Consider the following 72,089-nt stretch of genomic DNA (forward strand, 5'->3'; position numbering starts at 1 on the left):
GCCATAGTAGGGGCCTGGGAAAGGAAATGCAGACTTGTTAGTATAATCTCCTTCCAGATCAGGCTCTTTCAGACAAGTAAAGGGTCTTTTTGAAGTTTCTGCATTTTGTGGCTTATCTCGTTAGGGCTGAAGTCATGGTAGTGGTGGTGGATGGAAGAACGTATGTTTGGCTCCACTTAATATACTTTTTTGGACCCTAAGCAGAGGGATGAACAGCTGCATTCAAAGCTAGATTCGAAGCAGTGAAGGAATTCTATTGAAAACAAGTTTACGGGGCGCCTGGGTGGCTCAGTGGGTTAAGCCGCTGCCTTGAGCTCAGGTCAAGATCTCGGGGTCCTGGGATCGAGTCCCGCATCGGGCTCTCTGCTCGGCAGCGAGCCTGCTTCCCTCTCTCTCTCTCTGCCTGTCTCTCTGTCTGCTTGTGATCTCTCTCTGTCAAATAAATAAAATCTTTAAAAAAAAAAAAAAGAAAAGAAAACAAGTTTACAATGAGCTATGGTGGCTGGAGTGAGGACGCGACAGGCGTTTAGAAAGTTTCTTCCCCTCTTTGACTGACTTTTAATTGAAAGGAGTGCAGCTGACACTGTAACCAAAGGAGGCATTATGCTTCCAGAAAAATCTCAAGGAAAAGTATTGCAAGGAACAGGAGTAGCTGTGGGACCGGCCTCTAAAGGAAGGGGTGGAGAGATTCAACCAGTAAGCGTGAAAGTTGGAGACAAAGTTCTTCTCCCAGAATATGGAGGCACCGAAGTAGTTCTAGAAGACAAGGATTATTTCTGATTTAGAGATGGTGACATTCTTGGAAAGTATATAGACTGAAATTAATCATTTTTGAAACCATCACATGAAGCTTCCCATTCCACTAAAGTGAAATTTCATCATGTAAATAATTTACACGTTTCTGTTTTATAATAAACAAATGGTATCCAAGCTAAATAATAATAATAATAAAACAAGTTTACAAACAGTGTAAGTCAGGATGTGATTAGTGCAGTGGTATTTCAGAGAAGGGAGACTGCTATCAACAGGACATCTATTTTTGCAAAAAGCAAATGACAGTAAACGGTGATACAGAAGTGAAGAGAGTGGGGTACGGAAAACCACAGGACTACAGAACTATAGAGCCTCTCCGTGTGATCCCAGCCAAACTGCACTTCTGGGGGCCCTTTATGCCCATCTTAACTCACTCTCCCTTCATCCTTCTGTAATTAGTATTAATTGCATTAAGCTTCTCATGGTCTTCTAGTCCCAACTGCCAGTCACTCCTTAAACCAGGTCACTCTGCAACCAGAATTAGCTCGTTAAAACTGGAATCTGATTTCACAACTAACTCTCCTATCAGAAAGACTTCACGACTTTCCTTTTCATGACAAGTGCCTTCACCTGATCTATGGTTCCAGAACCTCCCTCCACTGACCTTTCTCCCAACACAGAAACTTCATGTGCTCATCTCCACTCCCACCCCAGACTTTTGGCACTAAAACACGTACTTTTTGTTTTATTTTGTTTTTTAAATCACTGCGTGTATATGCCTCTTCACACTTCCTACAATGCTCCTTCTTTCCTTCTTCCTCTAGCTGGCAAAACTGTGTTATCCTGCAATACTCAGCTGAAGTGACACATTCTCAGGGAATTCTTTCTTGACTCTCTGGTTGAACTGGTCCTTCCCTAATAATAATGGACTAAATACTTCTAGATGGCAGGGGGGTTTTTCATTTGAAGGCTTTTCTGGAATTTCCAGGCCAAGTGGGTCGGCAGCCCTATTATTGCCAGGTTTATGCTTCAAAATGAATTCTCTTTATCTTCCTGGAGGTAGAGAGGAGAGTTCATGTGTGTTCTTGGGCTATTCTCCTCACATGATTGCTTTAACAACAGGAATTATAAGTAGGCTCACATTTTAACCACAGGCAAAAAGGTCACCCTCTTTTGTACTTACAAGCTCTTAAAAGATCTCTTGTTGGAAGACTGCCCAGTTGTTCGACCATGGTAAATTAGAGGAAAAATTTTCAGAGGCTACCATTAATCCTTTGAAAAATGTTCTAAGAGCATCCTTTCATCCTTTGGAGAGGAGTAAAATCTCCCTCCGAGGTGCAACAGAGTTTCTGACGGAACAATGAGCTTTAACAGGCAACCCCAGGGGGCATTCATTAAACTCAGAAGAAATCAGTGGCGGAGCCAGACCCACTTTTCGTGATAACTAATGACACGATGTTCTGTTTCTGTAGGACTTTCTTTCCCCTTTACCTCTTTAAATCTCATTTTTAGTCACATAAACTATCTTCTCTGCTGTAGTCATTAGACCTGGTTCTGGTCTGGTGGACAAGGTCCAGGATCCCTTTTCTCATTGTTATTTTACAATTTCTAATTATTATTTATTTACTCCAAAGTTCTTATCCCACCCCAGATCTCCTCCCACCCCAAACAGATCCTTTCTTGGATTAGATCCTTTTCAGGCCCAATAAACACCACACATCCTGGCCGATGCGCAAGTGGAAAAATGATGATCCTTGCTTTTTGAACTGGAAGCACAAGCATTACATGGTTAAAGGGCGTTCCCTAGATTTCTGAGGCAAATGAGAGAGGAGCGAGAAAAGGCTCTGATGCTAGTGATTAGATCAAAGGTAATTCTTTGTCCCAAATCAGGCAGCTTTCTGCACTTTCTGCATGGTGCGCACTTCATAAAGCATCATGTTAAGAAGTGCTGTGGTCATCATTAGCCGTCCCTTCTCAAGGCCATCTCTTATTAGCAGTAAGTTATGAGAGGGACCTCTCCTCTTTCATCTCGGCTCTTTGTTTTCAGAACCTTTCTATGGCAATTCAGTTCAATAGAACGGCAACTCAGCTATCCCTTTGTAATTATACTGGCAAGGATTTGTGACTAATAGTTTCATTTATTCTAGCAGCAGAAGGTCAATTTACCAGGAAGGTGATGTTAGGCAATGGGTCTCAGGTAGGATGTCAGAGTCCATCCCTGGGTGGACTCCCTACTCAACCCTAGACCTTCAGGTTTCTGGAGGGATGAGGTCTCAAAGACTAATTTTGGGAAGTTTCGCAAGCCAGTTACGTGACTCGTCAAGTTCAAGAACTACCTTTCTAGTGGTCTCTTGCAGGGGCTCTCAAAGTCACTATCCCTTGGGGAGATGGCAAAAAGCGCAGATTTGATTTTCAACTGCAAGGGATTCTGACTGCTGGGAAGGGTCTAGAAATAGTGAGGGGTCTAGAAATAGGCATTTTTAACAAGCCCCCAGGGTGCTTCTGAAACATGTGACCAATGTACCTCCCTTGAGGAAACACTGCTCCGTTCAGGGTTTAGCAAAAAGGGAGAAGAAGGGCATAGGTTATGACACACTTGGGAGGTTCAGAAGTTGCCTATATAGGGACAGTTCCAGAGGTCTTCCAAACGCTGTGTCCGTCTGCCTCCAGACCACACCAATGCCTGCGTGAGAGACTAAGGATGGACAGGAGCACTGTCAGGGACAGGGCAGGGATTCCTGGAGTATCTTGCTTAGGATGAGGCTGGGAGAATGGTGGTTTAAAAACACAGAACCAAACAGAGGCTATTTCCTCCCCTCTGATCTATTTCAGTAGCTCCTCGGGGGTTTTCCTGTCTGGGGGGTCTTCCTGGCTTGCCTGCCTCCTTTCCCCCAATCTGATTCCAGCTCCAGCTTTCATAGTGCTGCTAGAATGGTTTCTGCAGAAGGTAAATAGTTTCTTCATGGCATAAAAGCCTTCTCAGTAATTTACTGGGATCCAGACTCGGCTGCAAAGGCTCTAACGCTATTTGTCATAGAGCCTCTTCGTGAGTCTCCAGCTTTGCCTGTCACCCTCATTCACACGGTATGAAGAATGTCCTCCTCTGGTAACACCCTTTCCATGACTGTGTGATGGACCCTTCAACTTTCAACCTTCAGCTAAAACATGATTCATCCTGTCAAGGTGTCTCTGATCTTTCCAGCCTGAATTATCATGCCCCAACAGTCGTACCAATCTGTCCCCTAGCACCCATTACTCCATATTTATATTTACAATTACATATCAGATTAATTTTAAAGTCTTGTCCTTTCAGTAGACTGTAGCCATGTTTTAATGTTATTATCACTGATATTAGTAAAAGTAAAAGTAATAGTAGTAGTATTACACTAATTACTAGTGCGATGTTCCGTGCTTTATGTTTTGTATGAATTATCTCACTCAATCCTTTTAACACCTGAAGAAAAAGGCCTTGCCTCTAGGAAACAGCAAGCTAGAATTAGAACATGGGTCTGTCTGTCTTGAGAGGAGGCATTTTGCATTCAGCAGACACTTAGCAAATACTTGTCAAATGAGTATATCATGGGTGCGTAAAGGAATGAATGTGCCCACTTTTCAGAAAGTTTGCTGATTACTAAGTTATGACTGTTGCTAATTACAAAGCGATCTGTAAGGATTTCTTGGACAGTATTTGTATTTGAGGAGAGATCAAAAAGGAGGCACTAGAAATGGCTTTTATTCTCTGAAAATTGTTTCTTCAATAACCAGCCTCAAAAAGAAGCTAGAAGCTAGACATTAAAATAAAATAAGACAAGACAAGACCAGACCAGACCTTAAAAGCCCAGCTGAGGGAGGGAATGTGGGAATGGTTCCTGGTTATCTGTGACCTGTTAGGCCCTGGTCAGTCACGATCCCCCTCCTGTGGTTCAGGCCACTTCCTCCTTTCCTGGATCCTTTCCCCAGCTTTGCTGTCCGCAGGAAGCATGGGGTCTGTCTGGGTCCTCACATGGAGACAGCCTCCTTTCACCCTCTGACCATAGAGCCCAGGTGCCAGTGCATCCGTTCTTGATTCAGGTGATCAGGCTGCCTTATTGTTTCTGGGACCCAGGGCCTACATTGTAGACTAGTTCCAGTGATCGAATTGCTGTCTGACCACGATGGCTGGTCTTACTTATTGCTAATCAGCCTCCTGGTCAAGTCCCAAGTAATGGCCTGACCGTGGGACGGTGCTACCTGCCTGGAGCCCCAGCTGACAGCACCTGCCTGCCTGGGTCTCCCAATGTGCTTGTTTGCTGTGGTCACGATACGGCAGCTGGCACTGCAGCTTGGCTTAGAGCGGTCGTCTGCTTAAGGAGATGCGAGTCTACAGTGACTGGCCATGAGCCATCTAGTTCTTGCAGGGGTTGACATATAGGTGAGCTGAATAGGGATAGGATAGGGAACCCAAGCTCTGCATTCTTAAATTCTTCAATGTTAATGCTTGTATCCACAGTCCTTCTGGAATGAGGTGTTATTTATGACTTACTGTCTTGGTTGCTGGGAACCTAAGGCAGAAGATCCAAGCAACGACACGGTCAAGAAAATCTAAACAGATGCTTAAATGTGTCTGATACGGATGGTGACTATTATAACTTCTAACATGGTATACATTGGACTATACTTTAGGTAAAATAGAATAACACAGAGAAAATAATTTCCACATGGAAAAGAGCATTCATATAAAACAAAGTGAACTCCATTTTGTTTCTGGTTGAGCTGTTATCTATGTAACTTTGGACAAACCATATTGGGGACTTATTTCCTCATCTGTAAGATAAAAAGAATGCACTAGAGGCCACTGATAACAGCAGAATTCTGTGACTAATTATTTTTTTATTTTAATTTTTTAGTAAACATATAATGTATTTTTATCCCCAGGGGTACAGGTCTGTGACTCGCCAGGTTTACACATTTCACAGCACTAACCATAGCACATACCCTCCCCAATGTCCATATCCCTACCACCCTATTTTTGATGTTACTGTAAAATCATAGCAATTGAAGGAATGTAGGAGGACACGTAAGAACAGCACATTTTTTTTTAAAGATTTTATTTATTTATTTGACAGATCATAGTAGGCAGAGAGGCAAGCAGAGAGAGAGGGGGAAGCAGGGTTCCCGCTGAGCAGAGCCTGACGTGGGGCTTGATCCCAGGACCCTGAGACCATGATCCGAGCCGAAGGCAGAGGCTTAACCCACTGAGCCACTCAGGTGCCCCAAGAACAGCACATTTTTAAAAGAACAATGTATCTTATATCCCATGAGGAGAAATTTTGGGGGCAAAATTAACCTAAAAACATCAAAAAGTAACATCTATATATTACATATAAAATTATCATATGCCTCCTAGGTACCTACATTTTTTTTGTTTGCCTTACCAAATCATGTCATTAGGCAAGTATCCAACAATTAAAAGGAGTAACATACTTTTAAGAAGATCTGTTTAGTAACGTTTTATGTTCTAGATATTTTTGCAGCAATGAAATGGGTTGCGCTCTGGACTACTATTTTGTGCTTTTTGAATAGACTATTATTTTTGAATTAAGACAATACATGTATCAGAATTAAAAAACAAACAAACAAACATAGATATGGGAAGTGAGAATGTGTCATTGATTTGATTTAAAATAGTCTGTATTCTGTAGTCCTGAGGAACTCAGAAGTATGTCAAAGGACAAAGGGAAAAAAGCCATCTAGAAAAAAGTGAGGACAATGTCCCTGAGTATGATTTTGGAGGAAGCAAGAATGACATTTGCAATATTTGGCAAGATAAGTAGGGGAAAGATCAAGAGCTAGAACAGCCGCTTCCCAGTGTTAGGGCAATCAGGAATCAAAACCCTGGAGAAACTCAGATAAAGGGAAATTCCACTCTGGCATCCCTGGGAATGCTTTAGCTCATAGTCTTGCCTGCTAATACTATAGAAAGGATGCTGATTTTTTTTTCCTTTGGCTAAACCCAGACAGAGAAAGAAACATGTTTTGTAAAACCCAGGCACATTATGGCAAAGCAAAAAGAAAAAAAAAAATGCATTTCACATTAGATGTTTTCCCCTAACCAGAACTCCTTTTTTGAGGATTTAAGAAATAAATAATTCAGAAAATTCTGAGGAACATAAGCATATTTTAGGGACAATCTTGGAGCAACAACGCAAATATTAGAAATACAAACTTCAACAATTGTTTGGAAAAGCACAGCCTTTGATGTATAAATGAAGTTGCAATCTCTGCAAAATCATTACCAAAATGGTTTCTCCAGGGGATGAAAAGGAGAAAAAGAACCCCTTAAAAAGGAGAAAAGGAGAAAAAGAACCCCTTAAAAAAATCAGCCCGTGTCAAAGTCATTCATGATTCTTCACACACAGACATAGTGATTAATCCACTCAGAACTAATCAAGGGGTTGACTTTATTTGTAGTAGATGAACCTGTCACTACTTGGAGGTTTTCATTTACCAATATCTGACACTAGCGCAATTTTTTTTTAATAGCAGCAATTTTTAATAGAGATGTTCAAAGGAGTTTTTTCAGCATTTGTATTCATTGAAATGTCTTTGACGAATGACTTATGTCTTTAAGTAGGCAAAACAATTATTTGTGGTAGGATCCTTGCCCTGTGCAATATTAATGATCAGGAGGCAGCTTCGTGGTGCTTGCAACCATGGGAGGGTCATGGAAAGGGCAATTGGCCCCAGTGGTGCACCCTCAGGCGGGGAAATCATAATGTTAGGAAACACAACCCACAGTTTCCTAAATCTTAAATCAGATTTTATGTTAGATTTTCTCTGTTTCTACATTAAAGGAACTCCTATGCTATTTAAATATGCTATTTGATATTATCATTTATTTATTACAGATTTGCACTTAATTTGATTTGGCTACCCAGTCCCTGACTGGTACACTCTGTCAGGCAACACAGTCTGTAATATGTGTAAGTCACTTCCTAATACTTATGCACTAAAGAGAATAAGCATTCTAAGAGAATTAGAATCACAGTAACTCTTCTCATCCCAGAAAAATACAATATTTCAAATCTGCTTTCTATACTTACAAATAATGAAAATCACCTCCATTGGGAACTATAAGGGCAAATCCTCAGGTACCCAAAAGGCACAAAGGGGGAAAAGCATATAAGTCCTCGAGGGAGCACTTACGACCAAAGCATAGTTGCTGTAATTTTCCTGCTTCCTTATTTGGAAAGCATATGAAAAATCGCATTTTCCATATGATCAGAAAATTCCACCTGTCACTGACTGGAATTGGAAAAATTCCAACCATCTCCCTTAAGCCTTCTCAAGTGAAGTTGCATCAAGCTCTTCACTCATACATTTTTGTTTTTTTAGCAGAAGACTATGAACGCTCATGTTTGTACATAATGTTACTTTGTCTTCATTCCATCTACTGGTCTTTCCTGAGCCAGGCCCTTGATGGGCTTGGTTAGACAACCAGATGCTCAGTCTGTCACCAAATATGTGTTGAGTGACTACTGACCTCCATAAACCAGGACCTGGGTAGCATTCTGGCTCTGGGTTCTAGTAGTCAGCTTTGTGTTCTCTTACCAATTTACCTTGGCCCCTGTTGACTATCTCAAATGATAAGCCCCACTGAAAGCAAGTCTGGTTTTAAGCCAGTTCCCATGAAAGGAAATAGGTGATGTCATTCACTACTGGTGAGAGTTTAAAGAACATAAGCTTCTCAGAGGGCAGTTCAACAATGTGTATCAACATTTAGAATGCGTATACCCACTGACCCTTCAACTCTACATGTAGGCTCTACCCCTATTTATCAACCTGTATCTACCTATATTTATCAACTCTACCTGTAGGCATTTTTTCTATAGGAATACCAACGCAAATAGATGAAGATATATATGTACAAGAAAGTTTACTAAAATTATTTTTTAACAGTGAAAAGTGGAGTTATTGGTTAAAATATGGTACATATATAAGTGGAATATTCAGCAGCAATTTTTAAAAAATGAGATGTATTTGTATTCATTGACATGAAGAGACAGCCACACTGTATTACTAAGTGAAGATGAAAGTTACGGGAGAGCGGAAGGGTACATATACACAAAATCTTGACATTTTATCCAATGTATTTAATAAAAACTCATACTCATATGCCATATTTTTGCTTACATATGTATAGAAAAAACCTGAAAGGATATTCCTGGAACCATTAAAAGTGATAATCCAGAAAGTAGGATTATAGTATATTTTATATATATATATATATATATGATTATAGTATATCTATATTATCAAGCATACACCCATTTTTTAAGAACATTCAAAATATTTCCATTTGTGGAGGAAAATTTTCCACAGTGAGAGGAAGAGTATTATCATGGTATCATCTCTTAAGAAAAAAAATTCTTGTTCTGAAACATGAATATCAAGAAAACTTTTTTGAATATCATGAATTTCTCTGCTATCAAGTTTCATTCCAGAATCATTGCTGGAGAAAGCTCAACCTTCTGAGAGTTCTAAAATCAAAGATAACTGCGAATAAGGCTATTCTGCATTAGAGAAAATTTTCCAATTCTTCCCAGCCCAACCCCCCCCCCCCCCACACTAGTGGTTTATCTTCCGGGACTATATTACTACTGCTCCCACCAACACCACCATGACTAGCTGCCACATGTTGAGTGAGGCCCACGCTAGGCAACATGTGCAAGGAAATGCCAGGCAACATCAAGGCTGTGAATACTTGATATCAAGGCTGTGTATTTAAACGCTACCATAAAATACAGCTTTCCAGTTTTACAGATGAGAGAGCTGAGTGCCATAGAAATTAATTAGATTGCTAAAGGTCACAAGCCAGTGAAGAGTGGAAACAGAATTTCAATATGTCTTAACTCCAGAGCTTGTGGGCCTTTTCTTAATGTAACACTTGCTTATATGGCAACCACAAAAATGTCAGAGGTATGTTGGTATTCACCGACTATTTTAAGATAATGACAGAATTCTAAGGAATAGTGACAGAATTCTAAGGACTATATATGTATATATATATATATACACACACACACACACACACATTTATCTTTATAGCATCAAATCATGACCAAGAATCCTGTTGCAGGGATAATAATATCTAGGTTTGCAGAACCTTGGCAAGCCACTGAATGAATGCAGGAATGCACATTTGACCCAGTGAGAGAGGATTTTCGTCAAGAGGGAAGTTAACACCCAGATGGCAAAAATAGTTCACAGATGCCTGGCATGTGTGCTTTCTTACTCGATCAGAGTTCACTGGGGAGAAGTCCCACAGCAAAAGTACCTCCCAGAAAGAATACTCAGGGTCTCCTTGTAATCAAAATTGTTCCTGGATGAGCTGCTCCTGTTCTGTCTCTTTACCAGCATCAGGTCCCAATTTGGGCCCTAGTGTGGCATCTGCTACCGTCTGGTGTTTTCATTCTACCGCACAGCTCTCATTCTGTCTACAGCCTTGGGGTACCCAGGTGCTCATCCTAAACATCCTCTTTCTCTGTCCCTTCTTCCCTCTTCCCTAGTCTCTCTTCCCTTTCCTTCCTTTTCTCCTTCTTTTTCTAGTCCTCTTTCTCCCTGACCTCTTCCTTCTTCTCTCTCTTAAATGTCATTTCTTCAGTGCCTTCAGTGAAGCAGAAACTGTGCCTCCTGTCTGCCAGAGCCACTCTCGACCACCCCCCCGGATGCACACTACCTCTTCTCCAGAACTTCTAGTCCTCATGTGCCTGGGTCTGCTTGTCCTCCTCAGTTTTATGCCCAAGCATCCAGCACGTGACTGACACTTCTTAGACATTTGGTGAATATGTGGCTGAATACCGTCTTTGTCTATAGTTTTATTTATGCAATTAAAACAACATGATGTATGTGTAGTTTTAATAAGCATATGAAGTGTAAGTAGGTTGAGACTGGTACAAGTGAGGCTATGGACAGAAGTTTGGAGAACACAGGGTGTGCTCATTGTCAGCTGGGAAAAGTTCTTGTAAGCACAAGTCGCAGTGTATATACTCCTAGGACTTGAGAAGGGCAGGCTAGTTCTTCCATTCTACCGTGTATTTCCCACACCTGGCATTTTCTCCTTGACTCTGTCAAAAAATAATCTCAGTTGAAAATAGAACCACCATATGGCCCAGCAATTGCACTACTGGGTGTTTATTCTAAAGATGCAAATATAGTGATCCGAAGAGGCACCTGCACCCCAATGTTTATAGCAGCAATGTCCACAAAAGCCAAACTATGGAAAAAGCCTAGATGTCCATCAACAGATGAAAGAATAAAGAAGATATGGTGTGTGTGTGTATACATATATAATGTAATGCTATGCAGCCATATAAAAAGATGAAATCTTGCCATTTGCAAAGATGTGAATAGAGCTAGAGGGTATTATGCTAAGCAAAATAAGTCAATCAGAGAAAGACAGTTATCACATGATCTCACTGATATGAGGAATTTGAGAAACAAGACAGAGGATCATAGGGGAAGGGAGGGAAAAATGAAACAAGATGAAACCAGAGAGGGAGACAAATCATAAGAGACTTTTAATCTCAGGAAACAAACTGAGGGTTGCTGGAGGCGGAGGTGGGAGGGATGGGGTGGTTGGATGATGGACACTGGGGAGGCATGTGCTATGGGGAGCGCTGTGAATTGTGTAAGACTGATGAATCACAGACCTATACCCCTGAAGCAAATAATACATTTTATGTTAGTAAAAAAAATCTCAAGGGGTTAATCAGGATCTATTTTTTTAATGCAAATACTTCTACAAATATTACAGTATTGCCTATCATTTATGCCTTAATATGATCTAAATAAATCTGATTGATTCCTTCCCAATTCAACAATGAACTATATGGAACTTCCACATCATACAGAAGGCTAAGCCTGGAGTATCAAAGGACAAATAATAAAACACTTACCCCCAAGGAAATTATAGCCAGGAATTAAAAAAGGAATAACTTAATGTTAAGTGAACATAATGAAGAGAACAAACTTGATGTGTGTGTGTGTGCGTGCGCGCGTGCGCACACACGTGTTTCTGTCTGTCCTCCTGGACATTTTCTTAGTGATATCATCTAATATCACAACTAGTTCATTTGTACATTCCTTTCTGGTTTTCCAGGTTAACTTTTTCACTTGCCCACAGTCTGTTCTTCATAATGATGCTTGCTTTATTAAAAAAAGATAGAGTAGGACACATTCTACATTCAGAAAGTGCTTTGACAGCTCTTAACTTGGTTCCTACTTGTACCTACTACACTATAAATGAACAGCCCCTTTTATGAGTAAGAGGACAAGTGAAGAAGTTACACAACACTGTTGAAGTCACAATACAAATCTATAATTAGCCACAACCTTTTTAACTGATGCATAGACTACTGACTTACTCTTTCCAAAACCATCAGTCTTTGAAATCAAAGTATCAATGATTAGTCACTGTGAACATGTATTCAATGAATGATACACCAACTAAATAAGGTTACCTTTACTTTGCCTGTTAAAACTAGGATAGGAAACATAAAATAATCTTCAATTAAAAGTTCCCAATAATCTGTGGGGGAGAGAACCAAATAAAATATACCTAAATTACCTGCCAAAATTTTATCTTAAAACTCTAAGAAATCTCCAAACGTTGGTAATAATATTTCATTAATATAGGAACTTTCTTAAATAAAAGGAGAACCTTGGCATGAACGCTTTTTTAACCTATCACACACATTCTGTGAAAACACTCCCTCTCACCATGGCTGTGTCTCTACCCCTTATTATCCCAAGATTGGGTATGTTTCCTCTTCAACTTAAAAATTGTCAGAAAAAATACCCTCATTTCCTCCAAAAGAAATAAACACAGGCAAAGGTCAGAGGGATGCATTCCATGGAAGCTGTCCATAGTGGAGCAAAGTGCAAAGCAGTTGGCCTGAACCAGAGAGGGCTTGTCCCCAGTCAGCACTGCGTGTCTAGGGCCACATCCCTAGTGTCCACATTTCCAGAGCAAAGGAAAGCTTTAGTCACTGTACACCCCTTCTTCATGGCTCTGAAATAAGAGTATGGTCTGTTATGTGCATTTTAATGTTGTTATTTGAATATTTGTGAATAAAAACATCATTGCTCCTATGGGAATTCCTTTTACAGCCAAAGGAACATTTTCTCCCATGTACCTTTTTATGGGGACCATTCTCCCCCAGAAGGAAGGAGCTTCCTCAACCCTCCCTCTGTCATTCCTCACTTTCTTCTACTGCTTTTCCGTCATCTCTCTGCTGTTACCCTTGGTCAACTCCTCACCATCCCATAAGTCCTGCCTTGTGAGGAAAATTACATCTGCTTACTTTATCCTTTATAATATACCCTTCCTAGTGCTACTATACCTTTGTAAAGCACAGATTAGAGCCCATGGTTTATTGGTTTAAAACTCATACACAAGCAATAAGAATGATTATGTAGCCTAAACACAAACCTCATTGTTTTTGTTAACTAATGCATTAATCTAGCAAATATTTGGTGAATGAGTAAAGTACAAGGAACTTTAAGTCATAATTGAAATAAATTTTAGGATGATGAGGGGAGATCAGGAATGAGGAGAGACTGGGGATGGGATGAAGATACCACTTATCTTGTGCACATGATATGTATACAAGGGGGGAGGGCAGAGGGGGAGAGAAAGGGAGAGGGAAAGAATCTCAAGCAGAGTTGGTGCTGAGCATGGAGCCTAATGTGGGACTTGATCCCATGACCCTGAGATCATGACCTGAGATGAAACCAAGAGTTGGAGGCTTAACCGACTTTGCCACCCAAGAGCCCAGAAATCAGATCTTATATATTACTTTGTTCCCTCATTGCACCTAGCACAGTGCCTTGGACATAGTAGGTTTGCCAAAAAGGGTTTTGTGAAAAAAATTTGCCCGTATGAGCTTTAAACAATGAAAGAAGATTAGAAAATGAGAATGGTGTAATTTCTACTAGTTTTCAGGAAAGGATGAGCACAAAATTTTTGATTAAATCTGGATTTTCTTCATTAATACATGGGGAAGATATTCTTCATGGAATGTTGAATCCAAGGTCTTATAATGTTGAATTGTTTTTTAGTGTGATTCTCCTTATTGCATTCCATCTGTTCATATAACAACCCACCAACACTATAGTGAATGATAGTGATTATTTGATAAGAGCACATTCTGTCTCTTAATCTTATTAAGATTAAGTCTTAGGAACTGAGATGGAGGGAATTTATGGAAGTACAAGGCAGTTGCTTATATTCCAAGTCATAGTGCAATGTAGATACATGAAATAAGACATATGGGTCTTTGGATTAAGTTCTGGAGAGCTTATGATTCTTCGAAAAGATCAGGAAAATTGACAAACCTTTAACCAGACTCATCAAAAAAAAAAAATGATCCAAACAAAATCAGAAATGAAAGATAATTCTGTGACATCACAGAAATACAAAGAATTTTAAGAGAATATTATGAAAAATTATATGCCAACAAATTGGACAACCTAGAAAAAATGGATAAGTTCTTAGAAACATACAACCTCCCAAATTCAAATCAGGAAAAAATGGAAAATTTAAACAGACTGATTACCAGCAGTGAAATTGAATTAGTAATTTAAAAACTTCTAACAAATAAAAGTTCAGGACCAGATGGCTTCACAGATGAATTCTACCAAACGCTTAAAGAAAGTTATTACCTATTCTTCTCAAACCATTCCAAAAAATAGAAGAGGAAGGAAAACTTCCAAATTCATTCTATGAGACCAGCATGATCCTGATCCCAAAACTAGACAAAGAAACTACAAAAAAAGAGAACTGCAGGTCAACATCTCTGATGAACCTAGATGAAAAAAATCCTCAAGAGAATATTAGCAAACTAAATCCAACAATACATTTAAAAAATCGTTCATCACGATCAAGTGGAATTTAGTCCAGAGATGCAAGGGTAGAGTGCAATATTTACAAATCAGTTAATGTGATACCTCAATAAGAGAAAGGATAAAAACCATATGATCATTTCAATTGACGCAGAAAAAGTATTTGACAAAGTACAATATCCATTCATGATTAAAACTCTCAAAAAAGTATGGTTAGAGGAAGTACACCTCAATATAATAAAGGACATATATGAAAACCCCACAGTGAATATCATCTTCAAAGGTTAAGATCTGAGAGCTTTCCTGCTAAAGAATAAGGATGTCCACTCTCACCACTCTTATTCAACATAGTACTGTAAGTCCTAGATACAGCAATCAGCCAACAAAAAGAAATAAAACCGTCCATATTGTTAAGGTAGAAGTAAGTCTTTCCCTATTTGTAGATGACAGGAAACCATAAATGGAAAACCCAAAAGACTCAAAAACTTCTAGAACTGATAAATGAATTCAGTAAGGTTCCAGGGTACAAAATCAATGTAAAGAAATCTGTTGCATTTCTATACACTAATAGTGAAGCAACACAAAGAGAAATTAAGAAATCCCATTTAAAATTGCACCACAGATAATAAAATACCTAGGAATGAACTTAACCAAAGAGGTGAAAGACGTGTATTCTGTAAACTATAAAACACTGATGAAAGAAATTGAAGATGACAAAAACAAATAGAAAGACATTCCATATTCATGGATTGTAAGAACAAATATGTTAAATGTTCATACTAGTCAAAGAAAATCTACAGATTTAATGCAATCCCTACCAAAATACCAATAACATTTTTCACAGAACTAGAACAAATAACTCTAAAATTTACATGGAACCACAAAAGACCATGAATAGCTAAAACAATCTTGAAAAAGAACAACTGGGGGCTCCTGGGTGGCTCAGTCAGTTAAGAGTCCAGCTCTTGGTTTCAGCTCAGGCCATGATGAGGGTCCCGGGATAGAGCCCAGTATTGGATTCTGCACTCTTGTGCAGAGTCTGCTGGAGATTATCTCCCTGTCCCTCTTCCTCTGCTCCTCTTCTGTGATCTCTCTCTCCCCCCTCTCTAAAATAAATAAATAAAATATTTTTTTTCTTTTTTAAAGAAAAAGCTGGTGATATCACAATTCCAGATTTCAAGTTATATTATAAAGCTGTAGTAATCAAAACAATATGGTCCTGACACAAAAATAGACACATAGATCAATAGAACAGGATAGAAAGCCAAAATTAACCCATGATTATATGGTCAATTAATCTTTGGCAAAAGAAGCAAGATTATGCAATGAGGAAAAAACCAGTCTCTTCAACAAATGGTGTTGCTACATGCAAAAGAATGGAACTGGACCACTTTTTTAAACCATACACAAAAATAAATTCAAAATGGATGAAAGACCTAAATGTGAGACCTGAAACCACAAAAGTCCGTGAAGAGAAGACAGGCAGTAATATCTCCAACATTGGCTGTAGCAACATTTTTCTGGGTGTATTTCCTGAGGCAAGGGGAACAAAAGCAAAAATAAACTACTGGGACTACATCAAAATAAAAAGCTTCTCCAGCTTAATGCCATTCCGATCAAAATTCATAACAGACATTCATAACAAAACAAATTCATAACAAAACAGATAATCATATCAAAAAATGGGCAGAAGATATGAACAGACACTTCTCCAGCGAAGACATACAAATGGCTATCAGACACATGAAAAAATGTTCATCATCACTAGCCATCAGGGAGATTCAAATTAAAACAACATTGAGATATCACCTGACACCAGTTAGAATGGCCAAAATTAGCAAGACAGGAAACAACGTGTGTTGGAGAGGATGTGGAGAAAGGGGAACCCTCTTACACTGTTGGTGGGAATGCAAGTTAGTGCAGCCACTTTGGAGAACAGTGTGGAGATTCCTGAAGAAATTAAGAATAGAGCTTCCCTATGACCCTGCAATTGCACTGCTGGGTATTTACCCCAAAGATACAGATGGAGTGAAAAGAAGGGCCATCTGTACCCCAATGTTTATTGCAGCAATGGCTACGGTCGCCAAACTGTGGAAAGAACCAAGATGCCCTTCAACGGATGAATGGATAAGGAAGATGTGGTACATATACACAATGGAGTATTATGCCTCCATCAGAAAGGATGAATACCCAACTTTTATAGCAACATGGACGGGACTGGAAGAGATTATGCTGAGCGAAATAAGTCAAGCAGAGAGAGTCAAGTATCATATGGTCTCACTTATTTGTGGAGCATAACAAAGAACATGGAGGACATGGGGAGATGGAGAGGAGAGGGAGTTGAGGGAAACTGGAAGGGGAGATGAACCATGAGAGACTATGGACTCTGAAAAACAACCAGAGGGTTTTGAAGGGGCGGGGGGGTGGGAGGTTGAGGAACCAGGTGGTGGGTAATAGGGAGGGCACGTACTGCATGGAGCACTGGGTGTGATGCCAAAACAGTGAACACTGTTATGCTGTAAATAAACAAATAAAATAAATAAAATAAAAAAAATAATAAAAAGCTTCTGCACAGCAAAGGAAAAAACAAAACAGAAGGGCAACCTACTGAATGAGAGAAGATATTTGCAAATTACATAGCTAATAAAGGTTTAGCCTATGAAATTTAGAAAGAACTTACATGACTCTGCACCCAAAAACCCAAATAATCCAACTTAAAAATGGGCAGAAGACATGAACAGACATTTCTTCAGAGAAGACATCCAGATGACCAACAAATATATGAAAAGATGGTCAACGTCATTCATCATCAGGGAAATGCAAGTCAAAACTACACATTGAGATATCACCTCTTATCCGTCAGAATAGTTTAAACCAGCTTTGTGCAGTGGCAGTATCGTAGCCAATGAGGTTTATCCGAGGCGCAATTATTGCTAATAGAATAGTTTAAACCAAAAACATAAGAAAGAAGATGTTGGTAAGAATATGGAGATGGAGGAACTCTGGTGCACTGCTGGTGGCCATGCAAGCCGGTGCAGCCACTGTGGAAAACAGTATGGAGGCTGCTTAAAAAATTAAAAATAAATAGAATTACCCTATGGTCCAGTAAATCATGCTACTAGGTGTTTACAGAAAAATTACAAAAACACTAATTTAAAAAATGTATGCACCTCTATGTTTATTGCAGCATTATTTACAATAGCCAAATTATGGAAGCTGCCCAGTGCCCATCAATAGATAAATAGAGAAGATGTGGTATATATAATGGAATATTACTCAGCCATAAAAAGAAAGAAATCTTGCTGTTTGCAACAACATGGATGGAGTTGTGGGAGGGGGTATAATGCCAAGAAAAATAATTCAGAGAAAGACAAATATGGCATGATTTCATTCATATGTGGAATTTAAGAAACAAAACAAATGAACAAATGGAAAAAGGGACAAACCAAGAAAGAGACTCTTAACTATAGAGAACAAAGTGATAGTTACTGGAGGGGGAGACCGGTGAGGGGGTGAGTGAAAAAGGTGATGGGGATTAAGGAGTCCATTGATCATGATGAGCATTGAATAATGTGTAGAATTATTAAATCTCTATATTGTACACCTGACACTAATATAACACTGTCCATTAACTATACTGGAATTAAAATAAAAAACATAAAAGTAATTTTTGAAAGCTTCTTGAGGGAAATCTCTGTCTTATATGATACATAACTTAGTGGACTTGTTCATAGAATATTAGCCTTCCACAGGATGGCCCATGTGTTTGGAATATAAACTGAGCTGCTTTTAAAGACACCGTCCCCTTAAATAAGTCTGGTAAGCTTATTTTGTTACTCTACACAACTGAAAATGTGAAATTTTTTTATGTAGTTGCAACAACTTTCTTATATATTAATTCTTTCATTGATATTTAAGTTAACAAGTTCCTATACTATAGGTTACTATTTTTGTTTATACGAAATTATTAAAGGAGCCAGTGTTGTTTCTAGAAAATTTCAATATGCCATTTCTCCAGCAATGATGCAATGATCAGACACTACCTATGTTGACATAGGAACACGAGGATACTGGCTCATGGAAATATTCCTGAGGAAATTTTACAGGAGTGTTATTGGACTCTCAATTCAATTTTATTGAATACTCAGTTATTGGGTATGTTCCAATAAATAATCACTATAAAAGCTCCTGCCTTAATGGAGCATGGACTCTGTTCACCAGAAACATACATCTGTACTTTTGTCATGGTTTAATAGGATCATATGTCTATGTGTGTCCTGGGTTAGTGATGTGGTCATATTGAGGTGAAACTGTCATGAACAAGAATGGAATCCGCAAACTCCCGCTGTTCCCTGTGTCTGAAATATCTTTTGTCTCATCTTTCCATGACTGTTTTCTTCTCACCCTCTAGTTTCAGCTCCATTGTCTACCTCCTTTGACTGACCTCCCTGAACTGCCCCATCTAGCGTTGCCAACCCTATTGAGCAGCCATTACATCAGATCCTTGTTCTGTTTTCTCGAAAAATCACTACCTAATGTTGGTTTACTTATCTCCTTGTGTATTATCTTCTCCAGAACTGGAAGGTAAGCTCTATGAGAACCAGCAAGTGCCTAGTAAGGTTGCCCATACTGAATCCCCAGTGGCTGGCAAAGTGTCTGACATACATGTTGAATAAACAAAGAAACCTTGATGTCACTATGAGAGTATAAAATAGTGCTACTCGATAGAAACTTGTGAACCCCATGTGTAATCTAAAATTTTCTAGTAGCCAGGTTAAGAAAGTGACAAACATTGAATTAGTTAATTTAACTAATCTTAATAATTTAGTAATTTTAGTAATGTTTTATTTAATCTAATATACCAAAAATGTCATAATTTCAACATTTCATAGTTTACATAATCAGTGCAAGAATTTTCAATGAGATATTATACTTTTTTATATTGTCCTCAAAGTTCAGTGTGCATTTTCTCCTATTAGTACATTCCAACTCAGATTCTAAATTTTCTTTTTAAATACTTGATTGACATTTAGATTTCATCAAATTTAGATTCTACAATTAGAAGAGTAGATTCACATATTCAGGTTCTCCCACATATTTTAAAAGTTTCCCAGTAACTGTATGAGGATAATTTCTTAAATTTTAATTAGAAGTAAATAAAATTAATAATTCAGTTTCTGAATCCTACTAGCCGCATTCCAAGTATTCAGGCACCACATGTGACTAAAGACGATAGCATTTGGGCAGTCCACCTCTAAAAAAATGTTTAAATTGCAGTGTTAAGATACACATGCTCTATTGTTTAAGTGTGATAATCATTTGAAAACCTGTCTGAAGCAATTTGTTACTAAAGGTAAAGCATCAACGTATATTTTTAAAAGTAAACCATTATTCAGGAGGCTGGAGAAAATATCTGCCAAAAAATATATCTGATAAGGGACTATTATCGAAAATATACAAAAAACTGTTAAAGCTCAACAATAAGAAAACGAACAACCCAATTAAAAATGAGTCAAACGGGGCACCTGAGTGGCTCAGTGGGTTAAAGCCTCTGCTTTCGGCTCAGGTCATGATCCCAGGGTCCTGGGATCCGGCCCCGCATCAGGCTCTCTGCTCAGCAGGGAGCCTGCTTCCCCCTCTCTCTCTGCGTGTCTCTCTGCCTGCTTGTGATCTCTGTCAAATAAATAAATAAAATCTTTAAAAAAAAAGAGTCAAACACCTTAACAGACACCTGACCATTTAGGATGTACAGATGGCAAATAAGCATATGAGAAGATGCTCCCCATCATATGCCACCAGGAAAACGCAAACCAAAACAGCAGTGGGCTGACATTCCATACCTGTTAGAATGGCCAAAATCCAGACCACTGATAACATCAAACACTAGTGAGGTTGTGGAGCAACGTAGCTCTCATTCATTGCTCGTGGGAATGCAAAATGGCACAGCCACTTTGAAAGACAGTTTGGTGGTTCCTTACAAAATGAAACATACTCTCACTATATCATGCTCCTTAGTATTTACCTAAAGGAGTTGAAAACTTATGTGCATATAAGAACCTGCGTGTGGATATGCATAGCAGCTTTATTCATAACTGCCAAGTCTTGGAAACAATCAAAATGTCCTTCAGTAGGTGAATGACAAACTATAGTACGACTAGACAATGGAGTATTTTTTCAGCACTTATGAGAAATGAGTGATGAAGCCATGAAAGACATGGAGGAAACAAATACATATTACTAAGTAAAAGAAACCAATCTAAAAAGGCCACATACACAACTATATTCTGGAAAAGGCAGAACGATGGAGACAGTAAAAACTACAGTGCTTGCACAGGTGGGGGGCTTAGGGATGTGGGAAGGAGTTGAACAGGCAGAGCCCAGAGAATGCTTAGGGCTGTGAAAATGCTCTATGATATTATAATGAAGGATACACATCATTATACTTTGTCCAAACACACAGGATGTACATCAAAAGCGAATCATAACATAAAGTATAGATTTGGCGTGATTATGATCTGTCAATGTAGGTTCATCCTTCGTTAAAAAATGTGAGTGATGTTGATCATGGGGAGGCTGTGAATGTGTGGGGGCAGGGGGTACATGAGAAATCTCTGTACCTTCCTCTCAATTTTGTTGTAAACCTAAAACTTCTCTTAAGAAAATCTTAAAAAAGATAAACCCAAACCGATCCAAAACAAAAAAGCAACCATTATTAATTGAGAACAGTGTCAAGTTATCACTGTATTAAGTTCAATCATTTTTATTTGTTTGTTCAGTGGGAAACAGATGAATTTTTAATAGCAAGTCTACCCGGAATGGTACATCACCCATAGTCCATGTATCTATGCAACCGTCCAGAGTGGATGGATATTATTACCGTGCCATTAACAAAGGCAACAATTAACACTTACTATTGTAACATGACTTTATCAGGCCTTTATAGCAACTTGTTTGCCTACAGAAAAACCTGTCTTTTATAGAATCCTCTACCTCAAACATTTCTGGGGAGCCCTCAGGATACCTACAGGAGTCTGTGAATCAATCGTGTGTGCCGCAGCTGCTACTCAGAGAGGTATACGGTGTAGGGATTCGTCATGATGCAGTATTTTTATTGCTTTTTTTCTTTTCTAAAATCTGTATATGTTCATGGCAGTTCGATGCACATACGGACATCTTCTATCGTTCTGGTGTGGGGTAGGAGGAGACAGGAATATTTTAAGAAAGTAATCTCATGAATTATTCACTATGCAAAAGAAGGAAATAATATTTTGATAGTGTGTGGCCACCACCACTCATCATTTTCAAGTAAAGCAACACCATTTAGATCTGGATAAATTTTGAGCTCCTAATAACATAATTCAGGATCTGGACGGATTTTCTCAGTATAAGGAGAATATTTTGGAAGGGGGCTTATTTTTTTTTAAGGCCACAATACTATGGAAATAAATACTATGTTCTCATTAAAGATATGGAAAGAATGAGATCAAATCATTATTAACTGACAGATTCCTGATGGATAATTTCTTTTTCACTCATGCACAACACTTGAAATGAGAAAACTAAGGTACTTTAAGATGCCATTATTTATTTTGTTTTAGTTGGCAAATAATTCCCAAGACAGTTCTGTCCCCAAGAGCCTTTGCAACTCCTGAAGAGTCCGTAAAATAATTCTTATGTTCCTCAATTCCAAAGAACCACGTAACTGCAATGTTAATAGAAACTCCAGAGAAGAGGGTCAAGGTTCATCCCAGGATAATTATCCTACTCTACACTGGGATAAATATGTATGGAAATAGTAGGTACAAATTCAATGCACTGGGCATTAAAGTCAAAATAGGAATGTTGAAAATATTTTTTTGAATGCTGAAAAATAATTTGTACTCTAAGCCTGACCATTTGCCAGAGAGAACCAAAGTTGAGAAATTTCTGTTAAAAACATGACTCAGAGGAAAAATTGCAGAGGCTGGTAATGAAGGAAATGACCTGATGCCATCCCCAATTGGTTATTCCTAAGATCACATGATCTGGGCATCTTTAAAAGGAAGTTATCTGGATTCAAGAAGGTCATAGCACCTTCCTGAGAGCTACAGCTTTTTTCCTCATCTTGAAGATAATCCTAGAAAGTTCATAAAATGTGTGATGCCTTTGTGGGTACCTGGAAACTTACCTCCAGTGAAAACTTTGATGATTATATGAAAGAAGTGGGTAAGAAACTCTGTTGTGGGGTGACTGGATTTATACCTTTTTCTCTGGGGGAAGAAGGTTTATGGCTGCTTTTCATTCTGGAAGTATTAGCCAGATAGGAAATGCTGCTTTCTATACAGAGGCTATAAAAATAGCAAGTGAGAATCATTTGTCTGGAGAAACTTTCGAGACCAAAGTCACAACTGATGCTTTCCTATAGGTGAGCCAATATGAAAAAGGATCTAACTAGAATTTTTATGGTCCACAGAAATGATAAGATTTTATTTCACTGATTAACTGGGCTACCTTTGATTTACTTGGCTCTTTGCCTATTGCTCATTCTCTCTTGCATATAAAATAAATGAGACTATATTTATTTCCTAGGAGTCAGTGATTTCTATTTGAAGCTGAAAGCACTGTATTTCTCTTTTTAATGTAATTTTTAAAGTAAACATCTATTAATTATTTTATTTTCTCAGCTGTCAATCTGTTAAAATGTGTGGTTGTTTCATGGGAGCCAAAATCTTAATTTCAGGAAATATGTCACTTTAAGGGGTTAAATATTTTTTTGACTAGGAATTACATGGGATGTCATAGGATTATCGAGTCAAAAGGACAATGTTCTATCCATAATATAATTCCTACTGGATTATGGAGGCTTTTGGGCTTCTAGATTCTGCTAGTATTGCCATTGTGTTATGTGAATGTTCCGTGGATAATCACTGTGGTGAAACAAGGGGGTGTGGAGACTGGTTCTCACTCAGACAGCTTCTACCTTGAAAAGCCCTCTCCTCACACCTCTACGAATGATAAGGTTGTATAAAGGGGTAGCAGTTTGCAGGGGGGTGGTCCTTACAGAGGGTAGGATTTAATCTATCTTAAGACTTCACCTTTCCCTAAATCACATAGTATATATTTTTTCCCTCTTCTGTAAGTACTACTATTTTCCTTGTTTATAGACAGGAGGGCATTTAGGGACTTCAGCATAAGTGAGATCTAACTTTCTAGACTATCAACTAGTCGTGATTCAATAAAATAATGCGTATGTGCTGATAGAGAAATGTCAGGATTTGCGGCTATTTTGCTCTTGATTCTTAAGAACATTTTACACTTTTAACATTTATCTTTAAATTCTTATGCCACTATGTTTGAAAATTGTAAAGCACTGGTGATAATGAAAGACAGTAAGGTATCTGCTGGAATTTGTTGTTCTGACTGATGATCAGGAAGCAGGTCTTAGTTTCGTCAGTCAGAGAAGTACTGTGGAGAATGTAATTTTCCCCAAGGTCAGCCAGTCTGGAATTATACTTGATGTTGCATCCATTCATTATACTGACTCACTCCATGTATGTGAAATTATATTTTATAACAGAGCCAGGACTTGATGAAGCGATGTATCTTTCCACCTGCAGCCATTTTCCAGATAGGAAGCTAAGAAAGAGCCTCAGCATCACTTGATTGTACAGTAATTCTCTCCCTCTTACCCCCTATATCTAACCTTTGGTACAGATAAGTAGTCTTTAATAAAATAAGTAGCTGAGGTTTATATACATGTGTTAAAAAATTCAACACATCCACAACTGTCATAAATTCCGTATAATACACACAGTGACAGCAAGTTCCCACTGTCTACATTAAGTTGTAAATTGTTCATCCTTTCCATTACTTACACCCCCAAAATTTCCTTTTTTAAAAGAGGGGTTTGCAGCTGAGGTGACTGAGAACCAAAGTATTGAATTCGAAACTTACTAAAATAGTGATTCTTTAAAATTGTGCCTTTTGGAGAAATTTATCAAAATCTTCATTTTTGTAGTGATTTGGAAAAGCCAGGAAAATAGGACTTGGCAACACATGCCATGAAATGTGACTTTTGTACACCAAAACAGATTATTTTTTTAAATGGAGTAACTCTATATTCATTTTCAAAATCCTACTGAGAATTCTGTCTTTGACTACGGATTTTTGTTTTCTAAAAAGGAAAGGTCAAGGTGACCCAAGTGTTTCTTGAGTTGTGTAAAATGATAGTTGCTGCCCTAATGATTGAGATGGCCGGTTGGTTTGAGAGTACAGGGAATATGTGTATATATATATATATATATATATTCCAGAAGACTTAATCTTTTTCAAGGTTAATGATGTGTCTTCTATGGAGTTGTATCTGAAACCCAGAAGAAGAAATTTAGATAAACCTACACTTAATCATGCCATGGGTTTCTTTGAATATTAGCCTGCCTTACTTACTTGCAGCTGTTGTTTTATGAGGCTTTTATAAAACTCACTGGTGTCTTTTTTCCTTTTATGCACACACACCCACCTATACACACTAACACACCTACACACACACACACACACACACACACACACACTGCAGCTCTGACTTCATTAAGGATGTGAAGGAAAATTGTGAACTTGACATTTTGTTTTTTCTTTTTCCAACTGTAGGGGTGGGCTTTGCCACCAGAAAAGTGGCTGGCATGGCCAAACCCAACATGATCATCAGTGTGAATGGGGATGTGATCACCATTAAATCAGAAAGCACCTTTAAAAACACTGAGATTTCCTTCAAACTGGGCCAGGAATTTGAGGAAGTTACTGCAGATGACAGAAAAGTCAAGGTGAGGAAGAAGGAATTGGAGCAGAATAAAAGCATGGTTTCTAGAAGACTGCTGCCCATAAAAAGCCATTTTGTATAAAAGGAGGGGAAACTATTCTATCACAGGTCAAATATCCCTGACTTCCTAGATTTAAACCATGTTGCCTTTGATATTTAGTTGGTGAATCTTCTCCTTTCTACAAAGTTGTCTTTATTCTTTTATAAAAGCGATTAATACAATTTGTCATGCAATATATAGATTTGAAGTGAATTAAAATAACCTAACAATGTTAGAGAATATTTATGAAAGAGTGGATACAAAAATAGAAAAATTACCTATAAGATTATCATCTCAACATAAATTTATTATCCATATTTTTATAGTATTATTTCAAGTATGTGTTTTTGTATAATATTCTGATCAAAATGTATTCTTTGTATGCTATTGTTTTTGACACTCATTTTTGTTTTAATATATCCTTACAATTTAGAATGCTTAATGACTTCAAAATATTCCTTCATTCAAAAGTGATGTATTTTGTATTTTGTTTTCCTCTACCACATATCAGTGGTAATCATTTTTTTATTGTGCTCACAGAGCATCATAACCTTAGATGGAGGTGTCCTGGTACAGGTGCAGAAGTGGGATGGGAAATCAACTACTATAAAGAGAAAACGAGTGGACGATAAACTGGTGGTGGTGAGTTTCTTCCAGTTGCTTAATTCTAGACTCTACTGCTAGGTCCTCTTATAATCTACCTAAAGAAACAGACAGTCATGTCTGCTTACATAGAACAAAAAAGATGATTCCGTTGGGATTATGGTTTCACTCTGGCAATTGCCCTTTATGCTTTTAAGTTCAGTCAAGGTGTGCTGTACCCCAAGAAGCATTCTGTTACTGCTCTCAGCACACACTGTATGGTATGATGCATTTCTGGTTATATTTCTCACTCACCTTATACATTATAAAGCTCCTTGTGTTTTCTCAGGTCTTTATATCTCCCTAACTTACTACACTATCAAGTATATATAGGATCCCAGAATGAATGTTTTCAAATAAACAATTTCCTTCCCAGTATTGAAGAAGACAATAAATAACCCATGATTTAGTCTTGTGTTTGACCAAGAAATTTTTTTGTGTGTCTAGGAATGTGTCATGAAAGGTGTTACTTCTACCAGAATTTATGAGAGAGCATAATTCAAGGAACATCAAGCTGAAGTTTGCATCGAACTTTCATTGGATATATTGTCCAAACATATATTGTTATTTTCTACTAATTAGCAAGCAACTAATTTACCCCAAACTGATTTTATTCAATGTGGATGTGTTTGTTAAATAAAACTTTTTAGATTTGGAAGGCTATGTAATGATTTATTGTGCTGGATCATTTATTACTCATAATCCAATGAAGGAAATAGAAAACTGTGTTTTTGTTTTGTTTCTCATGTAAGTCATATGATTTTTCATGGTAATCCAAGGCAAAAAATAAACATTCATGAATTTTCCACTGTCTTAGGTAAGAGATGATAAATTTGTTATTATTGAATATGCAGTCCTTCTGTAGCATGTTTACAGTCAAGTAACTATCTCTCAAAGACCTAAGGTAATTTTAAATGTAGTGGAGTGGCCCGCAGCCAGCTGGGCCGAATCCTGCCATTTCACATCTCCCTGTCCTGGAGCACTGAGAAAAAGAGCAGCAATACATCGTTGCAGAATAATAAATTTTAGTCTGAAAAACTATTGGTAAACCAAGCTATCGCTGGAATCTCTCAAAAATTAAGTGCAAATAATCCCAAAATGTTCTTTCCAGAAAAGAACAGCTTTTAATGAGTAATGATGCAAATGTTCTTTATAGTGGTTTCCAAAATTTTTATTTCTACTAGGGAACTTTTTTATTAAAGAAAATATTGAGTATGTTCCAGAACTTTTTATTCAAATAAAATCTCCATGGAATCCCAAATTAAAAAAAAAACAACTGACAAAAATGATAAGGAGGCTTCCCAAACGGAGGAGTGTGTGTGTGTGTGTGTGTGTGTGTGTGTGTGTGTGTGTGTTTATGTGTGTGTGTGTTAGAGAAAGAGGGTTCTTCTTCCTTTTGTGGCAACTTTGAAGCTACTCTAGAAATTATTGGAGTTCCACACACATAGATTAAAACTTCTAAACTATATACTTACATTTTATAGTTAGCCGAAGTCTGTTAGTGTGCTGCAATTGCTATAATGCTGCTTGTTATGCTTCCTTTAAAAATAAGTCCATTAGGTTTGTCTCCCTCCCAATCCCATCTTGTTTCATTTACTCTTCTCCTATCCCCCTACCCCCCCATGTTGCTTCTCCATGTCCTCATATCAGGGAGATCATATGATAGTTGTCTTTCTCCGATTGACTTATTTCACTAAGCATGATACGCTCTAGTTCCATCCACGTCGTCGCAAATGGCATGATTTCATTTCTTTTGATGGCTGCATAGTATTCCATTGTGTATATATACCACATCTTCTTTATCCATTCATCTGTTGATGGACATCTAGGTTCTTTCCATAGTCTGGCTATTGTAGACATTGCTGCTATAAACATTCGGGTACATAAATGACTTTTAATCTCACAAAACAAACTGGGGGTTGCTGGGGGGAGGTGGGATTGGGAGAGGGGGAGCGGGCTATGGACATTGGGGAGGGGAGGCGAACCATAAGAGACTATGGACTCTGAAAAACAACCTGAGGGTTTTGAAGGGTCAGGGGTGGGAGGCTGGGGCAACCTGAGGGTTTTGAAGGGTCAGGGGTGGGAGGTTGGGGGAACAGGTGGTGGGTAATGGGGAGGGCACGTTTTGCATGGAGCACTGGGTGTTGTGCAAAAAGAATGAATACTGTTACACTGAAAAAATAAATAAAATGAAAAAAAAAAATAAGTCCATTAGGGACGCCTGGGTGGCTCAGTTGGTTAAGCCGCTGCCTTCGGCTCAGGTCATGATCCCAGCGTACTGGGATCGAGTCCCTCATCGGGCTCCTTGCACTGCAGGGAGCCTGCTTCTCCCTCTGCCTCTGCCTGTCAGTCTGTCTGCCTGTGATCGCTTGCTCTCTCTCCCTCTTTCTGACCAATAAATAAATAAAATCTTAAAAAAAAAAAGTCCATTATTTTCTGAATAGTTATTTTATGTACAACACCAATATATGAAAAGGTCAGAAGAGATGAAATAAGATCCTATTCATAAGAATTTACCTTCTTTGCAAAAACAGAGAGTCATACTTTCACTTTGGACTAGTTGGAGGTTTGAAGAACTCCAAAAGAGAAGACCTATAGGGACTGATTCAGACAATTCTTAATGAACCAATATTTATTAAGTACTTAATTTGGTCCCAGGCACTTTGCATGCTTTACTTCATTTATCATCAAAATAATCCTATAAGGAGATTTTAGTATTCCTGTTCACAGATGAGGAAACGGAGGTTTAGAGTTTAAGTGTATAAAGCTAAATAGGGAATAGACATAGAATCTGAAATTCAAGAGAGCAACAGTGGCTGGGATATACATTTAGGAGCCATCAGTATCCCAGTGGTAATTTAATTCATAAATGGTGATAAGATTATCCAAGGATAAGGGAGGCTTAGAAAAAAGAAAGACTTGAAGGCGGCCAAGTGGATGTCCCAGCCTCCTCAACTCAACATGTTCTACACTAACTTGTTAATGCTGCCACCTTCCACCCACTCCCTCAAACTTGTTCAGCATCCTATTTTCCAAAGCTCAGTTAATGTCAGGATGTTTTGTCTAATTGCCCACTCCATAAATCTTAAAATCATCATTGACTATGCCTTCTTCTTCACTCTACAGCATCTACTTTATTTTTAAAAAAGCATCTATTAACTTAAAACTTCTTTAACGTTTGCTTTTCTCATTCCCATTGCCAATACCGCCAAACATTTTTTTAAGTTACTTTAGGGCTCTCCTAATAAAGCTCCCCCTTTTACTCTCCATTCTCTTTTCTCTTTTCTAAGCCCTGTAGACTTCATAAATGATAGTTACACAATAAAAATTTGACCTGGACACACACTGATGAAAGCCTTTAAGTGGCACCCATTGTAGCCAGAGAAAGTCCAATCTCCGCACATGGCATTCATATTTGTCTTATGCTTGCCTTTTCTCATCTCTCTGGTTTTTTTTTTTTTTTTTTATTTGACAGAGAGAGAGAGATCACAAGTAGGCAGAGAGGCAGGCAGAGAGAGAGGAGGAAGCAGGCTTCCTGTGGAGCAGAGAGCCCGATGCGGGGCTCGATCCCAGGACCCCGAGATCATGACCTGAGCCGAAGGCAGCGGCTTAACCCACTGAGCCACCCAGGCGCCCCCATCTCTCTGGTTTTATCATTGTTCCTGTCTTTACACTTCTTGCTTCAATCATACCAAACAATTTTCTTTTCTTTCTTTCTTTCTTTCTTTTTTTTTTTTTTGCCTCTAGTTGTGTGTGTGTTCTGCTTCTTTCTGTCTAGAATTCTCCCTTCCCTCATCCTGAAACTTCCTCATCCCTTAATCCCTTTCCTTCACAAAATTGCACTTGGCACCACTTCTAATTATGTGTATTTGTGGATCTAGTTATTTTTGAAAATTTCTTCTTCAAGTTTAATTCTTATTTTTCAGATGGTATGGAAGCATAGAGTAAGAAGATCCAGTCCAATGTAAATTTGCTAGATAAGTTGATTTCTTCCTTCTGTATTTTCATAAAACTAAGGCCATAGACACAATAGAAAACTCTGAATGTCAGTTCTCAAATTTATCCTGCCTGGGACTTCTTTGAAGCTCGAAGAATTTTCCATTGTCTGACATTGCTTTATATATACATACATATAATATATACGTATGTATGTATGTGTGTGTGTATATATATATATATATATATGTATATATGTATACATATATATGTATATATGTATATATATATATATATATATATATATGAGCATAGAGGTAATTCTACACTGAAAGGAAGAGAGATAGGATCAAGAGAATACTTCTCAGAAAAACAGATGTGTGGATATAGAGTCAATCTATATCTTGAAGTGGATATGAAAGGTTCAAAAAGCTATTCACTTAGTCTTTGGAAACTGTGAGACTCAGACAACACCATAGGCCAGCATATCCTTTCTTTTCTCCAATTCCCACCACGAACATCATTAAACTAAAATTTCTGGCTTAGAAATACTTCTTCCAAAGCCCAAAGCATTACTGACTTAAATTTTTCTTTGAAAATGATGCCTCAGTTTTGAACAGGTGACCTAGCCTGCTTAGAATAGTGATTTTCACCCAAGGCATTACTGTGACTTGAACCTTTGTGTGGTATGTCAAAATAAGTTACCACCCATAACAAAAATTTATGAATTATTTTACTTTTAAAAATAAATTACTTAAATTCAACATTAACTTGTAAAGTATTATTTTTTTTTCCACAAACTGTTCTTCTATTTGCTTTCTTGAATGGGAGAGAAAAGAGGTTATCACTTGTACATGAAAATTACTCAAGGGTTTATGAGCACTTGTGAAAGTTATTTCTCAGGTGCATTGCTGCTGAAGGGAAAAATAGATTGTGAAGTCTTGAGTCGAAATGTGTAAACCTCCAAGATGGCTGTTAGGTAGTGGGGTTTTTTTTGTTTTTTGTTTTTTTTTTTAAATCGTTGGGGTCTAGCTCTTAAGCAATGTATTTATAGCACTCCTAGCCAGACTGTATGGGTACAGGAAGTGGCTGGTAAAGGAGTGAGGCACAGCCCTTGGATAGCTTATTAATGACCGTCTCTCTAGTTAGTGAGATGTTGAATAAGAAACTTGAAAAACAAGAAAAAAATGAACCTAAAGTTAGGAGAAGGAGGTAATAAAGATCAGAGCAAATGAATGAAATAGGAAATAGAAAAACGAGAGAGAAAATAAACCAAACCAAAATTTAGTTTTTCAAAAGATCAGCAAAATTTAGCTAGCTGGACTAAGAAAAAAGACAAAAGACTCAAATTACTAAAATCAGAAATGAAACTAGCGACATTACTACTGATTCTACAGAAATAGAAAAGATTAGAGAACACTATTGTACACCAACAAATTGGATAACCTAGATGAAATGAACAAATTCCTGGAAATACAAAACTGACTAAGACTAATCCATGAAGAAATAGGAAATCTAAATAGACCTGTAACTAATAAAGGGACTGAGTCTGTAACAAAATATCTGATAAAGAAAAGTCCTGGGGGCACCTGGGTGGCATAGTGGATTAAAGTCTCTGCCTTCCACTTGGGTCATGATCCCAGAGTCCTGGGATCGAGCCCTGCGTTGGGCTCTCTGCTCAGCGGGGAGCCTGCTTCCTCCTCTCTCGCTGCCTGTTTCTCTGCCTACTTGTGATCTCTGTCTGTCAAATAAATAAAATCTTTAAAAAAAAAAGTCATGGAGGCTAATTGTTCCACTGGTGAACTCCACCAAATTAAAGAAGAACTAATGCCAATCCTTCTCAAACTCTTCAAAACAAACAAACAAAACACCAACAATAAAAAAAAAAAAACAAAAGCAAAAACATGAAGAAAAAGGAAGACTCTCTAATTCATTTTGTGAAGCCATATTACCCAGATACCAAATTCAGACCAAGATAGTTGAAAAAAATTAGCAATATCCCACATAAATTTTGAGGCAAAAATACTTAACAAAATTCTAGCAAACAGAATTCAGCAGCATATTAAAGGGATTATACACCATGACTAATTGGAATTTATTCTGGGAATGCAAGCATGGTTCAACATACAACAGTCAATGTAATATACTGCATTATCACAAGAAGGGGGAAGAACTCTATGGTCATATCAAGTGGTTCAGGGAAGGCATTTGACAAAATTTAGTACACTTTCATATAAAAACAGTCAATGGACTAGGAATAGTAGGATACTATCTTAACATAACAAAAACCAAGTATGAAAACTCCTCATTGAACATTAAACTCAATAGTGAAACCTAAAAGCTCTTCCTCTATAACCAGGAATGAGACAGAGGTGTCAGCTTCTTCTATTTCTATTTACTATGTTACTGGAAGTACTAGTCAGAGTAATTAAGCAAGAAAAAAAGATATTCAAGCTGAAAAATAAGAAGTAAAATTATTTCTGTTCCCAGATGGTATGATCTTATATGAAGAAAACCCTAGAGATTCCACCCACCTGAAAAAACCTATTAGAATAAATGAATTCAGCCAAGAAGTAGGATGCAACATCAATACACAAAAAAACAGTGTGTTTCTATGCACTAATGATGAACAACCTGAGAAGTAAATTAAGAGAACATCTCCATTAAAATAGCAGCAAAAAGAATAAAATATGTAAGAACTTAATTAAAGGAATTAACTTCTGGTAAATATTCATACAATAAAAACTACAAAACATTTCTAAAATAAATTTTTAAAAGATATAAATAAATGGAAGGATATCCCATGTTCATAGATTGGAAGACTTAATATTGTTAAGATGTCAGTATTACCCAGAGCTATCCACAGATTTAATGGAATCCCTATCAAAATCCCAATGACATTTTTTTTTGCAGAAATAGAAAACCCATTCTAAAATTCATATGGAATCTAGACACCACAAGAAGCCAAATCCTGAAGAAGAAGAACAAAGCTGGATTACTTCTGGATTACTTCCTGATTTCAAAACTTACTACAAACCTACTATAATCAAAACAGTGTTGTATTGGTATAATGATAGACATATAGACTAATGGAATATAATAGAAAGTTCAGAAATAGAGCCTCACATACATTGTCAGATAATTTTTAGTGAATGTACCCATCAAAGGGTAAAGGATGGTATTCAACAGAGGGTGCTGGAAAAGATATCACATGCAAAAGAATGAAGTTGGATCCTTACTTAACACCTTATGCAAACATGAACTTAAATGGTCCATGATCTAAATATAAGACCTTAACTATAAAATTCTTAGAAGAAAACAGGTTAAAACTTCATGACACTGCATTTGGCAATGATTTCTTGAACATGAAACCAATGGCACAGGCAACAAAAGAAAAAATAGACAAATCAGACTTCATGAAAATTAAAACTCTGTGTGTATCTATTGTGTTGATATATACTACTAACAGAGTAAAAACTCAACTCACAGACTGGGAGAAAATATTTACAAATCATATGTCTGATAAGGAATTAATATATAGAATATAGAGAGAACTAAAATTCAATAACAAATAAAACAAGCAACTTGATTCAAAAATGGACAAAGGATTTGAAAAGACGTTTTTCAAAGAAGATATACAAATGTCCAATAAGTACATGAAAAGATGTTCAACACTACCATTCACTAGTGTTTATGCAAATCAAAATTACATTGTGATATCATGTCACATCCATTAAGATGGCTGCTATTACAAAAAACAAACCAGGGGCACCTAGGTGGCTCGATTGGTTGGGCAGCCAAATCTTAGTCTCAGCTCAGGTCATGATCTTGGGGTCCTGGGATTAAGGCCTGCATTGAGCTCCTTGCTCAGTGGGGAGTCTATTTGGGATTCTCTCTCTCCTCCTCCTCCCTCTGCCCCTCCACCGACTCGCTCTCTCTAAAATTAATAAATAAATCTTAAAAACAAAACAACATGTTGGTGAAAATGTTGAGAGACTGGAACTCTTGTGCACCACTGATGGGAATGTAAAATGATATACCTACTATAGAAAACAGTATGGTTGTTCCTCAAAAAATTAAAAATGTAATTATGTGGTCCAGCAATTCTGCTTCTGACTATACACCCCCAAAACTGAAAGCAGGGTCTCAAAGAGCTATTTGTGTACCCATATTCATAACAATATTATTTACAATAATTAAATGTAGAAGCAGTTCAAGGCCCATTGACAGATGGATAAGCAAGACGTGGTATTTACATACAATGGAATATTACTAAGTATTAAAAAGGAAGGAAATTCAACATGAATGAAACTTAGGGAATTTATGCTGAGTGAAATACACTAATCACACAAAAAATACTGTATGATTCGATTTATGCGAGGTACTTAGAGCAGTTAAAATTGTAGAGACAGAAAGTAGAATAATGGTTGCCAGAGGCTGGGAGAAGGGGACAATCAGGTTATTGTTTAGTAGGTACAGAGTTTCAGTTTTTCAAGAGGAAAAGAGTTCTGGAAATGATGGTGGTGATGGTTATACAACAATGTGAATAGAATTTAATGCCACTGAACTACACATTTACAAATGGTCCAGATGATTTCATGCTACATGTATTTTACAACAAAAAATAAATCTAGTGTGGCTCCGGCTAAAACAGTATCTGTCCAGCAATAAATTACCAGACATACTTCTGAATACTGCTGTAGCTGCCAGTATATTTTTACTTTTCATCACTACTCCTCACCAGGGAAGAATGTGCCATCTCAAAATTAAGCCTTATCAAAAACTACTTAATATTTTAAAATGTCACAAGAAAAGAGTTAATATAGAAGGTGAGATGTTGGAGAAACACATAAAAATGAGATAATGGAGAAAGAAGCATTGAAACTGTCATGAAAACAAGATGTTGACTGTTCTATAACAAATTACTGTATTCCAGTTCCTTTGCTAGGATTAGAAGTTAAGAACATTCTCAACTGAAAAATTTTTATTTGAGGGAATGGTGTTTTTTTCATTTCGTTCTGTTTTGTTTTGTTGTTTTAATAATCAAAGAAAAAGCCCAAAGGTTAGTGGTAACAATGGCAGACTTAGCAGAACACTTTATTAGTCAAGAAGGGAGACTTGTATGGTAACAATGAGACACGGAGCAAACACAAAGGGAGTCTGAGAATCCCTCTACCATCAGATGACTGTAATGAAAGACCTATCATATGAGCAAGTTGGGAGAGAACAGTGTATTACAACCTTGCCTATAGTCACTGTTAGAGAGATTAAGATCAGTAATGAGGGGAGCCGTCAATTAAAATGAAATAAAACTGCTTATTCCTTTTGTTACTCATTCATAAAACATTCATTGACCACCTATAATACACCAGGCACTGTCTTAGGGATCTGGAGGTGAGCAGGGAATATTTTCTTTGCTTGATACACTTGTAAAATAATTCAGAAGACAGCTGGAAGATCACTAGTTGCAATAGTATGAGAAATGTTCCCTAATACACTTCTGTTGGAGTATAATTGTTTTACGTACTAGGGATCGATTAGCTCTGAGCCAGTTTCCCAGAGACGGAAGTGTTTGAATCGGAACTGGAAAGGTGGGCGTTGCTGTGTATGAGGCCAAAATCATATGATACATGTATTTGGTTGTTTTGAGAGTCCACATCGATCATGTGGGCAAAGCTATTTACTTACTCGTATCAATTACAAAGGCTTAAGCTGCGAGTAACAAAAACTCAGACACATGTTGTTTAATAATAATGAAATTTATTAATCCATGTATTCAAAATTCCAGAAATAAACTGGTCTTCGTTCCTCCCCACTTTCCACTCTGCCATCCTCAGTTTTGATCTCATCTTCGAATTGGGAACAGAGTGGATGCAGAAGTTTTACATATCATACAAAAAAGCAAAATGTGCAGAGGAAAAGAGACAGTGTCCCTCTGGCTCCTTCTTTTAGGGGCAAGGGACTTTTATGGAGGCCAGAATTTTTACTTTCCCTTCTGTCTCATGGGACAACTGCATTCTAAATTGACCACAGGGTTGATTTCTGAATCAATCAATGGAAAAGAAAGTGGAACAAGGATGATTATACTAATGTCACCTTAGCCCACTGGCAGACGTATATAGCCATCGTGGCTTGCTATCTTTCAAGCAGACAATGTAAATATACATCTAAAACCAGGAAAGCAAGATCTGATCATTTGTTCTTTATTTGAACATCACCTCTGAGTATGTTTTCAACTGTTAAGGCACTTACTTTGGGGAGGGGTCTCAGTTTCCTGAAACTGATTCTGGGGTTTTCGCTTCCCCTGTTCTGTCCCCGCCCACACACACACATAGTACATCTATAAAGATACAGCATTGTAAATTTCATCTTTATGTGTTTTCGTCAAAAGAAATTCTTTATCCCACTTAAGTTATAACATTGTGGTGCCAAAATGTCAAACTTTTTTAAAGTTTGTTTTTTCCATAAACAGATGATTTAAATAAGTATTTCTCAGAATTGAAAAAATATTTGACCCAGGCAGAATATCGTATGAATATTCTTTTTCTGGTGTCTAATTTTCCAGCCTTCTTCAAAACAACTGGAATTCAAAGCTGAGCTATAAATCTTGAGCCTCTGAATCTGATCCTTTTCAGTAAAGGCAAAATTGCAAAGCCCATATTATGTGCATTACAAAAGATGATTTCAGAAGTCACTGTAGAGAGATTTAAATTCTACTGCCTTTGCCTTTTAGAATGCAGATATCAAGATGCCCTTTTCCTCTCTAAAACTTCCCCTCACAATTTCAAGTGATATCTTTTTTTAAAATTTTATTTATTTATTTAACCGACAGAGATCACAAGTAGGCAGAGCAGCAGGCAGAGAGAGAGATGGGGAAGCAGGCTTTCCACCAAACGGAGAGCCCAATGCGGGGCTGATCCCAGGACCTGAGATCATGACCTGAGCAGAAGGCAGAGGCCCAACCCACTGAGCCAACCTGGCACCACGATATCTTTTATTTTATTTTCAAGGAGTATTTTAATAATCAAGATTACCTTGTGAGCCTAAAAGATGAATTTTCCAAGCTTTAGCTCCACATCCTTTTTAGGGCTTAAGTCACAAAACAGCAGCCAATGGTAATTGTTACCTTTCTTCCCAGTGGGCAATTACTGTTGATGAACAACAATGATAATATTAATAATACTCTATACCTCACTCCAAGCAACTGAAGACATTCAAGTTACATTAATATCAATTCATCAAGCCTGCAAGGAAGGGAGGGGAGGATATTATTTTAATGAAGAATGTACTCTGGAACCATGACTTATCCAAACAAAAACCAGCTGAGGTGGACCAAGCAAGGATGTGCTTCTATTATCAGGTGGGAAAACAACCTTAGTCAGGAGTTTATTGGACATTTGTTGGGATATTCCTTCGGAGTTGACTCAGCATTCAAATTTCAAAGGGCTGATGTATTGAAAATTGTCTCCATTCCACAAATAATATTTGTCAGGTGACTTGGGGGTATAAATCTCTTTCCTAGAAGCTATAATCATCGACTTAAATTCAACTTTACAAGTTGATTTTCTGTTTCTCAATTTGGAGGTAAACGGAATGAGTCATGCTGGCACCTAGAATCTTCGGTCTTGCTGCTGCCCATTGGTCATTGCAGACAAGTCACATGATGAAGATGCCTTTTAAATAAAGGGACTGGCAGCACTGCATTCCCTAAGTTTCTTTGGCTTTTGGTTGTGAGTGCTTCTGCTCAGCAAGCTTTCCATCATGATTGAGCCCTTCTTGGGAACCTGGAAGATGATCTCCAGTGAAAACTTTGAGGAATACATGAAACAATTGGGTAAGAAATACCATCACGAGATTTGGAAACTGACAATACATTTTGTGATGTGGTTAGGTTTGCATTTTACAATGAATTTTCCTACAATTCTCTCTTTTGTGATCTTAGGAAATAGTCATGTAAGATTAACAAGGTTTGTGTGTCTGCTTTTGATTTTTTTGGTTACTAGCAATAGCTGTCTCTGTAGCATACAAGGTTCACAGAAACTTCCTTCTAGTCATTATCTGTATATTTCGGTCCATTTATCCTTTTTGAAAATATTTCTTCATCCTAGGCCCTCTCTACCTTCATCATTTCAACTAACAACATTTCCTACCTTCAAATTTACAGATAGTAATAGTATCTATGATGAAATTTATCATTTAAATTTGTTTCGAGGTTTGCTTTAAGTTATGACTTCAAAAGAACAATAGCAACAAATGAAATTTTTAGTTGGTTAATATTTAAAGTCTTCATATATGGGGAGATATTTTAAAAATATTTTGAAGAATTTCACATTTTTAAAAAATATTTTATTTATTTATCTGACAGACAGAGATCACAAGTAGGTAGAGAGGCAGGCAGAGAGAGAGAAGAAGCAGGCTCCCTGCTGAGCAGAGAGTCCGATGTGGGGCTTAATTCCAGGACCCTGGGATCATGACCCGAGCTAAAGGCAGAGGCTTTAACCCACCGAGCCACCCAGGCACACCCAGAATTTCAAATTTTTTATTAAAGAAATGGAACATTTGCTCATCGACTCTCTCACCGTTGGCTATTTCTCAGAAGTATAAACCCTGTTTAACTTTTAGCTCTACACTCAAGTTGATAAACATCAATTACAATGGCTCAGAACTATAAGAACTAAACTGTTCTCACTAATGCTAGAAGAAGGGTAATTATTTAATATTTGTTAAGTAGTTTTCAATATTTAATTAAAAGAAGTCTCCTTTGCAATAATAAACTGTGTATAAAGCCAAGAATTTTCTTCTTTAAATTTGGCTGAAATGATCAATGCATAACGAGTCACTGTGTGCATAATGGAACATGTGTCCCTTTTTCATACTCAGTATTAACTTTCCCAGGGAGCTTTAAGAAACATATTTCCCTGTTTCTTCATGGATTCATAGACTCTCCTGTTTTGAGTTTAAATATGGCGGCATCTAAGAAACTTTGGGCTTATGGCAAGAGCTGTTTTGATTGGGAGCTGAGCTTAGGCAGAGACTAACAGCTGAGAGCCTACTGTGTGCCATGGCCATGCTAAGTCCTTTCACTTCATCTCCCAGCACACCTAGGAGGCTAGTACCATGGTCATTCATGTTCCGCTACCGAGAAATCTGAAGGTTAGAGAAGGGAAATAGCGCTTGAACTCACAGGTGACAAAGCCCGCACGGGTAACCGTCCGGCTCTTCTCTCTTTCGTGACCTGCAGGTATCACTGCTTCTCTGTAGTCAGGTGTGTCTTGTCAGTTCCACAATGTAAATGTAAAATCGAGTTCGATATTGATACTGAGAAAGAGGACTCCGCTCTTTGGCCTATCCATTACACGAATCAAGTTTGACAATGGGACATCCCCAGCCTGAATAACAGGTCCAGGCTCTAAGTCAAATTGTGCAGTTTGCCTACTTCCTCTTTTCTTGGCCAGATCTGAATGTAATCCACAAATAAGAGAGGAGCTTGGACTTTATTACCTTTTTGAAGGATATTTATTTATTTATTTATTTATTTATGGGAGAGCAGGAGAGGGGGCTGAGGGAGAGGGAGAGAATCCCAAGCAGACACCCTGAGCAGGGACCCTGCTCAATCCTATGACCCCGAGGTCATGACCTGAGCTGACATCAGGAGTTGGACGCTTAACTGATGAAGCCACCCTGACACTCTGGAGTGTCATTATCTTTTAGAGTAGTTTAGGTACTCTGAAAATTACATTTCTTATTTTGCTTTTATTTTTTTAAGTCGCTATGATTCTTTTTTTTTTTTAAAGATTTTATTTATTTGAGAGAGAGGCAGTGAGAGAGAGCATGAGCGATGAGAAGGTCAGAGGGAGAAGCAGACTCCCCGTGTAGCTGGGAGCCTGATGTGGGACTCGATTCCGGGACTCCAGGATCATGACCTGAGCCGAAAGCAATCGTCCAACCAACTGAGCCACCCAGGCGTCCAAGTTGCTATGATCCTTAAGACTATTAGAAAACCTGTAGCTCTGCTGATTAACAGACACATCACCTAGAATAAGCCTCTCTATGTCTCTAGGACACTGTGTACTTATCTCTAAAATGAGGATAATAACACCCTCTTCACTGTTGTTAGAACACCCCACGAGGTAAGGAATGAGTTCTGATCCCCTAAAAGATACCAGACAGATACACATTTTAGATGAAGCACGAGTCTAGAAGATTTTAGATGAAGCAAAATAGCCTTAAAAAGTGAATTTAGCTTTTCAAAATGTCAAGTGTAATTACTAGATATACCTTCTGAATGGGCTTGCTTGGCTCAACCCTGCTATCACAGTGAGCACTGAAGAAATTATAACACATTACCCAAAACCTGAACGGAGGAAGAATATATTCTCTTTAAATTGCTTTCCGAAAGGGTTGTTAGCACTTCCTAAATGTCTTCTGAAGGCGTGTTGCCTTACAGGGATGAGCACAGCAGCCCGGAACCTGGCAGGGTTAGCAAAGCCAAGAATCAGTATAAGTGCCAATGGGGATGAAGTGAACATCAAAACAGAAAGTTCCTTCAAGAACACTGAGATCTCCTTCAAACTGGGGGAGGAGTTTGATGAAACCACAGCGGACAACCGACAAGTAAAGGTGAGCACTAAGCCTTCCTGGTGTTCTACAGTCCAGAAACAAACAAACAAACAAACAAACAAACAAAAAACCTAGAAGGTCATTGAGCATGGTTCATACATATCTAACTTGATTAATGACCAAGTCAGTTTGGGCTTGTTTTGTTAATTACTATTGAACAGCTCTAAAGCCGACCCCTTTGCAAATTATGCTGATGGTTAACAGGGCCAAAAACCTGGACATGTTTTCATTTTTTTTTCCTGATCTCTCTTTGTCACTGTATTAAAGAGTATAGAGAAGAGAACAATTATTCACAATAGTTTAGGTATTGTTTGTCTGGAGAAGAAGGGCATTAATTGAATAATCTCTTGAAATTTCTCTAGTTTGATGATATTAAATTATGATGAGAACTGAGGGGGGAATTTGGGAGGAAAAGAATGTCAAAATAGAAATGAAAAGTAGATGTCTAGTCTTCCGTAGTTCAGAGTGTAGTGAATTGCTATCCCTAACTGATTCCTTTATGCATTTACAGAGCATCATAACATTAAACAATGGTGCAATGATTCATGTCCAAAAATGGCTTGGCAAAGAGACAACAATCAAAAGACAAATTGTAGATGGAAAAATGGTAGTGGTGAGTTTTCAATAAATTGAATATTTTAGATACTCCTATTTGACGCATGCCTTTCGAGTTCCTCAGTGGCTGTGCATCCTGAATTGAGAGTCTGGGGAAGGAGGTGCAGAGCAAGTTGAAACTGTCATCCACCAACTCTAATAGATCCCTTTCTGCTTTTAGGAATATATCATGAATAAAACTGTCAGCACTCGAATTTATGAAAAGGTATGAAGGAAATGTCTACATCAGTGGAAACTTGTTCACTAACAGGATGCTGGGACTTAAAGAAGATATGCCTCAGGGCCGGTGATTTAAAAATTGTCCAACATAAATTTGCTCAATAAAACCAACAAGTTAAGTACAGTTTTGGAGCTCTGTGATGGTGAGGGTTGGGGACAAATGGATTAACTGGTGAAGTAAGAAGCTACTTGCTCACGATGTGATGATAAGAGCACGAAAGTCCCCTAAGCCTCTGTCCACCCGACTTCCATAAGCCTTGAGTTCCCTTCGGTGGACCTACTCCATTTAGGTTAAGACTTTCTGTCAAAGAGCGCTCTGTGGAAATTCCTGGGACCTCACAGAGGGTCTGATAACACTGGAGATACAATCACTGGCAACTACTTTGGGCTACACAGATGTTGAAAACCGACATTGCTGACTTTTGATTTTAGCAGAAGGCAGCTCTGTTTAAAGTCTTGAGATAGGTCCATCACAAAAAGATCCTGCACCTCATACACTGTGGTTGAATTATTATGGAAAAACATTTAAAACAATTATTGTCTTACTTACCGATAAGCCCATTTAAAATAATCAGGCTAGGGCGTCTCTCACCACTGTTTACAGCTCAGTCTTTGCAGAATGACATTATGTTAAATGCCAGTCCTGAATTTCTAAATGCCTTGTAAGTATATAGTTGTTAGAACTACACAAAGTACCTTATAATTTCATTCAGGACTGCTGCTAGGAAGTACTCTCGGGGCATAGAGCAAAACAGAGTGATATAGGTAAAATTAAAATGTAAAGTCTGAAAACCTGAGGCTAGGAAAAAGGGGAAGAGTAAGAATTATGTAAATCTCATGTTGTATCTTAAATTTAAAAATAGGTAGTAGGGTGCCTGGGTGGCTCAGTGGGTAAGCCTCTGCCTTCGGCTCAGGTCATGATTTCAGGGTCCTGGGATCCAGCCCCACATCGGGCTCTCTGCTCAGCAGGGAGCTTGCTTCCCTCTCTCTCTATGCCTGCCTCTCTGCCTACTTGTGATCTCTCTCTCTGTCAAATAAATAAATAAAATCTTAAAAAAAAATAACTCCTGAGAGTTGTGTTTAATATGTGCTAAAGCAGAATGTCCATGTAGTTTGTTGTCTAAAGAGGAAAAGGGCTGCATCAATAATTATACTCAGACAATAGGCATAAATGGGAACTGCCCTAGGCAACCTGGGGTGAATGGCCACCTTAGTAGGATGAAATTTGAAAGGTAACATACAAAAGCACTGAGCATGGGCTGGGGCAAGAAATGAATCAAGGAAAGTAAGGAGGCCAAGGAAAGGAACTAGGGTTGTCCTATTAAAACCAGAAACATACAGCTGTGCACCTGAAGCCATGGGCTTGGTGGTGGCCACACAGCTGCTGGATATGGGCAGTGACAGTCATTCCTACATGACTTGTGCTCCTCCTTCCTAAAGGAATCAAATGTATACAAAATGTGACCATACTTGCTCTCCAGAAGTCAGAGACTCTCAACCCCCAAGGTGTCCTTGCACAAAGAGGAACATGGGCCAATGGTTCTTTAATCAGAGGACAGTCTGCAAGGTGGATACAGAAGACAGCTACTTAGCAATGCCTCTCAGAGCAGGGTTTGAAAGGGTTCTTACAAGGAAGAAGATCCTACCCTAAAAAGCACTAGGCACTTAATCATTTAAATCTTTGGATTTATAGCATGCCTGGGTGGCTGTCGGTTAAATATCTGCCTTTGGCTCAGGTCATGATCCCAGGGGCCCAGGACTGAGCTCTGATTGAGCCCAACTGAGCCCCATGTTAGGCTCCCCACTCAGTGGGGAGTCTGCTTCTCTCTCTGCCCCTCCCCACCACTTGTATGCACTCTCTCTCAAATAAATAAACTCTTTAAAAATTAATCTTTGGATTTACAGAGGCATAATTTAGAAAAGAATAATATGGGGAGTCTGCTTCTCTCTCTGCCTCTCTCCACCACTTGTATGTGCTCTCTCTCAAATAAATAAACTCTTTAAAAATTAATCTTTGGATTTACAGAGGCATAATTTAGAAAAGAATAATATAGTTCTGAATTTTCAAGACTTATTTCTCTTCTCTTTATGCCACAGCTCAAGGTACAAAGAGCCTAAATGAAACAAAAGCCTGATGTTGAGTCTTTAGTAGGTTGAATTAAACATACTACTCCTGAGGAATCCATTCACTCAACAAATTCCTACTCTGACAACTATTCAAAACCAAGTTAGGTGCTGGAACACAGCACCATCTTAAGCATGGAGTTCACAACTTTTGATGTTGTAAGTAGCCCAGCATCTTGAAGCCCTATTGCTTTTACTTTTATTCTCAGTCAACTCATGTCAAAATTCCTGTAGAAAAAAAAATTCACTGAAGTTCATACTTAGAATCATTTGTCTTTGCTAAGGACTTTCACATGATCAGTCTCCTGGTATGTCTGACTTGCCTTCAAAAGTCATCATCTATCTGTAAGTAAATTATAACATGCCATATTTGTCAAGTTGTAATGGATTTATCGTTATCTAACTGCAATTATAAAATAGCATGTCACATTTGTTAACTTGTGCTGGAAATAATGGAACTTTTCATTATAGTGACTTGAGGATTAAAAAACCATTATTTATTCACTTTCCAAAGGGGTTTGAAAAGGAAGTGAGAGTAGTTTTTATAAACCACACGGGGAAATATATTTTATTTTTGAATATTTTTAACCTAAATGACTTAGTAGTAAGTCAAGTTCCAACACATTTCAAATCCACATTGAAGTTTGTGCAAAAGCATTAATTACCCAAAGATCAGTCATATTAAAATCATGATTAATACTACTACCAAAGAATAATTCACCAGATTCCCTTTTTTGGTACCCAGAACTATTTAGTAAATCACCAGCAAAATGATTTGTTTTGAACATTCTTGGTGTATTTGATTTTCGTACTTTTTCACAAAAATGCAATAAACATAAAAGTCCATGATTTTCTTCACTGGCCATAAAAAGATAAGTGACAATTCCAAAGATAATAACCAAGGATAGATGAAAAATTAGGATGAAATATCAGGAAATAACCTAATCTCAAAGTTATAGGTTAAGACTTCTAAATTGAAGTTTAGAGAAAATATAGTTTGTCCATTTTGAAGTTTGATATCTAGACCCTGTGTAATTTTTGGAGAGGGATAAGACTGGGGAGGAGCTGTCTAGACACCACCCCATGCTAGAACGGGACTTGTCTGTTACCCCAGAAATGAACCGCAGTGCAGTGGGACGAATGGGCTTTGAGAGCTGTCGGGAGTAGGACTTGAATCTTGCTTCTGCTGTGAACACCTATGTGAGCATGCGTGAGCTGCTTCGCCGCTTTGGTTTTCTCCTTTGCAAAATGGGAGTTTGTCTACTTCACAGAGTTCTGTAGATGGAAAATTAGGGTAAGATATCAGGAAATAACCTAATCCCAAAGTCTTAAGATTTCTAAATTGAACGTTTAGAAAAAATACAGTGTGTGTGTGTGTGTACATATGTGCGTAAATAATGTTTTCTCTCAAGGCCTTTATACCATCTCAATTATTGAAAACATTTATAAGATATAATCAAGAAATACAGTAGGAAACAAAGTAGGTTACCTATATAACACACGACTAGAAAATCACTTCAACTCTTACGAGTTTATATTTGTTCTTTATGAAATAAAGCTAGACACAAAAATGCTTCTCACTATGCTCTGCGATGAATTATTTTTCAGGGATTTCTTTCTCCCATCAGATGTAAGGCAGCAGATGGCTGAGTCCTCAAAAGTATTTGCTATGGCTCTTTATGCTAATGCCTGGAAAGTACAGCCTCTTTAATGCTGTGAATGTCACTTTCTCACTAAGAGGGAAAAAATGCAAATAGAAGAGAAAAACTGGCCAGCTTGGTATATGCTATAAAGACTAACAAAAGAAATGGAAATACAGAAATTGTCTTCTATTTCCTCCCCAGTGGATGAGGAAATTTAATTCTCAGGTGTTCTATTAGGAATAATGATTTGAAATCTTAGACTAGATTCTGAAAAAGAGGCCACGTCCGTTGCCGTCTAGTAAAAACAAAGCTAAATGCATTGTTTGAAGGAATAAAAAAACCACTTCCCTCTCTTTATTGACATTCAACATAAGAAAAGCTATTAACACCTTTGGGCAGCATAAATGTCACAGCAACTGTCACCATAGCAACCAAAAGGTCAACTATCCACTGGTGACTAAGACATGATTTGCATGAAGAAAGCAACTATAATCTCAGTATTCTCAATCGTAGAGAAAAACACACGAAACCTGTAATAGGAAAATATCTGGCCTGAAGTGCCATTGTCACCTTCTGTCAAGTAGCTTCCTTGTGGTTGGGTGGGGGGGACACCAGATGCCTCAGTGGCTGAGTTCTGAAGATAAATCCGATCATCAGTCTCATAGCATCTGGTGCCTACACAAATCCATAAGGGACCTTTCTACATAATAATGGTTCATTGGCTCTTTAATGGTATCCTCACCACCTCCATCTGCAAGTGATAGAGAATAATAATTGGGGAAAAAAGAAAATAATAATTGGATATTCTAATATGTCTCTAAATGTTTTCTTAATGTCTGTCTTCCTGACTAGAATATAAGACCCAGATGGGCAGGAACTGTTGCTGCTTCACTCACCATGTTCCCTCCCGTGTTAGTTCAGTTCAGTAAATTTGTATTAATTGTCTGCATGCATGCAGGTGAGAATATGTACAATGAATCTTGGAATTACCTTACATATGCTTTCCTAGTGGTATATTACGATCATGTCATCCTGAACATGGAAAGAATCATCGGCTTTTAAAAAAAACTGACCGGAAGCGTGACCAAATGTAGGAATGAGTGTTGTAATTAAGTTTCACACTTAGATATGACCCACAGCCAATGTCTTTTCTGTGCTTCCAGTGGGTATGAAAAAGGAAAGAAAGAAAAGGCAGGGGAGGTAGAAGAGGGAAGGAAGTTTAGGAGAATAATATTATTGACATAAGCACAAATTTTAGATGCTTTCATAATATTTATTATATGAGTTAATGCAAACAATAACCCCCATAAGTAGAAAATCTTATATTTTCTTTATTTAGTCAGTGAAAAAATATTTATTGACCATGTCCATGCGTGGTGTCATGGACTTGGGATACTACATGAGGAAAGTCACATGTTGTCCCCGCTTATATGGAATCAAGACTTCAGTGGGCGATATACATATTAATTAAATGACATCCAAAATTAATAAAAATTGCCATTGCAGTAACTGTTCAATGATGTTATACCAGAAAAAGGTTAAGAAAGATGATTGAGTTGAAATCTAAAGGATGTCAACCCAAAGGCAGGAAAGTACAATTGAGCTGAGGTTTAAGGATTAACCATATGGGAGTGGTTAGACATTCCAGGAAAGGAGAAGAGCATGTGCAAAGATCCTGGTAGAAGCAAGTTGGAAATTACTCCTTTCTTTTCTATTCTCTGGGAGATTTTGTGTAAAATTGGTGTTTTTTTTTTTCTGTAAATATTTGTAAGGATTCATTGGTGAAGTTTATGGGCCTGGGGTATCTTTGTGAGAGAAATTTTAATAATAGATTCAAAATAATGGATTTGGGAGTATTCACATTTTGTGTTTTCTAAGGAATTTATAACATTGCTTTTAAATCTTAAAATCTATTGGCACGAAGTAGCTCATATTTTCTTATGATCTTTTAATTACTGTAAGTTATGTAACTATAATTTTTTAATAACTAAGATACACTGATATACCCTTTTTTATTCCTGCAATCAATAACTTTTGCCTTTTTTTTAAAGTCCATTTTGCTAAACGTTTTGCCAATTTTATCATTCTTTTCCTTTTTAAAATATTTTATTTATTTATTGAGAGATAGGGAGAGTAAGCATGTGCAAGCAGGTGGGGTGGGGGGCAGTGGGAGAGAGAGAATCCTAAGTGGACTCACCAAAGCATGGAGCCCGATGGGGAGCTCACTCTCATGGCCCTGAGATCATGACTTGAGCTGAAACCAATAGCTGGATGCTTAACTGACTGAGCCACCAAGGTGCCCCTCAATTTTATCAGTCTTTAAAAAAAATGTTGGTTTTGATGATATTTTCCATAATATGCTTGTTTTTATTAATATCTTCTCTGTCAATCATCTAGTTCTGTGGACTCCTGTTTCTTTTAGTTTTTGAACATACTTTCCTATCTGTTTGCTCTATTTATTTACTTAAGATTTTATTTATTTCAGAGAGAGAGAGAGAGAGAGAGAGCATGCACAAACAGGGGGAGAATCTGAGGAAGAGGGAGGTAATCTCCAGCAGACTCCAGGTGGATGGCAGAGCTCTATGTGGGTTTCAATCCCAGGACCCCTAGATCATGATCTGAGCCAAAACCAAGAGTCTGATGCTTACTGACTGAGCCACTCAGGGGCCCCTCTATTTATTTCTGATTTGATTAACTGTGTAAATGAAAAGTTGTGGTAATAATTTAGACTTATGATGACATTATCTTCTTTTGGAGAGAGTTTGTTTCTGACTGGTAGCTAGGTTCACTGGCTAACCAGGTCACACTAAACTATTTTTAAGAATTGAATTGACATTGGCACAAACCTATTTAATTCACCTTTTTCCCTATGCTGTACCCTTTCAAAGTCCTAAACCAAAGCATGATGATTAACCAGAATTCTCCTTCATTGTTCCCCTACGCCTTATAACACAGTCACAAATATTCCTCACACTTCTGTCTCTCATCTGCCTTTTGCAGAATTCATTAATCCCTAGACGGCCAGTAGCTCTAAATATTGCAACTGTTTCTCTAGCCTTGCCTTTTTCACCCAAATCCTAGACCCTTAATTTTTCTCTGCCTTTTTATCTCTCTGGAGCTTTGAAGAATTTAAAAAAAAATCTGTTTTTTCTAAGATGTCATAGTTGGAAATTTAGTTTAATTAATTCAACTCTCATAAGGAAGTGAAAATTCTGAAGTCCATTTTTGTTTATTCAATTATTTTAAAAATGCCCATTTTATTTATAGTAACATGTTATTTGGTGTGCTTTTCATGCTACCAATTATGATCACAGTATTTCTATTTTACAAATATAATAATTTTACTATAGAAAGTAAGCTCCAAAAAGAGCATGGAATTTTGTCCAATGATGTTTAACCTTGAACAGTGCCTAGAACTTAGTAGGCTCTCAATATCTTTGCAATTAAATGAATGAAAGGAATGGAGTCAGATCTTTAGCCCTCAAGTGGATGATCATGAATTCTTTGTTTATTTACTATAGGACGTTTGGTTATCACTTTTCTGAATATATAACTGGATGTAGCTTGAAGACAATGATGTGAGGAATATTTACATGATATATGATAAAGAACAAGCTTTCTTTATTTTGTTTGGACCTCTGGGTGCTCTGTTCAGTGTATGATTCGACAGCTTGCCTTATCATGGGAATTTACATAGGCAGTAAATCTATGAAAGGTGAATCCATGCTGTAAACAGACTACTACTACTATAAATATTTAGTTCAAGTCTAAATATATGTATCTAGTGACAATATGGTTCTGGTGTTTATTATCCATTCTTTTTCACTAAGATATTAATGACTTGCTTAGCTAGGATTGACTTAATGTCTCAAGCCTGGTTTACTGTGGATCTTCACTCATTGCTTTGATCTGTACCTTTGACTCACATATGAGCCTCAGCATTACGAGCCTCAGCATTTTATCTTTGTCTGGATACATCTGGTTCATTCCAGCAGGCAGATACCTTGCTGATAAGCTAAAATAGAAAATTCTTTTCTTTGTTTAAATTGCTTCAAAGTTACAAGTCCTGCCAATACATAGCTCAATGTTAATATTTTAACTCTGCGGCTATGCCCATGTTCAATCAGGGACTGCTGAAAATTCATACCACTCTCCTTTGCCAGTCCCTCTGAATACAAGGGATTGCCTCAAGTGGGGTAGTTTGAGAGTCCTTCACAGATTTAGGCAGAACTCCTAAATTTTGAATGTTAAACACTTCTCAATAAAGTAGGGTCACAAAATTTTTTTTTTGAGAACAAAAGTGATACCATCATTCATTTTTATTAAGTGTTTTGGATAAGAAAATAACACATTCTTGGGGTGCCTGGGTGGCTCAGTCAGTTAAGCAACCAACTTGGTTTGGGCTCAAGTCAGGATTTCACAGTTGTGGGTTTGAGCCCTGGGTCGGGCTCTGTGCTCAGTGTGGAGTCTGCTTCAGATTCTCTCTCCCACTCCCTCCCACTTCCTCTCTCTCTCTCAAATAAAGAAAATCTTAAAAAAAGAAAATAATACATTCTCTAATCAAAAGCTCCTTTTTCTTCATAGCTGTTTCTTCTATCCCAGTACAATGTCCTTCCTCCAGTTATATTCTCCTGGGTCTAGGACTGGGTTAGCTGCTTAGCTGAGGAAATTTTCTGGTCACTGTTTCATTCCTACTTTGATTATCCATGCATGAGTAATGTAAGGTGATACTTGGACACACAGTATGTGTTTCCATATTTTGACCTACCTTGGACCCTAACGATATAAACGCAATTGTTGTGGCTCACCCATGACATTGGTAACCTGATCCCAGGAGGTCAGCAGGTCTACCTGTTAATGAGCAAACTGATCATGGGAAAATATCCCATTGTTGTGAGGAGTGCCAACCTGTGTACAAATATTTACAACCTAGTAATATCAGTTGTCTCACAGTCAGGAGTGGTGGCAATATAGAAAACCACCATGAAAAGTTATGGCAGGAAAAATGTATTCTGAGGAGCAATACCTACATTTGAAGTCGTTTTATATCTGCTCCCCCTAGTCAAAGACTCGTGCTCTGATGTACCATAGTAGCCTGTAGGCCTCATCTCTTGACTTTTGCCTCTCTTGATTTGGGGGCAGAAATGAATATCTCTGTTTAGTTACATGGTGATGTCAGTATCATCTGATGTTTGGCCAAGGCCTCTGTGCATATGTGATCTAAAGGGAGCAATGTAGGATAATGGTCCTGAGTCCGGGCTGGAGAACAAGGCCACGTCCAAACCTTGCCTCTCCTCACTCAAGTCCTGGGAGCAAGTTACCTAACCTTCTTGTTGGTAAAATGGATTAATAACAGTACTAAACTCTTGGAGGTATTGAGAGAATTAAGTGAAATAATCCATAAAAAGCACTTGGCATGGGGACTGGCCCACAACAAGCTCTCAGTATACATTAGTATTATTTATATAGAAAATCCTTCTCTTTATAAAACTGAAGATTTATTTTAAAGGGCTTCAACTCGAAGTTGTTGTATTAACTAAGAACCTGCTTAATTTGGACTTAAGGTTGTTTTATTTTTTTAAATGAAAATCTTTGTTGTTGCCAAAGCCACATCATGTTCTAGCACAACTTTTTATCCATCCCATGAATACAATTTCTGTGCTCTGCTGTAATAGACTGACCGTATTGTCTGCCTACTCTGCCTGCCTGGGATATGTGAACTATGCCAAGCCTCCCTTACCTATGAATACTTCCTCACACTGCTTCCCTGCATTTCTCTCCCACAACATATTTGAGGCAGTTATCACAATACTCATGGACATTTTCCTCTCTTTCTTCTCTTTCAATAAGAATTCTTAATTGTGCAGACTCAGGATTGAGAGTGACCAAGATGCCTAAACACACACACACACAGACACACACACACACTCATTCATGCTAATATAATTTAGTTTGGTATAGGATTCAATTCCTGGAGTCTTTTCCAAAACATTAAAGATTAAGCACTTCTTAAAAATGTAAGATTGACCAAAAAATTTTTTGAGGGTTCAAATAGTGCTCTCATTGATCTTTAAAAAAATTTTTTGGAGACTAAGGAAACATTATGTGGGGGTTTCTTTTGTCCCAATGGATAATTCATCGCCCAGTCCTGACACTGCTTTTCCCCCATTGGGTCTCTGTGAGAGTCACATGCTTTGGACATCTTTGAAAAGAATCTTCTGAGACTTCAGCATCTGAGTATCCTGAATCTCATCTAGAACTCTCCTTGAATTCTCCTCCATCACAATGAGCAACAAATTCTTGGGCACCTGGAAACTTGTCTCCAGTGAGCACTTTGATGATTACATGAAAGCTCTGGGTAAGAAATGTTTCTTGTAGCTGTGGTTGAGAAGATCCTTTTTTGAGAAAGCTGCATGCCTATTTCCTTCTCCTTTTCCAGGACTCTGGGGAAGTTTGCACAGGCTGAATTATAATCCTTTCCTGCAATTAATCTCTTTTGTCATTCCAATAATTTATTGCATTTCGTGTGTGGAAATTTTAATAGATTTTAACCTAAGAGCTGCTTAATTGTGTGGAACTTCCACTGACTTCAAAGGTAGTTTTGTATCAATAGGGCTTTGCTTTCAGAGAAAAGAAATCCTAGAGGCTTAGGCAACCCATCCTCTGGTTCATTTTATAACAGCTGAAATGCTTATAAGATAAGGAATTGAAAACACTAAAGTTAATAGAAAAACCTCAATTTAAAATTTGGTGTTTAGCTAAACCAGACGTTTACACTAATTTCTGTTAGGCTAACATCAGACTTTCCTGTATTTAGAGCAATGGATGAAGATGGAAAATCCAGTCCTTAGTTTTCTCAACTTTATTTTATACTATTTCTAGGAATGTTCCATGATATGAGCACAACAGGTATGAATTGTCTTTGGAAATTTCCAGAGCTATATAAATATAATTGAAAGTGGTGCCAATGACCCAGGTTTCTATGCTTGGCAAAGGACCTGTAATTTCACTTACTGGCATAGAAAGTTTATGAGAAGAGTTGTATTCTTAGGTAAAACGAGCAAAATCATATTATGTTGCCTAGAAAACTATGAGAACTTCTGGGGACAGATCCATACCGTGAGGTTGGTTAGACTTAAGGATTTGACTTTACAGCTGAGGAAGAAGAAAAATACAAGAGCCTCAATGACGGACTCCCTAATTCTGTCATTTTCAAATTTAAAATGCATAAGATCACCTTGGGGTTCGATATAGTATAGGTCCTCAGGCTCTACTGCGGAGATTATATAGAATATATATTTTCATATATTTATATGAAACTAGTTTTCCCTTCATTTATTGCTCTCATTTCACATTTCTCCTTTTCCACATATTTCTATAGTCTTAGTAATAGTAGTAATAAAACTTGAGAGTTTAATTTTGTTTTTTTTTCAAACAAGAAAAATTTTTAAAAATAAGCTTATTTACGATTACATGTAATGATAGAGATCTTGAAAGGAGACGGATAGATTTTTCCCACCAGTTAATTTAGGGGCCACAATAAAATCACAGAAATAGGATTCTGTTAAGGATGTGGGGAGAGTTCTTTTCTATATCCATAATGTATTACTGAAGAGAAAAAAAAAATCAAAGAACAGTGTGTATCTGTCATGGTTGCATTTTAAAAACATCTATAGTATTTATATGTAAAGAACTAAAATGTCTGGAATGATTCATACAAAACACTGGTGATTTTCAAAGACTGTGGGATTAGATGTAAAAGGGGTTAACTTGCACTATTTAAATTAAATATATTTATCTTTAAAATCTGCAGATATTACTCTTGTAATAATAAACTTGAAATATTTGAGTTGATGGACACGTATTTCCATTAGATGGTGAAACATGGGAGGAGGTCCTCAGTAGTCAGTGATACTACGCACAGTCTCCACACCAGACGAACAAGTGAGGAGAGAACGTGGCCATGGTAGTCTCTACAGATACATCTTGTCAACATAATTCTAACACTCTCTTGATTTTCAGGTGTGGGGTTAGCCACCAGAAAACTGGGAAATTTGGCCAAACCCCGTGTGATCATCAGCAAGAAAGGGGATATTATAACTATAAGGACTGAAAGTACGTTTAAGAATACAGAGATCTCCTTTAAGTTAGGTCAGGAATTTGAAGAAACCACAGCTGACAACAGGAAAACAAAGGTAAATTTTAATGTTTCTCTTCAAAGTTAGCTCATTCTCCGGCTTGAGAAGATACTTCCTGTTAGTATTCAAAAGGGTAGACTATACCATTCTATTGAAAATTGGGGCACCTGAGTGGCTCTGTCAGTTAAGCATCTGCTTTTGGCTCATGTCAAGATCCAGGGTCCTGGATTTGAGCCCCACATCCGGCTCCCTGCTCAGTGGGGAACCTGCTCCTCCCTCTGCCTGACGCTCCCCCTGCTTGTGTTCACACATGTGCATGCTCTCTCTGTCAAACACATAGAATCTTTATTAAAAAAAAAAAAAAAAAGAACGTGCCTTGGGGGCACCTTGCTTGATCTCAGGACTGGGAGTTTGGGTACGGAGCCTACTCTAAAAAAAATAAATTAAATTAAATTGAATAGAAAATGAATGTTCTTCATGAGACGTCTATTATGAAAACAGTTCAATACCAAATGAACTGCTTCTTTAATCGACTACGATCCAAGCAACTCGATTATGTGAGCTTGTCATTGCAGAGCGTCGTGACCTTGTCAAGAGGCTCGTTGAATCAAGTGCAGAAATGGGATGGCAAAGAGACGACAATAAAAAGAAAGCTGGTGGATGGGAAAATGGTAGTGGTAAGAGTATTTTTGCTTCTAAACACAAAAATAATGGTATTTAAATAGGGAAATTGGTTACATTGTTTTCAAAGTATTCTTTTTCTTTGCAATACCCATGGAAAAGAATGGCTAAGAATAAAGTCAGAGCTAGTGGTTAGACAATATTTCAGCCCTGAAGATTCCTCCATAGCACTTCAAGTATAGATCCGAGATTTTAGAAACAACAAAGCTCATTTGTTATTTTAGGAGTAACAACACCAAAAAATAATAATAATAATAACAGTAAGTCAAAGAAAGGATGGCTAAATCTCCCTATTTTGGACTCACAAAGAGAAAAGCAAGTCCAAGTTATAAAAGCAAAACAAACCCTGCCTAACGGCTCAATTACATAATATTTGTAGGTATCTGAGTGTTTTGCTTCCAAGAATCCAAAGTAACTTAGACTCCACCGTGTCAATGATTTAAGCTCAGCTCACGGGAGACCTTTTAGTCAGCAGATCAAGAGTGATGACGAGGGTTACATGCGATGATGTCTAGCAATTTTCTTGTTTTAGCTTCTGTGCTTACTAATACATACACATGAACACAGACTCACGTCATTTTAAATGTTTTTTTTTCCCCTTTAGTTTAGAGGTTCTTATCCCTAGCTACAAAGTAGATTTGCATGGGGAGTTAACACCAGTATGGGGCTCCCAACACAGATTAATTAAATGCAAATCTCTTGGGAGAGAAGGAAGCATCAGTATTTTTAAAGTTCCTCAGATGATGCAAATACGCATATAGTTTTGAAATCCGCTCTTAGTGAATTTAAATGCACGCAAATTGTGTATAAAAACTTGTCACTTTAAGAAAATTCTTCCACATAGTAACATAGAATGATGTCAAAACTGCTTCTCCTGTTTCGATGGTCGTAATTCCAAATTGCCAGAGACTGACAGACTGATGTTCTACTCCTTTCTAAGTTTAATCTTATGAGCTTGTTTTTATCTTCTGTTGCTAGTGGAAATTTGCTGTTCCCTAGTTTGAGTTTGATACTCATTGAATCTTTCTCTTTTCTCAAGGAATGTAAAATGAAGGGCGTGGTCTGCACCAGAATTTATGAGAAGGTCTGAGAAAATCATTTCCTCATTGGAGTGATATTTGATCATTTTATGTTGGAAATCAACAGTTTTCATTGGCAAGGCCCCAACTGCTCTGCAATTTGTTTCTTTGTTTTTGCTTTTGTCTTAACAGATGAGATAGATAAAGGCCTAAAGTGAGGATTAATCTAAAATTCAGTGTTGTTTAAACATTTTCAGTTTGCATGCATTTCCTTACTGTATTAAAGTATATATATTGGCCACAGCTAAATAGTTGATAATGTCATTTAATTAGCTGTGAAATTCTAACTTATGTTGTACTTTGTGTATCGAAAGGGTAGTAAAGTAAGTAACGTAAAAGGAAGTCAATGGGGAGGAAGATCGGAAGTGAGACAAACTACAAGAAGGGGTTGTTTTAAATCAAAGTTCTAGTTCAGGCAGAGAGCAGCCTCTACTCCCTATAGACAGTGAAATGCACAGATATTAAGGGTAGAGTTCAATCTATTGTGACAAATGCACGCACCGTATAACTCACATCCTGATCAAGATAATGGTACATTTCCTTACTCCCAGAGAGTTTTCTCAGGCTTCTTACTAGTCAGCGTTCTGCCCTGTCCCACCGCCACCAGAAGCAAGTAGCCATTTGGCTTCTATCATTTGGGTTTTCCATTATACTTTTCTTTAATGTGTGGGTTTTTATACAAAGAAATGGTATTTTTAATTCAAAAAAGTGTGCATTTTTTAAATGAAAAGACAACCAGGAAGTTTTTTAGAGCCTGAAAGAGGAAGTCAGCTGCTCCCATGTCACACAGTATGAGCCATCACTTGTACGCGCCAACATTCCGTATTCATCTGCAACCACAGAGCTCATATTGTTTTATCTTCTGCTTTTTGCGAGTTTAACAAAGATTCTTCCACATTTCAACAGGTGCTATACCATAATTTACTATGGTTCTATAATGTAATGGTTTTAAAGTTAACCCAGTTTGGAGTTATCACATTATTTTGCAAAAATTACCTTCATGCATATATCTGATTGTGCTGGATACATTTTCTAGGAGAGGGAATAGTAAGTCAAAGGATGTGGAAAACCCGATGTATATTTCTGTATTGCTTTCCTAAGTGTTGTTAGTGATGAGGGACCAGCAGTATACCTGTGAAGGGCAATGTACAAACACAGGTCCTATACCGATGCTAACAGCAACAGTATGCGCTATGTGTGCCAAGCTCATTGACTCTCTACCAGACGATTTACGTGCCGTGTTGCCATATTTAATGTAATTTCACACAACAACCCTATTAGGTAGATACTATTATAATCTCCAGTTTATAAAAGAAGAAAGAGTGTAGAGTAACTTGTGCAAAGCCCCAAAGTGGTAGAGAATGAAGAAGGGTCATTTGCTAAACCTTTACTCTATTCTGTCTCCTTGGCCACATCTGGCTATTAGAAACATGTCTGTTTCTCATAAAATCTCTAAAAGTGCGCCATTAGAGATTATTTTTTGCCGGTTCTTGAATTTCATATAAATGGAGTCATACATTATGTGTTCTTTCCGTTTGCCTTTTTAAACTCAGCGTAGTGTTTCTGAAATTCATCCATATTGTTGGGCGCAGTAGCGGTTTGCTCTTTGATTGCTATGTAGTGTTCTGTTGCATGAATATAACCCCGTTTGCTCAGCCATTCTTCTCTTAAGACAGTTGGGCTGTTTCCAGGTTTTGGCCAAACATATTTTGATGAATAAAGCTGCTGTAAACATTCTCATACAAGGCTGTTGGGGGACATATGAGTCCCTTCCTTTTGGGTCAGTAACTGGGCATTGAATTACTGGGTCTAGTTGATTTTTGACAGGCAGGAATACAGACTACTGTGCCCAAGTAATAATGAAACTCTTTCAGATGTATGTTTGAGCAAATGACAAATGTGCTGATGTTTGAGGGGTCAGGATTTTCACAGTGGAAGAGGAACATGCAACTGTGGAGTGAGGGAGGCAAGAAAGAATCATGGGAGAGTGGATTGAGATAGATGTAAATTTGTGGTTTCTAAGGCATGTGTATATATATGTGCACATGTGTATGTAATTGTACATGCATGTCTGCAAATGCATTTATGAGTGTCTCTATATATATACATGTATTTATGTGTATGTGTATATACACCCATGTATTTCCCAGATCTATCTGCCCAAAGAGCTTAGAAGCAATGCCACCTCAGTAGGAATGAATCCACCTGCTGCCCAGACTTTGGTGTCCAATGTCATTACCCACTAAAAGGACTGAGAGTTCCTTGGAGAAACAACTAATTCTAATGTGGGGTTATGGTAGTTACAAGATGAGCCTGAAATATCTTCTTACATCAGAAAGGATGGAAGTGTTTAAAAAAATAATAGAAGAATACCAAAAATATGGAAGCCAGCTTGGAGGTGTTTCCCTTAGCTAAAACTGCAACAGTTTGAAAAATAAGGTAATTGAGAAAAAAATCATAACTTATAAACCATGGAAGGAAAATAAGGATCCATGAATCCATAACGATAATAGGGAGAAAGAGAAGAGTCTTCCTTATAGCAGAATGCTGTGGGCTGACCAGTACATGTGGAAGGAGTGCTAGAAATGGAAAGTCATCATTTTCCAACTATCACAGTAAATATTGGCTCAGGCAAGAATTGCCAGTAGATGCTAAATCTAGAGGGACATTTAGATTAGGAGAAGGATATTACTTTGGTCTTAAAGTATCTTTCCACAGATCGCTCATTAGTTATTAGCAGAAAAAACAAACAGTTTATGCTATGGAAAAACTAGACAACTCCTTGACTGGGGAATCACCCTTGGCATCGCCAAAGAGGGACGGAAGAACCTGTGTTTTCAAATGTGATACCCTGAGAAGGAACATCACTTATGTAGTCTTTCAGTCCAGAATTCCTATCTGTGCGTAGGGATTCCCCTAATCATAGGGAGACATGAGACAAATTCCAAACGAAGAATGTTCTATTGAAAAAGAGGAGGATGGTGGTGGTGGTCAAATTTTTCAAAAATGTCATTGTCATAAGAGTCAAAGAGAGGCTCTGTGGAAATTTTCTAGATTAAGTTACATTCAAAATATGTGATGACTAAATCCAGTAAAAAACAAATTGAAATATAGATGGCAAATTAGGTTAGAAGTGTACTGGGATTATACAAGAGAATATCCCTATTCTTGGGAAATACACCCTGGAGTATTTGGGGGTAATAGGCCATAATATATGCAATCTACTTTAAAAAACTGAAAAAAAATGTATGTGTATTTGTCTTTGTGTATATATACTAGTGAGAGCAATTGATAAAGCAAACGCGGATAAAACTTAATAGACATATCTGACTAGAAGCTAATACGTCTTTTCTTTGTAAGAGTTTGGTTTTGTAACTTTTCTGCAAGTTTAAAGTTATTTCCAACCCCCCCCCCAATTTTTTTTAGCTACACTTGTCCAAGTCCCTCTCTGCCCCTGGGTATTTGCTCAACACGTGTCTGAGAGGCATCATAACCGAGGTGTGGTTTTTTTTTTACTTATTTTTTTTGGCTCCAGTCAGATAAACCTATAAAAAAGGAGAGTTTTAAAACTGTGGTGCTATTTTTAGAGGTTGTAATAATACAACTTGCAATAAAATGTATTCCTTAATAAACATAATTGCTCTATTATACGAAAATCATAAGCAGATTGTTTTTGGAACAGGAAAAGTGGAACTGCACTGATAATGAGAAAGACAAAATGATCATTTCAGCAGGTGCTACATGTTGCTAGATTTGAAAAAGATTTTCAAACAACCAGAAGTAGGGGAGGGAACTAGAGTTCTGCAGTATTCAGAAATAATCTAGAATATGATTTTGATTCTCAATTCTTCTTGATAGAACAAAAAGTTCTTTTTGGTAGAACATGGGGGCTAAGAGCAAGCAGACTACCTAGTTCAGATTCCAATTTGCTGCTTACTTGCTATGTGTCATTGGGCAAGTTACTTAACTTCTCTGCCCCTCAGCTCCTTCGCTGTAAAAATAAGGATAATAATAGAACATTCTTCAAAGAGTTGTGAGGGATAGATAAATTAAAATATGTAATGTCCTTGGCATAGGAAAAGCCTTAGAGAAATGGCTACACTTGATCTTAGCCAAAAGGCCGAGAAATGGCTTTTGTTACTATTATTTACCTAGTAATATATATGAGGCTCAAATAGGTTACTTCATTACACCTCAAAATGAAGAGAATTCACAAGATCTCAGAGCTGTTGATAATGATTTACAGACCATGTGGCTAAATTTATTAAAAATATTATTTATACAAGCATAAAAACAATCAAAGACCTACTTATGAGCACACCACTGCCTAGAAATAGCATAGTATATAGATTTTACCAATAATACTTTTAGTTTCATGTTGACTGTAATATTTCTAATTTTTTACTAAGTTACTCTGGCTTAGCTTTTGGGAATACTTCTTCTCAACTGAGTGGTACCTCTTTAAATATGGCTGCAGTTAGAATCATCTGGAAGTTTTTAAATATCCCAATACCAAGATTGTACCACAGACCCACTAAGTCATAGTCTATGGGTGACAGGTGAGACCCAGGCATCGGCATTTTTCCAGGTGATTCCAATGTGTGGTCAGTTTGGGAACCACTGTGCCAAAGTCTTCCAAAGTTAGAAATTTAATGTAGGCTATTATCACATTGCCATCCACTAAAATGGAGTGAAAGGTCATCAAAGTCAGGAGTACTAAATGTCCCCAACATGACACTAAATAACAGTACGTAGTGAAAATACTATGGTAAAATAAACTCAGATGTAATCAAGTCTTTTGTTAGGAAAGCAACTGTTTACTTCTTATCTTTATTTCCACAGAAGGCAACACAATTGGCTATTATCCATGACATATGGAAAAGTAGAGTTTTCAAAATAGCAAAATGTGGAGCAACAGGGAAAACAAAGCTATAAAATAATGCAAAAACTGCTGCAAAAGAGAAACCATTATTTTTTTCCAGCAGAATTTAGGAAAGAAATTCAAATCACTCAGAAAATGAAGTATGGGACTAATTTTTGAAATAGCAACTTTCACATTTTGCTGTCTATTAAAAAAATCAGTGAAGACATGCAGGTGTTTAGATCTCAGTTACCTGGACTGGAATTTGGGCACTATCTAAAATCCTTCTCTTAGGAACCAACTGCAATGCAACAGGGTTTTTTTCCTCTTTTTTTTTAAAGATTTATTTGTTTATTTGAGAAAAAGAGCATGAGGGCCAGGGCAGAGGGAGAGGAAGAGAGAATCTTAAGCAGACTCCCTGCTAAATGCAGGACTTGATCTCATGACCCTGAGATTGTGACCCGAGTGGAAATCAAGAGTCAATGCTTAACCCAATGAGCCACCCAGGTGCCCCTATGCAACACTTCTAATAGGTCTGCTGCTGCAAAGTGAATATTCCAGCAAACACCAAAGGACTGATGCTTCTATACTTAAAGGGTTTTGAAAGCTAGATATGTGAAAATCTTAAGTTTCACATTCATTATGGCCAAATAATATTATTCTTTTGTTGGAATTTAAGATAGACAAGAATTTTTGCACAATCTGAATTTGGCACTATAGTATGCTTATTCTTGATTTATTATAATTGCATTTGTTTTCAAGTTATTAATGCAACATCAATGCACATAAGTTGCATTAAGTAAGATAAAGAGTGTAGGGGAGGCTCCGTGGCTCAGTCAGTTCAGCATCTGACTCTTGATTTCGGTTCAGATCATTATCTCAGAGTCCTGGGAGACTCTGAGAGCCCTATGTCAGTTCTCTGCTCCCCTCGGAGTCTACTTATCCCTCTCCCTCCCCCTCTGCCCCTCCTCCTGCTCTCTCCTTCTCTTTCTCCCTCTCTCTAACATTAAATAAATAAATAAATAAAATCTTAAAAAATAAGATAAATAATGTAGAATAAATTGATGATAGAGTTCAGGTTTAGGATTTCCAAAATAAATCATTGGTAGGCTTGTACTGTATTTTTCTTGATGTAATTTGGTGTTTGGTGAATATTTACTACACTTAAAGCCAGCCAAACCTAAAAATTTGAATTTTTATTAAACCTATCCTATGTTATACCATATTTCATTCATCTCAACTCTGTTTCCCTCAGCTAGAGGCACTGTTTTTTTATGACTTATTTATTTGAGAGTGAGAGAGAGTGCGCATGAGCAAACGGTGGTGGTGGGGTGAGGAGGTCACTGGGGGGGGGGCAGGAGGAGAGAATCTCAAGCAGACTCCCTGCAGAGCACAAGCAGTGTAGGTCTTGATCCCAACACCCATGAGATCATGACCTAAGCTGAAACCAAGAGTCTGGACGCCCAACTGACTGAGCCACCCAGGCACCCCTAGACTGCAATGTTAAAATCAAACACAAACAGAGACCAGATTTGAAATTTCCCTGAGCAAACAAAACCAGTTTAGTCATATAAACAAAACTTAATTTAGCTCATTTTGCAAGACAAGGGAGGCTCACTTGACCTGGGTTGCTTCTAGCTTATACCTGTGATGATTAAAAGCAGAACTTAAATTGTACCCCCAAATTGATAGGAAATAACTGAACAAGTCCATTTCATTTAAGAAAATTCTAATATTGTAACCAGTTGCTGTGAAGAGGAAACAGTTACTGCCTCCAGATTATGTGAACTGTGTTTTAACAACATACCTCTGAGCATCATTCCACGTTTTGGTTTGGGTGCCCTAGTTGCAAACTGTCTTTTTGGTGTGTACACAATAAACTTACTAATTAATAGTTCAGTGCTTCATTGGTTTTATGTTTTTTTTTCTGAACTTTTGGGAGTTTTCTGTTGAAGGTGACACACCAAATCTTAAAACTGCCTTGTGTCCGTGAAGGCTTCCTGGAAAGTGCTAGGTCCCAGTGACTGTTAATTAATGCTTGACTGATACGGGAAGGTGCAAGGCATCTATTGCCTATTTCATGTTTTAGAGAGGCAGTGGGAGTGTAACAGTAAGAATCCTGTAAGCAGAGCGGGAACACATGGATCTGAACCCTGGCTTTGCCACTTGCGATGTCCTAATTTGTACAAGGGGGGCAATAATGGCTACTTCACACAGTTGATGAGGGAGGAAATACTTCATACATCTGAAAGCACTTTGTAAAGTGTAATGTGTTATTTATATGTAAAATATTATTATTATGCCTATTGTTATATCACACATATAAATTCTTCTACTCAGCATATAGGTTTTTTGTTTTGTGTGTGTGTGTGTGTGTGTGTATGAGAAGTATCCCAATTAATGACTATATGGAGAAGCTTTCCTATTACTTTCAGGCTCCTAAATGATTAGATGTTAGAAAAAATTGAATAAAATTGAATGTGTTACAACCTTGCTTCATTCCGTTAATAAAAGGAAGCAGATCCTGTAAGATGCTGTTAAATAGTGTATTATTCAGCATCTGAAGTCATGGGCTTGAATCCTGGTTCTATTATCATTCAGCTGGTTGACCTTCTGTAGCTCAGTTCCATTGCAAATCTCCAGTTTCTCCAGCTTTAATAGGAGGGGTTGATCTGGATGATCGTTAAGATTTCACTTATTTGGGGGCATCCGAGTGGCACAGTGGGTTGGGCCTCTGCCTTCGTCTCAGGTCCTGATCTCAGGGTCCTGGGATCGAGCCCTGCATTGGGCTCTCTGCTCAGCAGGGAACTTCCTTCCCTTTCTCTATCTGTCTGCCTTTCTGCCTACTTGTGATCATCTCTCTCTTTGTCAAATAAATAAATAAAATCTTAAAAAAAAGATTTCACTTATTTCTATATTTTATATCATTGTATCTAATAGGACTGGCTCTTTAATATTGAAATAATCTTATTATGTTTGTGAACTTTTCTATTTTAATAGTTATCTGCATCCCCAAATTCTAGAAGTTCCATGTGGACAGAGATACACATTTACATCTTTTCCCTTCCTCGTCTCACACTGTTTCCACCCAACATCACCCTCAAGAGAAATGGATCCTGTGCTGACTTCTTTGACCGACCTCCAAGGAGGAGAATTTAAGAATTCCCTCCACTGTATTTCCACTACAATAAAACCATGTACTTAAATCTCTAAATCTGATTGAAAGCTCAAGTGAAGGAATTTGAATTTCTTAATTTAAAAAATTTCCAGCTCAAGGTGGAAGGTGATTCCTAGAAGAGGTTTTATAAATGTTTGCTGAGAAAATACAGGCACAATGAGTACCACTTCACAATTCCTCCATACTACCCTGCGCACGCAGCCTCCGTCGGTGCTGAGTTTGGAAACAGAGGGCTAGGTCTCACACAAGTTAGTTTCTGAGTTTCACAGACAATGAGAAGCAATGAGATGACATTAAAATATGCCGTCACGTTGAAGGAACGTTCTCTTTTTTCCTCTTGAAATGGTTAGGTCTGGAATGTTAAACTATAAACAGGAAATCTGTCTGCTTTTCTGTTCTCTGATAAGTCACATGCATAACAGAGGGATGACTAAAAACCCGATTTAACAGGATTCCTGTTAAATTCCTGGTTCCACAAAAAAGCTGAGGGAGTTTCTTATTTAGAAATCATGAAAGATAGGTGAGTCCATGAATTAGTAATATGATTAAGATTTATTTCTGTTGTAACATGGAAAATAGATTAGGTCCATGATTTCCAACTGTACACACTGTATTTACCTTGTATAAAATTCATGTTGATTTTAGATCTTTGAATTATTGATGTGGGTGTAAAAACATTTGGGTGGAGAGGACACTGGGGATAAGAAAAGCAAAGAAGGAAACACTTTTGGTTCCCTGTGTATTTGTTAACTGTATTTATGACTCACGGAATCTAGAATTCCTGTAGGATTCATGAGATCCACAGTCTTCCTGCTGATTCCTATCTGTTTTGCTGATTCAGCTGGTAGATGTGTGAGATCACTTGTAGACCATACTACCATTAGCAAATGTCTAAATGGAGGCATCATTTCCTCCTTTCAGTCAAAACTCTGTGGTTATCAGTAGATAACCACAGTATCAGTGGGTGATACTGTTAATCAGAATCAGTGGGTGAGCAATGTAGGGAAGGTGTTTGAAATAGCTCCTCACTAAACACAGAACTGATTCCCAGGTGAACAGAAAGGAACATAATTCCATTCTAGTAAAGGAGGCTCTCTCCTCTCTGGAGAAAACAGAAAGCAGGCAATACTGAATATTTAATTATTTGCAGCGTGTACTCCAGAAAGTAAAAGTATGGTGCATAAGCCACAAGAACACCAAACACTTCCACCACCAAACACCCACCCTGCTTTCTTGATCTCAGTGAATACGGGGAGGGGGGGAAATGCTTTCGTTTCTACACAGTAATAGTTAATCACAGCACATTAGACACCACCTTGAACAAGCACTCTGCTCTGCAAATCCCAGTCTAATTCAGTGGGCAGTCAGTCATTCACTCAACAAACATGAAAGATGAATGAGAAAAGGCCCAGCCTTCAAGTAGCTAAGTAACTCTTCAGGGAGAAGGAAGCTGGATGGGAGGGAAGGACAGAAACACATGGAGGGAGCTTACCTGAGAACCCAAAACAGAACTGTAATGAGTGTCCTGTTCTTTGAATAAGGTTTAAGGAAGGTACTTGATATGATCTCCTTAAGCATAAACACTGAACCTGCCATGCTATGTCATCCACTCTCCTTCCTTAAGAATTTTACCCGAAGGGCTAAGGAGACCCATTAGAGGTTCTATCATTGGCATTTCAGTAGCTGGGGCATTCTTAAAACCACTTGAATCTACATTCTCCTTAGGACTGCTGTGTGGCCCAGGAGGGCCTAATAAACGGGGTGAATGCCTTGCCCTGCCCTTGTGCACAGACTAGGATGTCAGGGAGTCTTCGTGCTCAGGACTGTCTCTTGCTTGCTCTCTGGCAGTCTCATCACCAGTCCTGACCAAACAGATCTGGCAAAGTTCAGGGTTATATAGGTACATAGGAAAGCTGCCTGTGTTGAAAGAATAGGCAGTCCCTATTTTTGGGTAAAGCAGAAACACTTGTGATACTCAGTGTGGGTCTTTTCTGTTTTTACCAAACTGCATTGGTCTGGGAAGCCACTTAATTACAAATTCATAAGGACAGCAAAGTCCCTAGCCCCCGGAGTCAGATGAAACATTGAAAGGGAGAAGTCATCCCAGCTGGTAAACAGTTGCTGGCAAGCGTCCCACATGCATTTTGGAGGGATAAGAACTCTTTAAGTTCTGTGTAGTGAAGAACAAAGAAAGCTAAAACTGTAGAAATATACTTGGTGAAGACTCAGTACTTGACCCCTGAGCAATTATGGGCTAGAAGACTGAGAATTTGTAGTTGGGGGTGCCTGGGTGGCTCAGTGGGTTAAGCCTCTACCTTCAGCTCAGGTCATGATCTCAGGGTCCTGGGATCGAGTCCCGCATTGCAATCTCTCCTCAGCAGGGAGCCTGCTTCCCCCTCTCTCTCTGCCTGCATGTGATCTCTCTCTCTGTCAAATAAATAAATAAAATCTTAAAAAAAAAAAAATCCTTGTAGTTGGAAGTGATCATTCCAGAGCAATAAAAGTCTAATGTTGAACTTGAAATGGATTTGGGTATCACTAACAACTATTCTTTTGGATATAGTTTGTACCATGACACAGATTTGCCCTTTAGCCACACTTAGCTAAAAACCTGAAGAAATCTTCTTCTTTTTTTTTTTTACGATTTTATTTATTTTGCTTGAGAGAGAGAGCACAGGAGAGCAAGCGAGCAGTGGGGAAGAGCGGAGGGAGAGGGAGAAACAGGCTCCACACCAAGCAAGGAGCCTGATGAGGGGCTCAATCCCAGGACTGTGGGATCATGACCCGAGCTGAAGGCAGACACTTAACCAACTGGGGCCACCCAGGAAATATTTTTAAAGGAAAGAGGAAATAAATAATGGAATCAAACCATTGAGTATTTCTGCTTTCTTTGACTCTACATATTAATGACCTTAAAAACTCTACAATAAACAAAAGTAGAGAACTAAGTTAGAGTTCTCGTTTTATAGTTGAGATTCACTCAACAAAATTAGTTCTTCCCTGATTTTCTTTTTTCAGTGTAGAATAGTGAACTAAAGGATGCTCACTATTCCATTGGTATTATTGGTATATTACCATATAATAGGACTTCCCTGTCCTTCTGAGTTTGTGATTAAGTGGCTTCCCAGACCATTGGTAATATTGGTATATTATTCCATTGGTATAAACAGATATTTCCTTGTATTTCCTCTGTAAGTAATTTTAACCAAGATTCTGCTAATGTAAGTGGAGTGACGAGGTAAGCAGCTAAGCTCTGAGAATAGTGCCTAACAAAGTTTATGCCTGTGTACCTTTCTTGCAAATCACAACAGCACGTTTTCAGGAGTGATTATTTTAGTCACTAACAAGGAGTCAAGGCATCACTGTGTGTCAAAAAAGAGAAGCTCAATAGTTATACATTTGAATTGGGTCAGCAAGAGCTATATATCATAAGCCTTTTCCTTTATGGAATTCTAATGTATTTCAAGAATTTCATATCTATTCTTTGTTTGGAGTGGCTTATTATAAAGTTATTTTCTTCCTGACTTTTCTACCCCTTTGGATTGCCAACTTTCACAAATAGCTATAAATCAGGGGAATCAACCTCAGTAACATGGAAAATTATTCTGAACAATGCATAATATCATGGCAGGCTACCAAATGGCTGTGAAAATGCTAGAAGGAAGTCATTTGCTTCTAAATGTGAATGACAAGGATGTTAGTTTACAATGTCCAATCAAGACATGTTATACTAGGGTCCCAAGAGAATACTCTTTAAATACAGCTAGGGTCACAGGAGCTAATGATCTTATCAGCATTGGATCGGTTCCCAGTTGGCAGAATACAGACCACTTCTTTTACAAACTGAATTTCTCTAGTTTCTTACCAGGTAGGTAGAAGATCCTGAGCAGGGCTGGCATTTTCTGAGTGGGGCCACAGTTTCTTCCCTGTATCTCTTGCACTAGAATTACTCCCCAGGAAATGTGGTTGGTTCAGAACAAGTCATGTTCAGATCCTTAATGGAATTAACAGAAAGATCTCTTAGCAAGTGACTATTATGCTAACTCATTTCACTAATACGTTACCAAGAGGAAGAGGCAACAGGCAAGAAGGCTCTGTCTTCATCATTCCCTTTACCTGTATTACCTTCTCCCTTCACCCCCTTCTCTGATCCGCTGGTCCTCAAAGTGCAGCCGAGGGACCAGCAACATGAGCATCCCTTGGGAGACTGAAGACATGCAGAGTCTCCTGCCGCACTCGGATCTGCGCATTAGAATCTGTATTTGACAAGACTGTCCAGGTGATTCCTGTGCACATGAAAGTATATAGGGCATCCTCTTATATCCAGACCTTGTCCTGCTGATGGGGAAACAGGACATTGATATCTTTCTTTCGGTGTTTTCTTGTCTATTATCTTCACTGTCATCCAAAAAAAGCTACAATCAAGAATGAACCCTCTTCCCCCAAGCCAAAGTAAGACAACTGAAAAAAAAAAAACAACCAATATTTGTTTAACTCTTTACAATTTACAACAGGCTTTCATAATCAAATCCACTTGATATTAGCAGTATCCTTGAGAGGTCGGCAAATGTTAGAATTCATTCTATAATTTAGACAATTATGTTTGATGGATGTCGAACGACCTGTTCCAAATCACACATGACTAGTGTTCTGACTCCAAATCCAGTGATCCTTTGCTACTACACCAGGATAAGTGGACAGAAGATCTAAAAACAGAAATGGCAGGGGAGAAGAATAAATTCAGGACACATAATAGAAGTGGAAATCACTGGAATAATAATAGAAGTGGAAATCACACATAATAGAAGTGGAAATCACTGGAAAAAGTTGGTGGAAAATCAATTATGTAATCCATAACCTCCTTATCTATAATTTCATTCCTTGACGACCAGGGTATATAAACACATCGACTATCTTTTTAAAAGATATTCAGTCCCTTCCTGATTAGGAGCTAAACATAATCATAATTGAGGAGGACGGGCTGTGCTAGGCGAGCGCCCCTGGGGCCAGTGATTCTCACAAAGTGAGAATCTCACAAGTGATTCCTTTGCGGCAGGAACCAGTGAGAGGCAGCCAGCGAGCCACTACCCCAACACAGGTCCCCCAGGAAATGTGTAGCACCCCTTTACACCTGGTCCACGTACTACTCACATTAGTCAATCAGATGTGACATGACCATTGTGGGTTTTAAAGAGATTTCTTTCCAAGCAAAAGCCACATTTGCATTACAAGTACATTTCTGCTTCTGTGTGATTCCCCACCCCCAAAGTTTATATATCATGATTCCAAAACAGAAACATTTCAGCTTCTTCTTCTTCTTTTTTTTTTTTTTTTAATTCCCTCATTAGGAAAAGATAGGCAAGTTTTCCTAAGAAAATTTCTTTGCCAAAGCCACTGCTGGTTCTGGTCCCTGATCTTGCGCTTATGGCACACTTGCCACTGCGGACAGAGCTGCCAGGAGAGTCAAATGTCTTCTCCAGGGGCCAGAGCGCTTGTGCCCAGGGGTTCTCTATGCATGTCTTGGGCAGATCATCCATTAAAAGGCAAAAAAATTAGAACATCTTTGAAAAAAAAAAAACACCCAAATTTCATCACCAAATCTCTATAGGTTTTCCTTTTGAAGAGTTTCAGGGAAAAAGATGATTTGGCAACTTAGGATGTTCCTGAGTAAATTTGGGAATGCAAACCTTCTTGAAAACAAATTGCAAAATGTTTTCCTCGATATTTAAAGAAAGGGTCAGCACACAAAAGGGGTGGTCATGATTGCAAACCATATCTCAAGCATCTGTTCTGTAAGTGAGGGGGATGTATTGAAAGAACGGAAGGGCTGAGGCCAGGGCGATGTGCTCAGCTCGATGGGATTTCCCGATATAGACGTGCGCCTCCCCCTGGGGATTCGAGCTGGACAAGAGCCCTATGTTCAAGATGGAGAAAACAACCCTGCTTTAAATCCAGCAGAGCTAGGAACGGATAATTCTTCCAATTACAAAGTAAACACATCCCCAGCTAAATATGGGAGTGACAGCATGTCCATAAAATTCAAGTGAGATCTGATTTTAGGAGTACTCAATTAAAAACTGGCAACAGCCAGGAGTTCGCAAATAAACTTAAAATTAATCACGTTCTAGTATTTTGCTCTTTTCTTTTTAGTAATTTGTTCTATTCATTTCTGGAATACTTCATCGTAGTGCTTCTACTTGCATATATTATCTCTTGGCCATCAAACTTTAATACCTAAATACCTATAATAAATACCTATTGGTTTATCTTTTATTTTTTATTTTTAAAATTTGAATTCAATCAGCCAACATATAGTACATCATTAGTTTCAGATGTAGTGTTGAATAATTTATCAGTTGCGTAGAACACCCAGTGCTCATCACATCACGTTCATTTTTTAATTCTATTATTTTACTAATAAAAAGAATTGACTATGAAGTGGTATAGGTAACACTTCTAACCATAGATACTTTTCAGAGACTCATACTGCAAACAAATATACCGGCACTTATTATTAGCCTTACGATTTTTTAAAAAAGATTTTATTTATTTATTTGACAGACAGAGATCACAAGTAGGCAGAGAGAGAGAGGGAAGCAGGCTCCCCACCAAGCAGAGAGCCCGATGTGGGGCTCGATTCCAGGACGCTGGGATCATGACCTGAGCCGAAGGCAGAGGCTTTAACCCACCGAGCCACCCAGACACCCCTAGCCTTACGATTTACACTGAACATGCCAACATATTTTCTGTGCCAGATCTTTGCTCTCTCTGAAATTTTCTTCTCTCTCCACCTTCCAAATCTTGTGGCTTATCCTCTTGGTCTCTTCTTTAATGCTACCTTCTTAGAAAGACCTTCCTCAACTACTCTATCTAAAGGAGATGCCCCATTATTTATCAAAATACATTATTTATTCTATAAGTACTTATCATTATCTTATCGATTATTACATGCTATGTTTATTTGTTTATTCCCCGTCTCTCTTAGCAGCATGCAAAAGCTTGAGGGCAGGAATCTCGTCTACCTTTATTATCCTTGTATTTCCAGCTTCTAGTCTAGAACAAAGTAGGTGCTCAATAAATATATGTTTAATGAGTGATTGGACATTTGTCTCTTCCTTATTTGTTTAGTCCTGATATCAAGACTTTAGAGATTTTCTGGCTTCACTTTCTTTACTATTCTTCAAACCAAACCCGAATTTTTCATCAAACTTTCTTTTACCTACACATACTCGTTATCATACAACATGGCTTTTACGGCCTAAGAAGCATTTCCTGAATTTGAGAAATAAATTGTCCCCTTGATTCTGAAATCTTATTTTAAAATGGAAACAAGGCACTTTTATTTAAGGGATATAGGTATTGGTAAAGAAAAAAAATCAATTTTTAACCACTGGCGATAAGCAATAAGAAAATATCAACTATTTTCCAAAATAATGTTAACTTGGGGCACCTGCATGGCTCAGTTGGTTAAGTGACTGGCTCTTGATCTCAGCTCAGGTCTCCATCTCAGGCTTGTGAGTTCAAGGCCAGGCAGCATGGAGCCCACTTTTAAAAAAAAATAATAATATTAACTCCATGGTTGAGTTTTCTTTAAAAAAGGATTTTAGTCCTTCATTTTTTTTTTTTTTTTTTTTTTTTTTTGAGCTCAAGAGTGAGACACGGAGAGAGGGAGTGAGCATGTGTTGGTGGGAGAGGCAAAGGGGAGGGGGGATCTCCAACAGAGCCCCATGGGAGCCCAAGCAGGGCTCCATCTCATGACCTTGAGATCATGACTTCAGCTGAAATCAAGAAGCAGGTGCTTAACCCACTGAACCACGTAGGTGCCCCCACTAAGTTGGATTTAAAGATTATTTCACTTATTTTTAAATTCTGACTTAAGATTCACCAAGTCAACAGATATTTCTTGAGTCTTTTTATAGTTAATGTGATCCCTCCATTTTGCAATTATGGAAGTTTAGACACAGACAGCCTAGATTCCTCAGAGGGGATCTGGAATAACTTTCTAATTCATAATGCACGCATAGATACAAGGGGTAATTCATAAAATACTGCGGCTATCAGATGTGTACAGAGCTTTCACCGAACAACCCGTGCAGAGGCTATTCCTTTTCCTCCAGTATCTGTTCTTTTCTTTCAGTTCCTAGTTTGAGCACTTGACCTGCAAGAATAAAGATAACATTTGCCAGCTCCCATGATTACGTGACCAACTGTGGGCCAACGAGGGTGGGAGTGAGAGTAGCTCATCTTCTCTAATGGGGACACATCATTAAGAGGTGGGGTGTGCCTTCCCTTCTCTTTTAACTCTTTCCTGGTATCTGAAATGAGGACTTGGCAGTGCATTGTTTTATACCGTAGTGATGAGGGCAAGCTCTTAAAGATAAAGAAACCAGGAGAGGAAGGGACCTGGTGCCCCCACTGACTTTGTGGAGGAAGCTGTCATGTGGCTTAGACTTTAACAAGAGTTAATGTTAAATGTCCATCTTCTTTACTACAGCTGCCAAATCTACATCCCTAGTAATATGCCTACACAGGATTCTCTTATCTTTTACAAAACTTTAAATAAAAGAGTTAACTTGATTTTAAGTTCAAATTGCTCTCACCCCCCCCCCCCACCATCTTCTATTCTCCCTGGAATTCTGTGGGTATTTCTAAAAATACAATAACTAATTATGTCTTGGAATGAGAGATATCTCTGATTCAGCCATGGAGTTACTTCATAAGAGCTGGAAAATGTTCTAAGACAGCATATTCTAAGTTAGATTAGACCTCATTATGAGGAGTTGTTTCAATGTTGAGGGCAGCTCTTCAGTAATGGAAAATTCTTTTCTCCTAAAGAAGGTTGAGAAAAATATTGATACAAGTATTTGAAACATGACTTCCG

At 38.0% G+C, this 72,089-nt stretch overlaps 3 protein-coding genes and 1 pseudogene across 3 annotated transcripts; all 4 read left to right on the forward strand.

The window, feature by feature from the left end:
- Positions 1-17,513: 17,513 nt before the first annotated feature.
- LOC123927962 lies at positions 17,514-17,597 on the forward strand (annotated as a pseudogene).
- Positions 17,598-22,713: 5,116 nt separating this feature from the next.
- On the forward strand, positions 22,714-26,766 carry LOC123947547 (fatty acid-binding protein, adipocyte). Its single transcript, XM_046013861.1, has 4 exons — positions 22,714-22,842; positions 25,264-25,436; positions 26,013-26,114; positions 26,562-26,766. Exons 1-4 carry the CDS (start codon positions 22,770-22,772, stop codon positions 26,610-26,612), a joined length of 399 nt encoding a protein of 132 aa, XP_045869817.1. The 5' UTR covers positions 22,714-22,769; the 3' UTR covers positions 26,613-26,766.
- An 11,045-nt stretch (positions 26,767-37,811) lies between these two features.
- On the forward strand, positions 37,812-41,496 carry LOC123947553 (fatty acid-binding protein 9-like). The gene is made up of 4 exons (XM_046013875.1): positions 37,812-37,884; positions 40,498-40,670; positions 41,182-41,283; positions 41,446-41,496. Exons 1-4 carry the CDS (start codon positions 37,812-37,814, stop codon positions 41,494-41,496), a joined length of 399 nt encoding a protein of 132 aa, XP_045869831.1.
- Positions 41,497-51,556: 10,060 nt separating this feature from the next.
- On the forward strand, positions 51,557-55,180 carry LOC123952204 (myelin P2 protein). The gene is made up of 4 exons (XM_046021487.1): positions 51,557-51,629; positions 53,294-53,466; positions 53,985-54,086; positions 55,130-55,180. The coding sequence occupies exons 1-4, from the start codon at positions 51,557-51,559 to the stop codon at positions 55,178-55,180; spliced, it is 399 nt and encodes a 132-aa protein (XP_045877443.1).
- Positions 55,181-72,089: the final 16,909 nt, after the last annotated feature.

The sequence above is a fragment of the Meles meles genome, chromosome 1, assembly GCF_922984935.1.
Source record: "Meles meles chromosome 1, mMelMel3.1 paternal haplotype, whole genome shotgun sequence".
Classification (NCBI taxonomy): Eukaryota; Metazoa; Chordata; class Mammalia; order Carnivora; family Mustelidae; genus Meles; species Meles meles.

Coding starts and splice junctions, on each gene's coding strand:
- LOC123952204 (XM_046021487.1), top strand. CDS start 51,557: ATGAGCAACAAATTCTTGGGCACCTGGAAACTTGTCTCCAGTGAGCAC. Junction 51,630..53,293: donor TGATTACATGAAAGCTCTGG/GTAAGAAATGTT, acceptor CTTGATTTTCAG/GTGTGGGGTTAGCCACCAGA. Junction 54,087..55,129: donor TGGATGGGAAAATGGTAGTG/GTAAGAGTATTT, acceptor TCTTTTCTCAAG/GAATGTAAAATGAAGGGCGT.
- LOC123947547 (XM_046013861.1), top strand. CDS start 22,770: ATGTGTGATGCCTTTGTGGGTACCTGGAAACTTACCTCCAGTGAAAAC. Junction 22,843..25,263: donor TGATTATATGAAAGAAGTGG/GTAAGAAACTCT, acceptor TTCCAACTGTAG/GGGTGGGCTTTGCCACCAGA. Junction 26,115..26,561: donor TGGACGATAAACTGGTGGTG/GTGAGTTTCTTC, acceptor TTGTGTGTCTAG/GAATGTGTCATGAAAGGTGT.
- LOC123947553 (XM_046013875.1), top strand. CDS start 37,812: ATGATTGAGCCCTTCTTGGGAACCTGGAAGATGATCTCCAGTGAAAAC. Junction 37,885..40,497: donor GGAATACATGAAACAATTGG/GTAAGAAATACC, acceptor GTTGCCTTACAG/GGATGAGCACAGCAGCCCGG. Junction 40,671..41,181: donor CGGACAACCGACAAGTAAAG/GTGAGCACTAAG, acceptor ATGCATTTACAG/AGCATCATAACATTAAACAA.